The 72089-nt window shown below is 38.5% G+C and overlaps 1 long non-coding RNA gene across 1 annotated transcript; it reads left to right on the forward strand.

Moving 5' to 3' along the window:
* Positions 1-30482: 30482 nt before the first annotated feature.
* On the forward strand, positions 30483-36204 carry LOC148757599 (uncharacterized). The gene is made up of 3 exons (XR_016022231.1): positions 30483-30765; positions 30883-30939; positions 35646-36204. It is a non-coding gene; the product is annotated as an uncharacterized LOC148757599 (long non-coding RNA).
* Positions 36205-72089: the final 35885 nt, after the last annotated feature.

The following is a 72089-nucleotide window of genomic DNA, read 5'->3' on the forward strand; positions in this document are numbered from 1 at the left end:
GGGAACAGTGTGACTGTTTCATGTCCAGCATTCTGCTGCCTCCTTACCCACTGTGAGGCAGAGTGCCCCACATACGCCCAGGGCCCAGTGTGTCAGGGGCCAGTTTTGTCTACTGATTTTGGTAATCTCTGCTCTCTTTTCTCCCTGATTTCCCTTTACCACCAGAACATTTTCTCTTCAGTATCGAGGAACAGACTTTGGATTCAAGCAACTTGTTTCTGTCTTACAAAATCTCTAAGGAAATAAAAAGGGAAGAGAAGCTACATGGAGGATATAGTGAAATTTAATCTCAATAAATTATAATGATAATTAATTTTCTTTTAGTTTGTTTGTTTTCCCCTAAGACGCACTCTTATGAAATACGGTAAAGGCATTAGACACAAACAGGCTGAGAGTCAATGCTGAAAAATGTAACAGAATAGTGTGTGAATTTGGGCAACACACCGCTACTGCAAAATAAGGTTAACAATACTCCATCAAGTTGGCGTAAGTATCCTGTCAAAAGTTCTAACATTGTATTGTCTCATCGTGCCCAATAAATTGTATCTCTGTTGCCTAGGACGTATTTAATCAAACGAGAGTGAGACAACATAGCGACTTGGGATCAGGGCAAAGGAATGCTGGACGGCCAGGAAGAATGCCAGATTAGGTGACCATAAGAATGTCACCACCCCATCACTCCCTACACATAAATGCAGAAGTAGCTGATTATCATCTCGTTTCTAACCATTTGCTTCCATACAGATGTTCTGCATGTGAAGTTCATCCCAGTCTGACCACTATATGGCCTTCTCGGGGTGGTGATAACGAGCAGTCTGCCATCTTGTCCCCACAGCACAGGCGCCAACACAGTTACCAGGCAACATAGCCAGTAAAGAAAGCCTGCCTTTTTCAAAGAGCCCGCCACTTTCAAAAAGCCCACCTTTTCCTGTAAGCCCGCTTTGTCCCCAGCTTACAAGAGCAGCCAACCAGAGCCAGGCCCAAGTCAGTTGAGACCTTCCTCTCCTCTGTGCTGTCTGGCTTGTGCTTGAGCACGAACTCCATAAAATCTGTCTGGAATTTTTTTCTGGGGTTTCCTTTTGATTTCTATCTTGGGAAAACCAAGAACCCTAATGCCGCTGGTCACAAGAGAAATGCTATATTCAGGAGAAATAACACGATTTATATCTACCACATTCAGAAAGGTTTGAAAGGAAACTGGGTATCAATTTGAAATAATCCTCAACTATTACACTCAAAAGTGAGATTAACGCTGAGACTGATACTTACCAATTCTAGTGGTTTAAAGAAAGAAAGAAAGAAGAAGAAATTCTATTATAAAGCTCATGATTAAATTAATGTTTGAGTTATCTCTTTTAAGCATAAAAGTTCAACTCCATCATATAAACTATAAACAGTATTTCTCAGTCCTTTTCATATTATGATTATAAATAGAGAATATGATCATGTTTGCACAATATTCTGGATTGAATGGATGAGGTTGCTTGTAGTGGGAAGTAGTGGGACAGCCCCCTGTCCCATCTGGCAGCACTATAGCTGACAGACTCAATCTTTTGGCCTTCTGGCAACCAGGTAAGTAATACCAGCGGCCGGAAGTTAGGAAACCCTGAGCAAGGGCACAGAAAATGGTTTTCACACATATATGGAATCTGAAGCATCAGAGCTATATTTGGGAATGGGGTATAAGTTGAAATAAATAACAAGTTAATTAATCCATTGATTCATTTAATAACCATAAGTGCCTTCTTATCTACTCACTGGTTATATTGGAAGGAATAAGACCCAATTCCTGCTTTTGAAGGGCTTCAGGTCTAAAATAGCTGTATTCAATAGAAATAAAATGCAAGCTTTAAATGAAAGCCACTATGTAATTTAAAATTTTCCATGAAGTTTAAAACGAAACAGATGATATTAATTCTAATATATTTTAATTAACCCAATATATCCAAAAATATCATTTCAATATGTAATAATATGAGTCATTAAGATACTTTGGATTCTGTTTTTCTGTAGTAAGTCTTTGAAATCCAATAACACATCTGAATTTGGGCTAGCCATAGTTTTAATGCACATGTGCAGCTAATATCTACCTTATTAAACAGTTTAGGTCTAGAAAAATAAGACAAGCCTATAAACAGATAAGAACAATAGAATAGTGGATAGAGATGAGTAAGTAAATTAAGAAAAAAAGAGTCAAACTTACCTGTTTAAGAGCACTCAGAAGCAAAATATGCAGATTTTTATCTCTGGTGATTCTGAAGAATAGGCCCATTTTCCTTATTCATCTATGTAAGACGATATCGAGCCCAAACTTTCTTTTAATTCCCCTAGAAATAATGAAAAAAAAAAAAATCATTTTGAGTGTGCTATAACACCCTTTATTTATTTGCTCCTTTATTTTTCTTTGTCATTTACATGTTGCCAAGTGCATTTTAATAATCCTATGTGTATTAAAGGTACAGTGTTTTTCATCAAGGAAACTTCTGTGCCCATCACTTTCTCTCCCCCTACTCAGTCAATGGGGCTATGGCAGCTGCCATGTGTGTAGCCTTAATGCAACTGTGTAAAATCAGGCAACAAAAATATGGGTGTTAGGAGAAGCGGGAAGGGGAGAGACACAGAAAGAGAAAAGAAGGAAAATCTATTTTGACAAGATATTTTAATAAATATAGTTGAGATGGCTTTAAAACCATTAAGCTCCAAATTCCACAGTTATTTAACTTTCAAATGATTTGGGACTGTTGCCCAAATCTGGGAAAAAGTAACTTGTGGTCTTTAAAAAGGACAACCTTTAGAACCAGACCAGGCAGTAAAATAAAGTGTAACTGACTAAGTGGCTAAAGGAAGGAGAGAAATGTAATTCAATAAGTACTAAAGAGATATGCAAAATTCATGGGTTTCTTATGTCTGGCATTTTAGGAGAAGACTGTTCCTTATTTTAAAATTAGATTCTTTAGCAGGATTATTCAATATCATCAGCATTGAAGTTGGCTTTGGAACCCTAATTTAAGGTGTGAATTAAGGTGACCTCAACTGATGAAATACCTCTAAAGAAGCTGAGATATAAAATATGAGCCATTTACAGGAAATGGAAGACAACTGGGAGCTATTGAAAATGGACCAACAAAAGCAAAAAGGGGAAATAAAGAAACAGATTATAGGACAAAAGCCTGAGCACCTAATTTAAAACAAAAATGGTTTCCTATGGTTTATGATGAGTGATAAACAGAGTCCACTATGTGGCCATAAAAATATACCTTTAACTCAGAAATATGAGTCTCACTGTCAGCTTAACGTAGTGATTTAAGTTCACAGCCCTTCTCCTTGAAAGAGTTACAAGGCTGCAGTTACCAATCATTCTAAATGATGTGCATTTGAAAATTATGAACTATGACCAAGAGCATTAGTTTTTAGTACAACTTAATCACAGATTTTCCTATTTTAAGTTATTGTTTAGTTACATATTTCTTAGAGCAGCTAGAGTGGTGGAGTATTAATAGCTATAAAACTTCATTAAATTGGAGTTAGACTTCTGAGTAAAACCCATAAAACTCAAAAGAAAGCCCAGCACTGGAGTTCTGCCTTTTCTGGCTCCAAGTCAACTTTGTCATAATAAAGTCGTTCAAAAGACTCAACGAGGAGCCAAGAGGGTCTATTGAGAAGCCTTGTGGTGTTATAGCAGGAAATCTCTGATTCACCTAGAAGACTAGTGAGTATAAAAAACATAGGAAATTCTGAAATAAAGTTTTCTAAGAAACAATAAATTGGCAAATGGGGATGCTGATTCTATTAGCGAATGGAGAGAGAAGAGTGGGAGAGAGGGAGAGATGGGGGGAGGAGAGAGGGAGAGACGAAAGAAAGAAAGAGAGAAGGAGGGAAGGAGGGAAGGAGGGAAGGAGGGAAGGGGAGAGAGAGAGAGAGAGAGAGAGAGAGAGAGAGAGAGAGAGAGAGAGAGAGAGAGAGAAAGAGAGAAAGAGAGAAAGAGAGAAAGAGAGAAAGAGAGAAAGAGAGAAAGAGAGAAAGAGAGAAAGAGAGAAAGAGAGAAAGAGAGAAAGAGAGAAAGAGAGAAAGAGAGAAAAGAAAGAAAACCTAAGGATAAAATGGCCATTCACAGTTCTTCCATAGATTCTGCTCCCTGTATCTGGGCAGCAGAGTTTCCAATCCAAAGGTCGTCATCTTATAAACATGCTCAGGAAAGAGGAGAATCACAAATCACTGATTGTCAAGCAGAGTTAAACAAGGTGCAAGAGCCAGAATATTTTAAATGAGGAGCACAGCTGAGAAGCCATCCCACTGGAGTCGGTGAATAAATACAAAAATCCATTCCTGTCTCCTGGAAATTTCTCACGAGCAGATGGAGGCAGGAGAGACCAGGAACCAACATTTCTGAGGGTCTATTAATATGAGATGCTCTGCTGCCTTGTTATTCAAGCTGTGGTCTGTGGGCCTGTGGGATCTGCCTCAACAAGGAGCTTGTTAAAAATTTGAAATCACAGGCCCTCCTCCTTCAAACCACAGCCCCTTTCTACAAAAATTCAAGTGGTTGTGAAGCAAGTGAAAGGCTGGTTGAGAAGCAAACCTTCCCATCACTTTTGTCATTTAAGTTCTACCAGTTGTTACTCTCACTTCAGACAGGAAAGTGGAAACTCTAATAACTGTCCAAAGTTGCCCTGTTAGCCAACTATAGAAATGCAATTCCAACTTAAATCATTCAAATTCCTCTAAAAACAAAAATATTTCTTTTTTTGCTTTGCAGTTTATTTATATTATATATTATATTATTATATCATATATCATATCATATATCATATATCATATCATATTATATTTAACAGTAAGTGCAAAATGAACAAAAGATTCTTGAGATTATATTTCATTTGTTTTCATTTACTTTTTTCATTTACATTGAGTTTCTTAATAAAGTGTTGATGGATTGAAAGTTTATTTGTGGAATGCCTGTTCTATGTCCAGTGTTCTATAAAATATACCCTAGTCTCCTAGGAAGATGGACAGACAGATGGCTTGAAATCTAAAATCAAAGTTAGACTAACACTTTGGGAAAAAAAAACAGATTGCCTTCAAAATCAGTAAAAATCACCAAAACCATTTCCTGTTTAAAGAGGTACAGAAAAAAGTCATTTTCCAAAGCAATCTCTCAGTCCAAAAATGGAGGAAGGGGTGTCAATGCAGGGGGCAAACTAAGATAAATGTTTCCCATCCCCAAAAGTTTCTCTTTTTTAGGCCAGAAATTTACTTGTTGATTTTCCGAAAGCAGCATGAGTGCTGAAAGCTAAGCAAATGCACATTCCCCTTGTAGGCTATCAGAAGAATCGCTATCAAATCAATCCCCTTACCTCTCCCCCTACCAACCATCTTGTTGAAAATTCTAGCACATGTCAGAGAAGCTGGAGTTGATGGTGGTAAAATAATTTGTTAATGGAACTTGTAAAGAATCAAAATGTGCTGGTGTGTAGATTAAAGATGGGTGTAGATCCCTTGTTTCTCCTGCCTTTATGAGATCAGGTCTAGGTTTCCTTACTTTGAGTCTGAGATGACCTTAGTTGTTTGCTTGACAAGTAGTGAGTAATGTCCTGGGGCTTCGATGCTAGGTTCTAAGAACTGCTGCAGCTTCCAACAGGGCCTTTTGGGACTCTCAGAGAGCCCTGAGCTGCCAAGCAAGAAGTGGGACTGCCTAATCCTGCCTGCTGGAGAGGTCACAGGTAGACGCTCTGGTTGACAGTTCCAGCTGAGCCCACCCTTCTGGTCACACACACCCCCACCCCACCCAAAGCACAAGACACATGAGTGAAGTATATCCGGACCTACAGTCCATCTGCTAGCTGAATACCAGTAAGTGAACTTTGTTACTGCCACCCAGTTTCAATTCTTGATCCACAAAATTATGATAAAATGTAATCGTATAGCTGACGTTTTAAGCCAATTAGTTTGGGAGTAGTTTTTTCCTTATGCAGCAGTAAATAACTGGAACAGCTGGTATAACCAAATCTATTCATGAGGAAGCTTTTACTCTAGATTGAGTTTCATCATTATGTTCATAGCAAAAATCAAATAAATTCACTAAGGAATAGATTTACTTTGCAAACATGTCAGGAAATTTCAGAAATGTGTGAATTGCTTCTGCAGTAAACAACTAGTCAAGAATCCCAACCTTTCTTCCTTGCCAAGAATGCATTTAAGATGAGAGATTATTCCCACCCTACCCCAAAATGGAGCAAAGCATGATTTGACGCAAGAAGCTACTCGTCTATGCAGATGATTTAAGGGCTTCCCACACTTCTTATTTGCAAAGAGCACCTTGAGTGTTCCAAAGCAATTACTGCTAAGATAACTGCAGAGGAAATGAAGCAGGATGTTGGATTTATCTTCACATACAGTTTTCCACATAGTAAAATGTCTCCCATTTGTTTCTGCTCCTTTGACATTAGATTGATCAGTTAACTGGCGTTAGCCGCGAAAGATCAACCAGCTGACAAATTGTTCCCCTTGACTTCAAAGCACACTGAGGCCTTAATTTTAGGCCTAATGATTTTAAATCACCCTTCTCATTACAACAAAATGCATGATGCGACTTAATCAAATCTCTAAGCAGTTTGTAAAACATGGATTGTTTGTGTTTGTCGGAGGCATTAGGGTAATGAATGGATGTGGAGTGGATGGGGGTCATAGCATCGTCTGTATGTATACCATGTGTAGGATTCTATTGAATTAAATAGAGGACCCTGTTAATGAAGAGACCACATAAATGGACTCAGCTATAAATTCAGCAGACCTCATTAGCCTGCCTTTCTGGGGGAAATGAGTTTCTCTTTGTGGGTAAGAGTGAAATTAGATCTCAAGGGCTCATATAGTAAGACAAATTGGAACATTCTACCTGGTAAAAGCAAAGCACCCAAAGATTTCAATGTGACTCATCCACCAATTTTGGTTCCTGTTAGCAGAATTGGGTATTAATAATCATAATAATATTGTTTGTAATGAACTATTAGTAATGTTATTGTGGTTATAATTATTATTAACATCAGCAATTACAACTTCTATTTAATTCAGGTTTCTTAAAATAATAGAGAACACAGACAATTTTGAGAGGCCAATAAAGATTAGGGACTTTTCCCAAAGAAAAGAATGCTTACATGCAGAAAAAACACTCACACTAGCAAAGGGTTTAGCATGCCTGATGTTCACCCAAGGAGCCCTGAGGCCTCTCTGGGGGTCCTTGGTTCCCAGGTTAAGAAGCTCAAGGAGAGTGCATAAACTGAGCCTTTAATATACATCTATTTAATTAATTAACTCAACGACTCACATGTTGGATGTTACTATCCCCATTTTAGTGTTGGGAGCACTGAATTTCCAGGAGTACATACGTAAGAGGTGGGTTCAAATGTCATGTTTGTCTGCTGTCAAAGCCTTTGGTCTGTGGAATAATGTCAAACAATTTGAGGCAGGTATCTTTCTTTGAATAACTGCTTTATAGGAATTCTAACCCTTTTTGAAGTTGAGATTGAGGGAGGGACAGAGATGGGTAATGCACCCTCTCCTAATTCCCAGATGCTGGAAAATTGCCACGTGTTTCAGTCAATGAAATATATATCTGTATACCTACACTATATATATTATATAATATATATAATATAATGCATGTAATATATATTATATAGTATATATAATATGTAATACATATGTATATATTATATATATGTATATGTGTGTGTGTATATATATATATATATATATATATATATATATATATATATACACACACACACACACACATACATATACACCAGCGGTGCCAAAAAAATGCGTACAAGTGGACACTTTGGTCACCGTTACTCAAGCAGTAGTTCGCCATAATCAGAAGTGTCTGGACGCTGATGGTAACCACTTTGAGCACCTCTTGTAATTGCAGAAGTCAAACGTGACTTGTACTAATCTTTTGTTATCAGTATATATTGAGTGTTACAATATTAATAGTTTTCCTTTCTTAAAATGTGCATACATTTTTTTTGGCACCGTGTGTGTGTGTGTGTGTGTGTGTGTGTGTATCATATACACATATTCCTGTATATATGTATATATATATATATATATATATATATATATCACAAATAGGCACTTGGTCCACTTATAAAGTATCAATTATTTGTTTGAACTGGCTAACTTGTTTCCTTTTTCTATTGATCTTATTTTTTTCATCTATAAAAAAGTGTTAAATATATCAAGCCCTGTGCAGTTCTAAAATTGCGAGGGTTTTGAAATGTAAATTTGGGCATTGATGGGGGAAGGAGAAATTTGGGCGTGGGAGAAGAAGAAGGAAAGGAGGAGCAGGAGAACGTGGAGGAGGGAGGGAGGGAGAGGGGGAGAGAGAGAGAGGGAGAGGGAGAGACTGAACAGGAAAGACAGTGAGATATAAGCCAGGCTCCTGCTGTGGTCCTTCCTTCAGACAAAACGCCTAGTCTTAGGCATTTGTAGCATGATTGTAAGCATCACTGACATGACAGCATTCACGCTGAACAACAGAAAATATAGTTGATCTTTTTAAAAAATGTTTTCTCCCTTATGCTATTGGGCCTGCTATCTGAACCAGGGTAAACATACGTTGTCCTATATTTTTATTAGCACATATAAATCTATATGTTGGTGACTATCATGATGAATCAACTCTCTACTCTAGACGTCGTTAAGAGAGATGTGACATGGATCCTTTTGGTGTTTTAAAGTACATTTGCTTTTATAAGCTCTTTTCTAAAACTCGTTTTTGTTATTATTTTTACAACAACTATACATATTCCTGGGAAATACTAAAACGCTTCAGGATGGAAATCAGTTAAATAATAAACATCACTCTGTGAATGAATTATACTAGTTCCAATTTCCAGAGCACCTCTATTAAGAGTATCTTGCATATAAAAGCCCATCAGTCTGTCTCTCCATCATCATTTATACATCTAATTACAAATGGTGGGTTATTATAAGCAATTATAAATAAAGTAAACATATTCTACAACATTTAAAATTATATACTTGAAACAATTTCCCATATTTATATACAAAGACCTAACCCATTCTTTTTATTGGCTGAATATAATTCTATTACATATCTTGCCATCATTCATTTGACCCATTATTGATGAATACTTGAAAATATTTTCTCTAGAACTTTACTATTACAGCAAATACTTCAATAAACATTTTTTATGATTACCTTTGTACACTTAAGTAAATGAATGTAGTGTACAGATTTCTACAAATGGCTGGGTCAAAAATATATGCATTTTGAAATGTTGACAGAAATTGCTAAATTGCCTTGCAAAATGGTTGTACCGATTTTCGTTTTTCAAACCGCAGAGAGCAGTGTCCATTTCGCCACTTGGTCAAAACGCAGCACTGCCAACATTTTTTGTACATAGCCGGTAATATTAGTAAATTATTAGTAAATGACTTCTAGTATTTCTTCACATAAATGATTAAGGCAGCCCCCTTTTAATAATTGTCAAATACTTCTGTTTCTGTTTTCAAATCATTGTTTTAGGACAATGCATTACTTCTGGTGCACCAGTTATATTTGCTGATTGTAATTTACACAGGAAGAATTACCCTTTTGGATTTTACAATTTCCATATGACTCTTTCTTGTCTCCCATTTATTTATGCTGTTGCTTGCTAATATATTCATTTATATTCCATCCATTTCCAAGGCTGATTTGAAGTAGCATATGATAAAATAGCAGGCATAAAGAAAAACAGCATTGAAATAGAAGGAAACATATCCTTAAAAAATTAATATTGTGACTTCAGCAGTAAATCTCATCCAGGGCTTCCTAGATTTCAAGGCCAAAAGAGCAGTGCATGTTTTGTGTAGCTTATAGAAAGAGAAAACATATTAGTTCATGTGGATATAAACCTTTTTTCTGATGCTGTATTATTTAACGAATCTTTCAGGTAGACATTAACAGTAGAATATACTTTGCCCTCAAAAATTATTGACCACATAAAGCAGAGATTTTCTTTATAGGACTGCTTTAAATAAAGGAGAGAAATACAACCTGAAAATGCCATTCACAAAAGGCATTTCTTGTAACACAGAAGAAGCTTAGCTATTAGTATGAGATATTAACTTGAATATCAATCATTTTTATTATATTTAATGTATTCCCTAAATGCGTAGGCTCATTGCTGTGGTTGTAGTGAATTTTAGGTCTAAAGAGAGAGAGAGAGAGAAAAGGGTAATATGTTTAATTGTCTGAGCCAAAGAATGTGATGATAATTATGATAAAGATAATTGTGATTTAGCCTCATACAAATTGTAGCTACCCTTTATGCGACTTGAATCCAGTATCAATTTTTTTCCTCACAATAAGGCAAAAACTTCAGGTAAACCAAGTAAAAGAAATCTGGGCACATAAATAACATTTCCCAGCATTAATTCAGTCCAATGCCATCTACCAACCGCACAACATTACCACACTAATTCATGAGTCCCTTTGTTTGTATTATATTTATGAGACAGATCTCATTTCCCTAGTTGCGGGGGTCTTAGTGTTCTCTGCTGAATGCCCTGATCATTTTTTCCCAATATATTTATCTTCTGATACTTTCCCATGCACTAGTTGAAGAAAATGTTGACTTCTGACTCAATGGCAACTGTAGGAAAAACTGGGGGAGAAAGCCCAAATAAACTGAATTTGACCATTTGACAAAATGTCATTTTTTAAAGCCACATCAATCTGCATCCACTGTATCCACTAGACAGGGTACAAACCTGTCCTTTTGGTTTATTACCACCCCCCTAGAGCACTTCTAATCATTCTGAAATACCTGTCTTCTGAAAACACATGGCGTTCCCTGCCTTCTGGATTTTCCCCCTGCTAGAGTTTCCATCGAATGAATTCTATTGCCTAAAGCCCTTCTATGCGCAATCAACTCTATATTTGTTATAGTCTGTATCACGTCTTATAAAAGTTTATTGATTTGAGCATCTCCTGCAATAGGCTAATGCGCGTGTGTAGGTATGCTTTTCGTATCAGATCCTGTGAGCCTAGGAAGCACTAAATAAACATTTCTTAAACAGACAAACACATGAATATTTCTTAAACAAATAAGTCATGTAACCTTTTCAGTCACTCATCAGGCACTTGTTCTCAACTGCCTTGTGCCATGCATGGCGAGAGGTGCTACAGATGCAACGAGGGTTACACACAATCCCTGACTCAAGGAGCCCGCAGCCCAGTGAAGTCTGTCCAAATGTTCAGAGCATACTCCTGGGAGGAAGCAATGCGAGAAGAGAGATATGTTCGGGCCTCTCTGAAATTACCCAGGAGGGAACACCTCTGTGCTTATGTGTGTTCCGGGAGGACTTCATGGAGGAAGTGGCATTGACGGATGAATAGGAATCTGACAGTTGAACACAGAGGTTTACACTGGACAGAAGTCGTAATGTAGCCCTCACAAGGAGGCCTCAAGTCCATATCAGGGGAACACACACTGATTTTCACAAATAACAAAGAGATAAGTAAATCCACATAAGCTACTGGTGGTAGATTCATATGTTATCACTGCAAGGGGTACTTTCATCCACACAGGAAATACAAGAGGACAATCTGAAATAGAAATATACTAGACACAAGGATAAACTCGTATACTATTTACCAAGTAGAGGCTAATGCAGTAACTTAATTTAAATTTGAACTATTGACCCAAAAATAACTGAGCAGAGAGCCAATTGGGAAGGTGGCCAATGGTTAAATAAATTTGAGAGCCTCTGGATTGTAAGAAATTAAACAAATTTGTCACTGGAGAAAGAAGTGCTTTCAAAAACCTACCTACTCTTCCTCACTTCCACTATCGCACATTTAGCCCAAACCCGTCATGTTGATCCTTCTAAAATGTTAGCCAGATTATGTCCCTCTTCTTCTCAGAGCCCTCCCACTGTTCCCTGCCTTACAGAGAATACATTATGTAATTCTAACACCGGCCTCTATAACGGTAGATAGGTAATTTGGCCTCTTCCTACGTCACTGGTGTCCTCTCCCACCTCTCTTCCCACCCAACTCTAGCTACACAGACTTTGTTCCTTTTTAAACCCACAAACCTACTCCCATTTCAAGGCTGCTGCATTGCTCCTTTTGTAGATACTGTCCCCGCTCTTCATTTAGGACTTTGTGTAAATATCACTTTTTCAGAGACATTTTCCCTGACTGCCCTTTATGCAGTAGCACACTTCCCGATGTTTTAACTCCTTACTTGTTTTGTGTTTATAGCACTTATTTATCTACTGTTTCCCCCAATTAAATTGCAAGTTTCATGAGAGCAGGGGATACATAGCTATCTTTCCTGTGCTTAGAACAGTGTCTTCCTATCTGTCTGTCTGTCAATCTGTAACCAGTGAGAAATTGAATATTTCCGTAAGAACTCTGGAGCCATTGCTTCTCCAGCCTGATGGAAGGGCTGTGGTTTCAGTAATACTATGCTCTGGATTCATGGGCAGAGGAGAAACACTTATGAGAGAGAGATGGGAGGACCCAGGGAGTGGGAAGGATGAAGAAGAGGGGGAGAAGACTAAAGAGGGAGAAAGAAAGGGGAGAGGGAGGGAAGTGTTAGCAAAAACCAAGGGATTGTCTCACCTTTCTCCTGACCACTTAGGAGCGTACTTTACAATAAGAACTGGCTATTCTCAATTCTGCATTTTTACCCCTGGGGAGACTCAAATAAAGCTCCAGGCTTGGGGAGAGGGGTTTGCCACTCAGTTCCCAAGGAAACACCTATAATTCCACTATGGCACCTCTATCATATCTTAATCAGCACGTTGTTAATAAGATAATTTGATGCTAAATTGTAAGTATGAGCAATGAGGAGAAAGCAAGGGTTGGTGGTGGGAGAGATGTGGGGACATCGCTCAGCCTCAGAAAAGAGCCGGGGCCAGATGGGCCTGAATGGATTCTCATCACTGTCCTGCCGATCTGGGCAGCGTGATGCCCAGTGCTGAGGCATCAAATTGCAACAATCAGGGTTCGGATCTGGGCTCTACCAAATAGCCTGTGACCCTGGGTCATTCTGAACACTCTCTGGGCCTTATATTTTATTTAAGGTTTGAGATGAGGATAATCATGCCTGCCATTTACAATGCGCCATGACTACTAAGTGGTGTAAGAACAGGAAGTGAAGAACACGTGGACGGAGCGTACTTGATATTCAATAAAGATTCATTCCTCCTTCCTTTCCTGAGAGAAAGTTTCTTTCACTGGTTCAATTATTAATCTATTCAACAAATATTTTTTCCACCTGGGCACTACTGGCACAGTTTGAATCAGATAATTCATTGCTGTGAGGTGCAGTTCTATGCATTATCCCTGACACTACCCACTAGATGAAACAATTGGAAATGTTCCCAGGCATTGCCAAAAGTCGCTTGATGGGGAAAACTATCTTGGTTGAGAATCACTTGTCTAAACCTTTTTGACATAGCTCCAAATGGCTGAGAAACCATTTCCTTCACAAAGGCTTCAAAACAAGCAGACACCCCTCACCACCACCACCACCACCAAACAAAACAAAACAAAACAAAACAAAACAAAACAAAACAAAACAAAACAAAACAAAACAAAACAAAACAAAAAACTCTGAATATCTATTCCAAAAATACAAAATCCTTTCTTATATGTCTATCTTGCCACATAATTACTTTATTAGAGCGTGAGACCCCAGGACACAAATTTTGATATATTTAGTAAAGTGCTGCGATTAAAAAGAAAACAAAAGCAAAACAAACCACTGTTCTGTTTCAGGAGCTGGGGAAGGCTTATTATCCATGCACATATTTGCCTAGCATTGAAATTGTGCTCCTTGTGGATCATATCATGACTCTTTCCATAGTCATTCTTTCTTCTCTACATCCCTGTGACATCATAGCTGACTTCTGGTTCATTCCACCCACATCTGGAAATGGGATGCTTCGGTGCAGAGAGGCATAACAACCTACTTCCTTGCTTCCTTGTACTTTTAATTTTCCAGGGAACAAAATTCAAGGAGGTTCCAAGTGATGAAGCACAACAGACATTTTAACAGCCACAATTATTACAATTATTATCATTAGATAGCCACTACCTTTTTTTCTTACAAGAGTGCTTCTTGCTACATTTATTTTACTTTTTTTAAAGAAAGAAATCGTGTGCCAGAGAGAATAGGAATAATCAGAATTCTGAATGCCAAATGGGATTCAAAATACCTATGAATAATCTCGGCTTAATATGCTCTTTGCTTTGGCTTAGATAAGAGATCCCAGCCATGAAATAGTACAAGAAAATTGATGTAAAGTAATTGTTCAAAACGTAAAGCCTGTATCTTTTGCATTGGCAAGCCTTCAATTACCCTTAGCCTGGTAGTTTCCAAAGATACAATCTATTTTTGAAAGATGGAGAAAAAGTCTAAAGAAAAGTCATTGAAATGAAAACAACTCTGAAGTTTCAAACACCAAATATACCAGGAACACCAATTGTGTTGTCCATTCATTACTCAATCCAATTCAACCCAAATGGTGGAGCACTCATTATGTGCCATTTGGCAGCCTCAAGAGGGAGAAGCATTAAGATATTCTGTCAGCACTTCACCTTTTAACGCTGAACACAAGCCATGCACCTAAATTATCATTGTTACTATCATCACCTTAGTAATAATAAGTATTAACTTGTGTTGTGCCAGAAGAAATGAACAGATACGGGTCTTCTTGTCTCATCTTGTTTGCACTTTTTTTTTTAATTTCAGCATTGTGTGTTGGACAAAATTCAGTGAAAACCTTTTGAAGTAAGTGCTACTTTAGTATGATGTTCGTGTATTATACAAGTGCAAAAATGAGAGGAGGAAAGACACGGAACTGTAATAAAACCAATAATTTATTTGTGGAGGTGGCATGGCACGTGGGGAGATGGCAAGAAGATTTGCTATGGCCAGAATACAGCAGTGTACAGGGGGCTGAGGGTAGGTTGGTGGGGCAAAAGGTGCTGACGTGGCTTTGGGGACAGTTACTTAGGTCCTTGCGTTGTCAGCGTACAAGGAAACCTTTACATAACACGCCCCATGAATGGTATACCATTTGAAGCACACAGACGCTCTGGAACACGTGTAGAAAGTGGCTAACTCGAAGCCCAATCTGTCAGTCACAGAGGTTCTCTGAATTTCATGCTCTCACCAGAGAGCACCCTAATAAGCTCTTGTCAGAAAGTGTCTCTCGCCACTTCCCTGAAAGGCGGTGAATTAGAGTCTCACATCTGACAGGAAGGGATTTGGGGGTAGAGAAGGACATCAAACAGGAGAGAGCAGAAACTTGGCAGGAGCCGAGTTACCCACCAGCATGTGCGAACTCTTAGAGGGTGCCTAGATCATATAATCAGGTGACGAGCCTAATTGAAAGGACCACATTTCCCTTAGAGAACGTCTTTGGTACTGCCAGATGGAAGGGAGAATTGTCATCATTTCGGTTCTCTCTCTCTCTCAATTTTGTTTTTCCTTTTCAAACAAGCAATTGCAGCCAGAGGCTATTTTTAGTCCCTTGGCTAAGGGTGAGTGATAGATTACATTAGTGCATTGGTGGGGCTGGAGGTAAACTTAAGTGGGAGCCCTGATGGGATAGCCTGGGAGCGCTGGCAAGGGGCAGGAGATTGGCAGCAACATTATAGCAACAAACAAGCTAGACCCAAATCCTCAGGGAATGGAATTGCAAGTGCTGCAGCGAGTGGAGTCTATATAAATAGCAGGAGGGAGCAGAGGGAGAAAGGCTGATTCCTTTCTGATTTGGATGCACAGGTTCAAGGGACAGCATGTACTTGAAGTCAATTCCATAGACACAAAAGATCCTGGGTGATGGGCCCAGGCAGTCTTGGATTTGGTGGGCATTTTATGGGTTGAACTTGTATATATCAGTCTCAAGAATTTTTAAAATTAGTTTCCTCTATCTATCTATCTATCTATCTATCTATCTATCTATCTATCTATCTATGTCTTATATTTATAACATAAGCTGCCAAATCTGCCTTCAACCTAAATCACATTACCTTCTGGACCAAGGTAACTTCACATTTTCCTTTTCCACAGTGAAAAATAATGTCAATAGCTATTTTGTTCCTTAGGTATTTACTGGGGATCAAATTTCACACACATACAATACACAATTGAATGACATGTATATGTGAGATCTAATTTAATATTCAGTTGAAACCTTGGGATGTAGACAATCTCATTAATTTTTGGATGAGTGATGTGCCACTCCTAGAAGTTTTGAGACTTGCCTCAATTCCTACAACTTATAAGGAACTAAACTGGAACTTGAATCCAGATCCATTTGCCTACATACCCCACGCATTTTGCCCGGCCCTGGCTGCTCTATGTGAGTGGGGTAGTCACACCAGGGCTTGCTGATACGTCAAGGTGCAGCGAGGTGATGGAGGGAATCATACTGGGCAGCTGTGTGTTGGTAAAGAAAACTGAGAACAATTCTCTTGCACGACAACTGTTAAATGATAATCACTTCACATTCTTAAGAATGTGCCAGCCTTGAATAAAAGTGGGTTATGGAAAATGAAAATTGGTGGAATTTGATCAATTAACGCAACAGACACCAACTAAACTAGTTATCAGCCTTCTGAGCATGAGTTCCAGAGGAGGCCTGGGCATCCAGTAGGGCAGTAATTATGGAATAATATAATTCCTTTCATTAGAGACCTAGATTGTTCTAGGGAAATTTATACAGGGAGGAGGGACAGAGAGGAAGCGGGAAGCATGCTTCTAGCTGTCCAGGGGAGGATTTTCAAACACACAGATCTAGAGATGTCTAACTGCAAAGTGGTCCCTGACTTACAATTAATTATGTGAAGAAAAAACAGCCAGCAAAGATAAGTGGGGCCGGGGTGAGCACTTTTGCTTCTTGGAGAAGAATTTGAAGCCAAACTCAGGAATGGGTTGTCAGTCAAAATCTCAGAAAGAAGACCAGATGCCAATCAGTGTGTCCAAGGAATGGGCAGTGCCCATCATTGAGTGACATTGCTAAACCTGGATAAATCTGGACCAAGCTAGAGATAAAAAAGCAAGGGTAGTGAACTGACAGGGTTTTGGCATTATTGGTAAGAGAGATGTTTGTGGAAGGTGGTTGTTTACAAAGGACTCTTGCTGAAAGCCTGAGGTTCTGCCCTGAACGCAAACATTCACAAGCCTTCACACCACTCACTTTGTTTTGTAGCAGTTCCACGAGCTGAAAAATAAACAATCTTATGGCATCCACACCCCCCTCCCTCCATGCCACCCACATACACACACCATGCATCTAACATACATTAAAACTGTCTTCCTGTACATTCTATAGACTGCAAGGCAAACCTGAGATACAGCCCAGAGTCATCGTATACAAATAAGCATTTGAGAAATGAATGCATAAATGAGTGGGGGAAAAAGAGCCATGGGTCTGCAGCTGTGTGCATGTGAGAGGGAGTGTGTGGGGTGTGTGTGTGTGTGTGTGTGTGTGTGTGTGTGTTTGTGTGAATCTGCATCTTACTACATTTAAATCAGTGCCCTAAAATCTATAGAAACCGGAAGGACCTGGAATCACCTCCTTTAGTTATGTGAATATCTGCAAGGTGAAATAAACAAGCCCGCATTTCTGAAAGAAAAAGAGGGAAAATATAAATATTCAAGGAAATTCCCCAGTTTAAATTAAGTCAGAGTTACAATGAGTCAGTCCCTATTCTGGAATCAGAAGGAAAAAAAAAAAAATCACCACCAACAACACCTAAAGCAATGATATAATAACAGCAGTTATTCAGTTCTTATTTTGTACCAAGTACTGTGTGATGCGTTTAATAGATAATATCTCAGTTGACACAAAAGCACTGCGGAGCAGGTACTATTATAAGCCCCTTTTACTGATGATGAAATTAAGATACAGTTGGGTTAAGTGATTCACACAATGTCACTTAAACTAAATACATGATGAATCTGGATTTTCGTCCCTTTCAGTGTGATGCCAGAGCCTGGATGAACTAGGGACATAATAAGACAAAGATTAAAAGCGTCCTTCTGATTTTTCTACTCTGTATAAAAAGATAGGCAAGATTTGTTTTTTAAAAATTGCTCTTTGGTGGTCTATTCTCTCTTCACCTTCTTATCTGTGGGGTATATCTGTCCATGCTCATTAAACAACAGTGAGTGAGTGTACAGCACATCTGGATATTAGTAGACTGTTGAATTAAATAAATGCTTATCACTTTAGGGTACTACCATGTAATTTTGGATCACTATCCTTACTCCCTCCTTGTTTCTCTGAGTGAGATTTATTTGCATTACCCAAGGTGGAATTTCCACAGGTTTCCCACAGGTAATAGAATTTGCCTCCGGATGGCTAAGTCTTTTGCAGGGTGTTATAAATTGGGAATGAGACATTAGGGTTAGACCCTCCATTCATAGCCATGATGTGCTTTTCCAACAAAAGGAAACCCCATGTGTGTGCAGTTGGATAAGAATGTAAATTTATTAAGACGATATGAAGCCTGGAAAGAAGACGAGAAGGTTTTTCTCCTTGCCAACTTCATTGTGGCATTATTGACACTTTCAGCTGCCAGTAAAGATGGATGAGAAATAAATGCTACATTTAGGCTGACGTGGTCATTTTTGAGCTCTCTTTACAACTGAGGAATTCATGTCCAGGAAATTTCTGAATATGTGCTCAAATGAAAGTATGTCCACTGGATGAATTTTAGTTCTAGAAATTTGGACAAATGACTTCTTTTGTTGAATGGGGAAGGTGACAAATGCTCCTCAGAAGCAGCCACAAAAGACTGCTCCATTTGGACCCTGAAAATTACAATGAATTGTTTTACATTTTATCTTAATAAGAAAGAAAAATACCCTAAAGTTTATATTTCTTCCATATACACCCACCTCAGGGACTCATAAATGCCTGCTAATGAAATTAAGGAGAACTATGTGCTCAGGCACTATTAGCCCCAAGCACAGAAAAATAATTAAACACATAATGAGTAACATTCTTTTTTTTTAACTTGGCTCTGAAATGTTTAGGTTATAGGAACATTGTGACCTTATTGGATCTGCCTAACTTAGGCTGAAACTTTTTGCGTTTTATTTGCTCAATAAATGTTGGATTATGATGAAAGCCAAATAGGTTTGAATATTTTAACGTGAATAACAACCACAAAACAGTTGAAGCACACATTCTGTTTTTTATTGTCAATACCCTTAAACTATTATCTCACAAGCCACCAACTGAAAACACAATCTTTTTCTTTGTCATATAGACAGGAAACTATGACTGCTTGGAAACTTTTGAAACAAGGGTAAATTTTGGAACAATTAAAATCAATTTTTATATGTTTTCAGGTTGCCTCCATGTTTTGTTAACCTCTCTGTAAACTTTGGAGGAAAATATTTAAGGTTCTTCATATGACGTCCTCCACAACCAGATCTCAACCTTCAATTCCAGTGTCATCGCTATTCTCCACAAGCAATCGCTATTCCCTAAATTCAGCTTATAACAAGGGTAACATGGTTACACATCCATAGCCCACAGTCTAAATCTGATGATGAACAGAAGTGTGTTGTTTGACTTACTTGGTATTTGAAAATTGGGATATTTTACTTAAAAAGCTAGCACTTTGGCAACACTCTAAAAATATGGAATAGGGAAACACCCTATTCTAATCAATACCTTCCCTGCCCATCTTTTTGCCCAGAGGCCAAAAGATTCGAAAATAGTTGGTTCATATTCCCGCATGACAACAATTAGCCAGAACTAACCATGCCTGAACTGTGTAGATGAGAAAAGAGATTTCCTGTTTGCCATAGTCCTCACCACTCCTTATCATCTTATCTGTGGGCTCTTTTGCTCATTTATAATATATGCTTGGTCATTATTGACATTTGAATTTGCTCATCATGTACTTTTCTACTTCCTCGTCTTTATTTATAGTACCCCTGTGGCCCTCCTTCTTGCTTTTCTCTTTTATTCCCTCTTGGACAGATGCTTTCTCAGCCTTTTTCAAAGGTTACCTCCTTTTCTTTCTTTCTTTTTTCTTCTTTTTTTTTTTTTTTTTTTTTTTTTTTGTATCTTTTCCTGATACTTATACCCTTTGCACAGATTTACTATACCCTCAGCTGCCTTCATTCATTCAACAAACATTCAGGGAGCATAGGCCATGTGTCAGGTACTCTGTCAAGAACTGGAACTTTAATGGAAAGTGGTTACAATTGACCTGCAAGTATCTGGGACGTAGTCCCAGGGTCATTTGATTATACCACTGTTGAAGTACTCTGATTGGGCTTATAGATGTGAGAACGAACGGATGTGATGTGAAAACAAACTGAAATGCGTATGTGGTTCCCTCAATAATTGCTGTTCCTACCAGGCATGGGGTAATAACATAGGGCCTTCCCTCACTGGGGTTAGGTATGGCCATTTGACTTGTTTGGGGACTGGAATATGAGAGGTACTAACGGGTATCACGTTTTAAGGGGAAAACATTAAAGAGTGGTGAATGGTTTATCACACTTTGGCTCCCTTTCCCTCTGCCAAAGTGACCAGAGGCACTGGTGGCTCCTGCAATGACCTAGGCCCCTGAATACAATGACGCAGAGCAGAGGCATCTGATGGCTCATGAGGGACATGAGCGCCAAAGGACAACTAAACCGTGCTTGTTTAACTTCTTGAGCTTTTCAGTTTTCCACAGTATGTCTTACTCTATCCCAAGTCCAGCCTATCCTATGACTGTGCATTGAGTGCTTCTTAAGCAGAGGCCAAACGATTCATAGATTGAGACAAAAAAATAAAAAATACGTTTATAACTAAACACTACATTTACAACTTAGGATGATAACATTTCTTATTTGTAGTGATTATAGCAATTGAAAACAGGTTTACTATACTTAGATTTTATTTTCTTAAATATTATTCGTAGGAGTATCTCTCAACAAAATGAGTCCTTGGAACTTTATTAAAAGGAAAAAAAAAAGTGTATATTTTTGTGAAATGATCCATAATACCTCAACCCAAGAAATACTCTTCTGGGTGAGAAGGTTCTCCCTAGTAATCATTAATTCTATTTTTGAGGTAAATTTCAACAAAATATAAAATGTATGCAGAAAATCGCACAAATCATAAAGGTCAGTGAGTTTTTATAAAATTAGCAGGACTGAGTCATTATCATTAAGATCAGTATCCCCTCTCCCCAAAGCTTCTCTTTTACCAATTCCAATCAATACCTTCCCTGCCCATATTCAAGATTTGCCTGTTGGTACCTCTAACACCACAGATTCGTTTTGCTGTTTCGAATGGCGTCAGACTGTACCTACTCTTTGCTGTTGGAAGCGCATTTGCTTAACCTTTGTAAGATTCCTTCATCATGTGCTGTGTAGCTGGAGTCTCTTCATTCTCATTTTTATATTGTAATCTATTGTGTGACTATACCATAATTAATTTATCTACTGTATTGCAGATAGTCACCTAGGTTGTTTTTCAGATTTTTACTATTAAAAATAGTGTTGTTATGAACGCTTTTGAAAATACACATTTTGTGCATGTCTTTTGGTAAACATAGAAATATTCTTAAGAGTGGATGCTTTTGAGCTGAGGGTAGCACTGCTTGGTAACAGGTATAAGAGGTTCAGCTTGAGAAGATATTACCAAGCAATCTTTTTCGAAGTGGTTGTACCACATTACATTTTTACCAGAAGTGTGTGAGATTTCTGGTTACTCCAAATCTTTGTCAATACTTGGAATTGACTATCCCTCTCACCTGCTTTCCTCTTTCTCTTCTTTCCCACCTTCCTTCTGTTCTTCAGTCCTTCCCTTTCCTTCCTTTCTTCTTTTCTTTTCTAGTGTTTTGGACACGTCATAGTATTGCATTATTTGTTTTAATTTGTGTTTCTCTTATTACTAGTGAATTTGAGTATGTGTTCATATGGTTTGCCAGTTTAAAAATATTCTTTGCTTCTTTCTTATTGATTTGCTGACATTCTCTATATATTGTAAATCAGAGTCCTTTGTTATAGATACAGGCATTTCAAAGCACTGAAAAAAAAATCTTATTGGTGACCCTTTACTTAGATTTCTCAGACATTAATGTTTTACTACACATGCTCATGCCCTACTCACTCCCACTCTCTCATCTAGATAGTGTTGAAATGCATTTCTAGGCCCCAAATGGAGCTGCTGTCGCCTGGGGTGCTACATCAGCACACTGAAACTTAGATAATGTCCATTCCCTGTAAATGCTCTGCTTCGACCAGAAACACATTACATTCAGTCACTGAATTGCCAAACACCAAGCCATTTCTGGGCTTTCTCACCCCAAAGTTGACAATGTGGCCCCAATCAATCAGATATTTTCTATTTGTCTCATTCTTTATTCTTCATCCTATAAAGTTTCTTGCCTTCTGCCCCATTTTGCAGTTCTCTGATACTGTCCACTGCCTGAAGGATTAAATAAAGTTCGTTGGTATCACGTAAATGAATCATTTTTTAACAACAGAGTTCTTTTTCATGAACTGCATTTTAAATTTTATTGTAGTCCAGTTTATCTTTTTTTTCTTTTTTTTTCTTTTTTGGTCTATGTGGTTAGAGCTTTTGGTGTTCTGTTTAAAAAAAAAAAAAAAAAAAGACTTTGTCTTCAAAGCCAGGGATATATTCTGCTTATCTTTCTTCTGCTTCAGTTTACAGGAAGAAGTTCTGACCTTCCTGTTTACATTCCAGGATATTTATTAGGTGGTGCTGAGGACATTCAGGAAATATGGGTAGAATTATGAACATAGTCCTTATTCCCTTAAGGGTTAAACATCTCTCTTTGATGCTATTCATTGGATCTATGCTTTTGTTTTCTTTGATATAATTTTTGTTTCTTGTAGTTCAATATTGTTATTTTAGACTTACTAAAGTGTTTGGTTTAAGATGCAAGTTTCAGTTTCAAGAAGGTGCCATTTAAAATTTCAAACCACAGCAAAAGAATTCTCTAGAACCCAGCTCAGCTTACCAAGTTTAAGGCCAAAGCCAGCCATGTGTAAAGTAAGGCTGTGTCTGCTTTTGCCATTTTTGTGCCCAAATCTTCCTTTACACAATGGGAAGGAATCATGCCCAGATGACTACAGTGTTTAGGTACTTCTAGGTCCTGGGGACCAAGGACCCCTGACTCACCTCCCACCCTCAAGTTCCTAGGAATATACATCTTGTTGATCTAGTGAATTTTCTGATAAGTTAAGAAAAATCATTAAGAAAAAGGAAAGTCATGATTGGTTTGATTTACTCAGGAATGACCTTTATGGGGGAACAAGATAGAGTTGAATGAAAAAAAGGGGGAGCAAGAACATTACCTTTTTGGCATAATTGTTTATTAATAAAACATATGGATAAATGAGGTAGACTAAACATTCTTCTCTTTATAATATATCCCACAAAGAACTGTATTATCTCACACTGGGATAAAGCCTTCCTACAGTATGCCCAAACATTTACTTTCACATTATAAACATTTGAACTCTTTTGACATTTTCTACAAACCTCAGAGCATCCATTTAAACCCAACTGCTCACTTCTGCCTTTTAATTTCTTCATGTTGTAATTTAACACTAGACTTACTTTTCTGATGTATTTGATGTGAATAAATTACATTCTACAAATGTTTCAAACGTTCAATAGGCTCTAACCAGTCATCATTTATCTGTGAGAACCCTTTAGAAAAGAACAAAATGATCTTCATTTTTTCGATTTATACAATTTAAATCTAAAGAATGTGCAGTTATGCAAGTGTAAGATTAAGGACTTCTCTCACTGCAAATTTCTAACCCTCCAGCTGAGGGATTATAAATTCCCATGCTGTTATAAAGTTTCTCTGTACACCAGGGTCTTATAAGCAATTGGAAGACTGAAGTCTTTTTTTTTTTTTTTTTTTTTTTTCTTTTGGATGTAAATATCTTTAAATCATGGGAGTCTGTTAGAAAAATACAGCATCACTGAAATTAGGAGAAAATATAACCTTTGTTCAACACTGAATATTGCATTTCCAATTCACATATAATTGTTTATATGGTTTTCAGTCTCCCATAACCCAAATAAAAAAAAAAGTTTTATATTCTATAGCTGTAAATTTCAAAAGACAACGTCAAAACATTCCGTAGAACAGAACTTTCTTATCTTTCCCAGCAGACTCTCAGCTTCAGCATGAAACTGCAAGAAAAGGGCTTAATTGTAACAGTTTCCTATTACAGTAACCTACTTGGTTACCACATGTTGCAAAGTTAACAGACATGAAAAATGTGGATCTCGTTTCTTTCTGTTTATTTTTCCAAGATGCTTGGGGAAGGAGTTGCACCAGGGAGCACAGTACTTGCCTTTAGGCCACCCCTTAGCAATCACTAAATTTACATTAAAATGAACTATAATAAGATGTAAACAGTCTCCATCCTGTGTGTGCCAGTATTTAGTGGGTTATTCTGTGGATCTCAAGTCTTAGTCTAAATCAGCCTCTGTGTGTGTGTGCGTGTGTGTGTGTGTGTGTGTGTGTGTGTGTGTGTTGGGATGGGGGTGGGATGGGTATTCTGAGCCTGAGTTTAAATGTGGTGGTAAAAACAGGAAGAGTGGAGGAGCAGCCTCTTCCTTTTCTTGCTGACATAATGGAAAAGGGAGAGGTAGCAAGAGAGTCAGTAGGATGTGTAAGGAGGGCCTGGCTCTTTGGTCATAAAAATATCCCTGCTAATTGGGCTTGTCCTAGTACCTATAATGGATTAGAAAGAAAGAAAGAAAGAAAGAGAGAGAGAGAGGGAGGGAGGGAGGGAGGGAGGGAGGGAGGGAGGGAGGGAGGGAGGGAAGGAAGGAAGGAAGGAAGGAAGGAAGGAAGGAAGGAAGGAAGGAAAGAAAGGAGAAGAAGAAAGGGAAAGGAGAGAAGAAGGAAAGGGGAGGGGAGGGGAAGGAAAGAAAAGGGAAGGAAATGAAAGGAAAGGGAACGGAAGAAGAGAGAAGGGGAGGAGGGGAGGAGAGGAGAGGAGAGGAAAAGAAGAGAGAGAGAGAGAGAGAGAGAGAGAGAGAGAGAGAGAGAGAGAGAGAGAGAGAGAGAGAGATAAAGAAAGAAAGGAAGGAAGAAAAAGAAAGAAAAGGGAAGAGAAGAGAAGAGAAGAGAAGAGAAGAAGAGAAGAAAAAAGAAAGAAAGAAAAAGAAAAGAGCTGTACTATTTCCAGAGTGGTACTTAGAACTCAGGTCAAAGACACCTGGGTCTAGACCTACCTCTGTCATAATGTCTCATAATGTGAAACCTTAGTCAAGTCACTTGCCCTGGGCCTTAGTTTGTCATTATTTACAAATGGAGAGGGAGAATGATGATTTTCTCTCTGAGGTTCCTTCCAGCAGGGTCCCAGGTAATAAGTATCTAGAAGATTCTGGGCCTGATCACCAGGGATCATGGCTGAACCAGCATGGTAGACTGACCCATGTCAACAAAATGGCCCTGAGAAAACACTGGGTGTAAAAGGACGTCACTTGAGTAGGGCTCCCTGCTGGAGGTAATTTTATTTTCAAAAGTCTATAAAGATGTGCTTTGTCCATAAACCAAAACATAGAAGCCTGACCCCTGAACCTAATCCAGAGTCAAGATGACCCATGACTGAAGTGGATTCAGGGGCCGCTGGTTAGAGGGACCCATTGTCACTCTGGAAGCAGAGGTGTAGATCTGCTGACCTCACCAAAGGGGCTGCCAGGGACTGTTGGAAAGCAAATCACCTTCCCCCCCAGCTGTGCCTTTTCTGGGCTTTGTTAAAAGTCATCTGGTGACTGCAGTACCCAAGACCTGCTTCTCCACTGCCCTGCTTCACCGTGTTATGAAAGCATCACGCCAACCAGCGAGAATAGCTTCCCCCAGACCTTCTGAGATGTGAATCCGGCTTCCAGCCACAGGATTTGCTGAATCACATTTTTAAATAAAAATGGAAGAGATGGAAGAAAAGGGGAGGGGAGGAAGGAGGGTAGCACACTGAAGGGAAGAGCTCTGAATTTGACTTCCGGAGATGTGAATCACATGCCAGCATCACTTCTTCCTCCCACAGTTCTGGCTCCTCCCTCCTTCCTTTCATGCTCCTCCCTGGCACGCGCGTGTTTGTGCTCTAATTATTTTACCTGTTATTTGTGTTAGGTGCCCTCACAGGCAAAGTGAGGGTAAGAGGTAAACAAGGGTGATGTATTTCTGCCCCCAGAGGACTTACCTTGTAATGGTGGAGAGAGGAAGCAAAAAAGCCATTAGAAATGAACATCGAATCACTAAGGTCATAGATGATCTGAGAGAGACGTATAGAGTCTAAGAAGACCAACTAGATGAAGGAGAACTATGGGGTCTTAGAAATCCGTATCACAAGAGGACTAATCTATTCAAGGAGATCAGCCAGGCTTCTCTGAAGAAGCGGCACTGAAAGGGAGACCTACTGTATCAGAAGGAGTTAGTATCAGGTTTCCAAGCTAATTGGAATCAAAGACAAAATTTAAACCAATTGCCTTTTACTTTTCTTTTTCTCATTCAACTTTTTGTGTTTATTTGTGCAGCCCGCACATATGCAACTGGGTATTATTCCTGAGACATTTTAAATCCCTTGTTTTCTTCCCTTACAGGTGATGGTTGAGGATTTTGGTTTTACCGAACACGTAGGTGCTCTGGCCTTTCTTAAATTCATGGCAAAAAGGAAGCTACGCATGTTCTTACTCTATATAACTGGAAACGTTCATTTGCTCGAAGCATCAAATGATCCACAATTTTTAATTTTTGACTGATGCTAGGTACTGTTTTGAACATTCTAAATACATGATTACATTTAATTAGTTTGTACAGCCATAGAAGATACTTACTACTATTTTCCCATTTTACAGATGACAAAAATAAGTTACAGAGAAATGAAATAGCTTATCCACAAACTAGTGATATATTGAACCAGGAATTTGCAACCAGAATACTCTGAAGCTGACATCTGCATATTTAATTTTATTCATTACTTGCCTCGTTAGTTTAATCAGCTTTTGCTTTTCCTGAAGCCCAAGGAAGGGAAATTGAGTCACCTAATATAGCAGAACTTTGTGAGAAGTATTCTTATATCACTAGTATTCAGTATGGGGAGAAAAAAATATAATTTAAGATACAAATTCCATCTCTTCTCTCTCTCTCTCTCTCTCTCTCTCTCTCTCTCTCTCTCTTTCTCTCTCTCTCAACACACACACCTAGGTAAATAGATATAAAGATTATAGATATTTAGTTTAGATATATTTTTATCATTTGGATAGATATATACATTTAATGATGTCTTATAGGAATACAATTTTCTTTTATCATAGTCAAGTTGATTTTTATTTCCTTTATAGTTAGAGCTCTGGTTCCAGGATTGGAATCCAAGCTACAATGCTTTCTGGCTGTGTGGCATTTGACATCTCTACGCCACATCTTCCCTTCTGAATCTGTCTATTATGTAGGCTGGTGGTTGATGGTATGTATATCAGTGGTGTCCTTAGTGGTCAGCAGACAGTAGACAGGAGTAAATGAAAAATTAAGTCATGGCGAACACATAAGGTAGACTTGAAAAAAAAAAAGAGGTAACATTCAAGGGCAGTCTGAGGGAGAAGTGTGGATGGAGGGAGCTGAAGGAGAGAAGGCACAACACCTTTCTTTCTTTTTCATTTTAACCAGCGGCTCTGTACCTTTTCATAAGGCTTCCTAGGCTGGAGACATGGTAGGAGCTCTAACAGTGTGAGACCCTCCAAATTATGAGCAAATTTCCTTCAAGTTAAGTAGGCTGACGATGATTGATCGCCTGTGGAATCTGTTCGTTCTCTACTCTCTATACCATTTATCTACATTGCTCTTCCAAAATGTATCTGTTCTAATGGGATGAGGAAGGTCTACTCTCCCATAATAGGTTGTGAGTCCCTTAAAGGCATAGTCAATGTCATCGTTTTCTCCCTTCACTGCCCTGAGCTCCGGGGTTATGCTTTTACACGGAGGAAGTAACTGATAAATGCTGCTAAGTAAATATAGAGCCATTTCTTCTTTTCCTACTTTTCTTTCTTGTCTCTGCCTTTGGTTTTGAGTCACCATCACAAACACCTTTTCCCAGCTCCCTTTGCCTCCAGGAGATCGTGATTTTGTTTACAGGTTATCTGTCCAGGTTGCCAGACATTCGGCTGATCATGACCTGAGATTTCAAATCACCTTCCTTTAGGTTTAGCCTTTGTTACAAATCTACCTGCATGGCCTTGGACAGGGTACTGCCCTCTCTGGACCCCAGCGTTTCCATCTGCAAAATGAGGTAGCAGGCTCACTGGTTTGCAAGACCCTTCATAATGGAAATCCCATGACTTTGGGCAGCCACCGACATTCTAGAAGTAAGCAAGCTCGGGAAACAAATTGTCAAATGGAAAGTTTTCTTGGGAATAGGTGGTGCTCATAGATTGTTGGGAATTGCATTGCCAGGCCTCAGGGTGCAGGACGTCTTCCTGAATCTGCCCCTGTGTCTGGACTTTGCCTGGCCCTTGTATCCACAGTTCTCTTTCTACAGATAATAGCGTCCGCTGAGTGCTGTTTCATGGGCCACATTCCCCCTTCTCTTTTCTTCTAAAAATGAAACCATCATCTCAGATACATTTTAAGGTGTGAAATGCACATACTCTGTAGACACTTCACTTCCTATGGAAAACAAAAGTTTGGAAAGAAGGAAAAAATGGCATGAACTTCAACACAGAAAACAAATATTTAGCTAGGAGAAAAACAGTCTGATTTGGGGCACTTTTGTTAGAGTTGATTCCGGCTTTGGTCACAGACTTAACGTGATTTTGATTTAAGTCAAAATTAACCAATTTTAAATACAATGTTTAACATCCCTTTGTCACATCTGTCTTTATGTACGATAGAGATAATAATAGTTTGCTCCTGAGAACGCTGTTACATAGGAACACTAGATGGGAAGGCCCTGCCTTGGAATCCTGTTTTATCACTGACTGGTTGTGAAAAATCACTAAACTGACTAGGACAAATCACTTAATTTTTCTGACCCTCATGGGATTTATGCAACAAGTAAAGAAATGTAGCTTAGTTCCTGGCACTTAGCAGGTATTCAACAAGTGGTATAACAGGAGTTAATGCCTTGGGATCGCACCCATCCTGAAGGTGTATGTTTTTATTTTGTTAGGTCCTAGATGCAGAGCAAGTCAACTGTTGCTGCAGGAAACACATGGCATGGCCTAGCTGTTCCTTGTTCTGAGGTCTGGAAGAAGACATCCAACAAACACAGAAACACATTGGGCTGGGCCCTCACTGCATTGGGACCTTTTGAAAATCATTTCTGGTTCTCTCAACCTCCCTTTTTCTTGCCTATGACTTAAGGGGTTTCAATTAGATAATTGTCAATGTTTCTTTGGGCTTTACAATGTTAGGGGTGAGAGACTGAGCTTTTCTTTTGTTTCCAGGAACAGTCAGTAGGGATTTGATGGTTTCAGAATTCAAATAAATTGTAGCTGTGCCCTGGAGGTGAAATTCAGGTGTAATAAATCTATTGTACAGTGGGGAACCTTAGTTTCAAGGATGCCAACAGCAGTGCCTTATTTGTAATTTTAGTAGCTCATGTATTTCTTGGAGAGTATGTTCACCAAGCCTCAGAAATATTCATGCCATTATTTTTTCTGTTAAAAATCCGAATGACTTAGCCTCTCCAAATTACATGTGCAATTTGTTTTTGCACTGAGTCTTGATAAACAACAGGGTAGGCTAATAATAATTATTATGAGGATTTTTTATGATAAAAGTATATCTATGCCAAATTCTCTAGGTACCTAACAACGCCAAACTGAATATATTGCCTAATAAAAGGGCAGCCCAGCTCTATAAATCTGAAGCATAGTGAAGAAAAATTCTCCATAACCACTACCAACTGCATAATAAATAAAGTAACTATTCACCCATGTAAAACAATGGAAAGAAGGAGCTTTAAAAAAGCACCAACACTTTGTATCCGAGAACTTTAAAGCAGAAGCTAAAACCCTGGAAAGGTGTTATATGCTAAAACTGGTCCATAAGGCACTCAAAGGTTAAACCAAACCTCTTCTTAGGTATGAGGTAAGCCACCTAGCCACTGGCTATGTTACTGCAGCTAAATTACTTGGAATTGATATGTGTGCTGGAGTAACACACACTCCCCAAATTTCAGTGGCTTAACCTATCAGATTGAAGTTCATGCTCATGTTAAGTCCTACATAGGTTTGAGGGTTGCAACTCTTATCCACATCCACTTGGAGATCCAGAATGGCTCTTGGCTACTTTTCTCTTAGCAAAGCTGACATCTTGGTACTTTTCATTTCCAAGCAAATAAAGGAAAGAGATAAGAGAGCATAAGAGTCTCACATCCTTTCCTAATTACCTTGGATTAAAAATAACAGGTGCCAATTCTGCTCACAGCCTATTGCTCAGAACGAGCCATGCAGCCCTAACTACATGAGACAGACTGAACTAAGGGGAGCTGCCTCGTGAGCACTACTGTTCTGCTATAGCAGAACCTCCTTAAGCTCCATCTTGACTAGATCTCTCACCTTGCTGCATGACCTTGTAAAGCTGGCATGCCCTCTGGAACTGCAGTATACTCAAGAGTGAACCATAAAACTGTATCTCCAAGGGGTAGGATTGTGTCAAAGATCAAGTGGAATAATGCCCATGGACGTGCTGAGCCCACCTTAAAGTAGTATCCCAAGGTGAGTTTGCAGAGACCATGAAAAACGTGGGTCCCTGTACCATAGTATCTTTGTTAGAATTCTGACACCAACTCTTATTTAAACTACTTTTTAATCAAACGACTTAATTGTTTTAAGTTTCAGATTTCTCATTACTTAAGTGGAATAATGATGTTTGCCTGAAGACCATCAGAGGTGAGTTAGGAGGGGTTGTTTTTTTTTTTTTTTTTTTAGATGATGGGTATGGAAGTGTGGTCAAAATCATTATTATGGACTTTGCAAGTGTAACGTATTGATAGATAGGTTGAATCGAAGGTGTTAGGCCCCTATGAATCTTCTTGAAGTCAGGCAGAATGCTTTCACATCAGCAAGTAACAGATGACCTGGCCTAAACAGGCTCAAACAATGAGGACACTTGTTATCTCCCGAATGGCGAATCCAGAGGAAGGCTAATATGACAGCTCTCAAATGGCTGAAGTTTTTGTCCTGTCTCCACGGTGATGTCCTTCATGCTAACTTCATCCTCAGTCCATTAGCAAGGGAATTGTGGCAGTTTCAGGGGTGGTACCCAGACAAAAGAGTTAAGAGCAAGAAGGGTCATTATTCACTGGTTCTCTTTCTTCAGCCTGAAGAAACATTTACATAAATTCCATCCTTCCCTCCACTTCCTAGTAGAAATTCCCTCTAAGCTTATTTGCCAGAATTGGACCACATGACTATTCCTGAATTGATCACTGACACAGGAAATAGGATTGCCACATTTGGGCTTGAGCGAAACATGTTGCATGGAATTTAGGATGTTAGGGAATCAACCAGAATAACATCTAGGTTTATCTTGTTTTTAATTCCTGGAGCAGCATTTCCTTCCTAAATGAAGGTTTTCTTATTCTGATAGCACTGTGTTCTCTTGGAATCTAAGAAAGAATCTTAGCTCTGCTGTTGCTGTCAAGGGACTCGACCTGACATTAGCGTGAGAATCTCAGGTAAACCAAGACTGGCCTGGGCACCTGGACATTTGATGCAGTCAGATTTAGATTAAAATGTTGACTCAGCCACTAGTGACATGAACTTTATAAGATGCTTATGTCTCTTACGCTTCATTTCCTCTCTATAAAATAGGATATTAAAATTTAACTCATGAGTCTTTTGAGATTACTGAATTATATAACGCAGGACTTCTGGCACGTAGTAGGCACTCAGTAAGAGTTACTATTGGTAATAGTATTAGCATCAGTATCAGTATAATGAAAAATTGCAAGAAGAAAAGCCATTGTTGGTATCATCCTATATCCCTTTTCTCCTGCTCATGTCGGCATATGTAACCCGATTTTCTTTCCAACAAACCCTCTGTCAATAGGGATAGTTATCATGTTTTTATGCAAATACGGCTTGAAAAATATGTTTGTCCTCAATGTTCAAAACCAGGGGCTTGGTTAAGTAACTTGGGGTAAGACTGCATGATGGAAAGTTCATCAACCATTAAAAAAGATATTTGTGTAGCATTTTTAATAACTTGGAGAATGACTTATGTTACAATATTTAAAATGTATTTCCAAAGTATATGTGTAATATGATCTCAACTATGCAAAAGAAAAATATTCAGAGGAAAAAAAGCTTAGAGGGAAAAGCACCAAATTTAACGCAGTTTGGCTCTCATCAGAGAGATCCTGCATGTTTTGTTGCTGTTGTTGTTGTTGTCCTTTAATTCCGTATTATCCGAGTTTTATGTTTTGAGCATATATTACTTATGTATTTGAATAAAACTAGATTGAATATAGAGTTAATATGTACACATGGATAGACGTAGATATGTAGATATTATCATTTATTTAACGCTTACCACACATACCTGGCCTTGTGTTAAACTCATTTTGTAGGCATTACCTCATACATTTCCTGCTAGAACCCCAGGGAGTAGGTATAATTATTTCCATCATTATTTCCATATGACGAAATTGGATCTTAGAGGAGGAAGTAAATTACCAATATGACCCATTTCTATGAGGGAGCTTGGATTGGAAACCCTCGGTGTTAGCCACCAACGCTCAGGATTTGGTCCACTCCAAATACCTCTCCTTTATAAAGCAGAGACTTCGAGATGAATTACTTGTGAATATTACAGAGGTAATTTAAGTACAGAATCGGGTGATCTTAAAGGTCCCATTCAATGCAGAAATTTTTGGATTCCATAGAAGAGTAAGATGGAAGGCAGCTGCTGGATTTGTGAGTGCCCAGTAGAAACTGATGTGCAAGTAGGTAAGACAGAATTAGTTTTAGTAGAGATGGAATGTGGGAGAGCAGTATGAAAGTCATGAGAAACAGAAAATGTCATTCTGACATTTCTGATTATATTTTTGCATTGCCACAGTAAACGTTGGCTAATTCTGATGGAGACTGTTGTACACTCAATTTTTCAGCCCATAGCTTCCTGTTCACACAACCACGAGGCATAAATATGCTTTCATTTTTGCTTATAGAACAATGCCAGATAAGTAAAGATGGTAGCTGCCTTTTCCTGGATTGGGAGACACATGTGATTTGTTTCAAAGTCAAATCATTAAAAATATAAGTTGAAACAGCAAACATGATCTATACAACTCGGCAGTGCTGGGTATGTCAACATAAATTTGTGCTGGCATTTTTAGTATTATACCTTGGTGACTCGAGTAAAGGATCTATAGTGAGCTAGGTAGAGGGAAGTCGCCTGAATTAAATTTTATATGGTCAGAATTAAGTATGATCTTCCACATTTCTGTGATTGGCTTTTTTTTTTTTTTTTTCCTTGATGTCCGCCTATAAGATGATTTGGCTATGCAAAGTCTTCCTTTGAATGCAGTTAACTTTAACTGTATGTGTTGGAAAGAACTCTCCCACAAAAATACCCCATGCCATTTCTGCTACACCTGTGGAGTCTTGTCTGTGTCCTGTTGAAGTACAAATGTAAGGACTATGTTTGCTTAGAGTGGATATACTTCAATGAGAGTAAATGGACAGAACTCAGTGACTTTAGTGTATACTGTGCAACATGCTATTTTTAATTGTCAATCTCAAACCACGGATGTTGGTTGAACTGCAATGTTAATCAGAAGGGAAGATGGATACAACACTGACACACCGAAATCTACCTGATCATGAGATAAGGACGGCGGGACCTTGAATACATTTGGGACTTGGTCAGTAGGGAAGTCCTTGGGAAGCACGTGGTTAATGTTATATACAATATTTATCGTTTTTACCTGCACCACACTCAACTCTCTTTCTCCTAGTGAGAATACTCAGATTCTGGAGACATCACCTTTCGTCTTTCTGGGTACCGTAAAACTGACTCCGATTTTAGTGCCAGCAGTTGAGTATGTAACCGGGTTTGGCCAGCTGGAGTCTCACATCTTTCAGGCCTCAAAGCTTGATTCAGGGACAGTGAGATGGCCCAGATCAGGACAATCTGAGTTGACATTGCCTAATAACTTTATTATTATTATTATTATGTTTTAATTTTAAGAGAAGATGCAATTTTCTTTTTAACTTAAAGATCAGAGGATATATTTCTAGCTGCCGGTGGGCAGGGAGCTGGTTTGGAGGGTGGTAGTCAAGATGTAAAAATAACTTCTCTCAGGACAAAGCAACACAGAAACGAACAGAGTAAAATGATGAAGAAAAGTCTTACTCCAAATACCTGGAGTGAGCCCCTGGATCCAGCCAAGTCTGCAATCAGACTCATTTCTGGACTTCCTAATTACATGAACCAATAGTCACCTTTTTGTTTATTCCAGTTTAAGGTGGGTTCCTTTCATGCAATCATAAGAATGTGCATTAGTACCAATATAATCAGTATCAAATATAAAATACAATATGTGTAAATACTATATAATATATGTTATATAACAATATACATACATATATGATTGCGATACATCTATATCCATACCTATAAAATCACCCCGACTCCGATAGGTGCAGGGGTGGTATTATGAAGAAGGGTCTTCTATAGTTGAAAAATTAAACTGGTAAATGGCAAAAAGTGTTATGACTTACACATCAAAAAGAAACAAACAGAAAACCTTCCCTTTGTTTCACTGTCAAATACCATGTTTTGTTTTAGAATTAATAAAGGAGCCAGGATCCTTTGTAACAGGTTATAGAAACTATCCGGATCTGTCCTTTGAAAGTGGGTATTCAACCTGACGAATCAATGACAGCCGATACCTGCGTTCAGCTGTCAGTGTTTGTGTAGTCCATCACACAGGAAGGAATCACAGCCAGTGGCTTGTGTTCTGAACCGTTGCATTTAAAAAGAAAAGACAACAATGATGCGTTCAAGCTTATCAGAGACTTCTGTTAGAAGCATAAACATACCCTGCCGCACGTGGACTGAGCAACACCAGTGCGGCGCCTGCTAAGCCTGGGTAAATTCTAGGATTGTTCCCTGAGAAAGGAGGACCTCGCAGCTTCATTACAGACTGTATGTTGCACGAGCACGACAAGGCAGCGAAACCCATTCATCAGAATCAAAGAACGTTTTGTGTAAAGCAGTGAACATGGTCACCTTCAAGGGCAGATGTGCTCTCAGTTATTATTGATTCCGTTTCTTTGGTTAATCAATGGAGAGAGAGCACTGCTCTTCTTTTCCTTGACAAAGTGAGGTGACTTCCTTATAGCTAATTACTCGTATTTTTTTTTTTTAATGAAAATCTGTGAAATAGTCTAGGTAACTTAGAAATAAGTGTGTCTAGCAGATGAACTCAAATACTTAAGTGTACTAAGTACACAGTAAAAACCAGGATAAACCCAACAATGGCTAGAGTGAAGTTATACCTGTAGACTTTTATTAGGAAACTCTGTGTGGCTCAAAGGACTTGGATAATGCAATGATTTCACTACTTTTTTTTTTTTTTTTTTAACAGGAAAGGTTATTAAACAAAAAAAAAGTAATGACCTCCACATGTGAAGTGACCATGCATTTGCAACATTTAAAGTCTCCCCTCTATCCATGTTTTCACACTGGAGGTATTGGTGTGGGGGGAAAAGGTAAGTGCTGGACCCTTTGCCAATACGGACGTGACAGAAGCAGCACGTTAAGTGTAAGCTCTTACACTGCTGTGCACTAGGCATTAACATCTGCAAAAGTGCTTGACACGTAATAGGAGCTCAAAAATATTTTGTGAAAGAAACGACGCGGGAAGAGCCCATTGTTGCAAATGAACAGCGTGGCACTGTAATTTGAGACGTTTAATACGCTCAAGCATCATCTACTCCCACAACCTGCAAAGACAGTGCTGCCAACCTGGGCGCCAGACAGAATTGTCAACACTTTGCACAGAGGAACGAAGACCTGGAACCACTTAAGCCTGAATAATGATAGGCACGTGTCTAGTACAACAAGGTTCCGCATTTTTTCCAAAGTCACAGACAAGCATTCTAACAGAGAAGTGCTTGACCTCGCAAAATATGAGATGAAGAATAAACAAGAAATAGGAAATTGGACAATGTTTCATGTACTCAGGATTCTTCGGATATAAGAATAAAATATAATGATACATCTTTCATTGTTTACTCATGATATAGCTAAACTTTTAATTACCTAACCCCTCAAGCGATTTTTAGTAAGAGGTGTGAGAACACCAGGCAGGGGTGTGGGGAAGGCTGAGGTAGGTTAAGTAGCGCTGATGCTGAACGAGTGTGCACAATGGTCTAAGATGCACAGAAGCTGTCCGTAGAGACAGACCACCTGCAGGTTACGCCCTGCAATCCCTCTGCACAACCTCTGACCCTGCACCTCTGACATCGCGGAGCCAATCTGAGGGATTTGGGGGACCCTATATTTAACCTCTGCTCTCTTCATTGGCCTCTACTTCTTGTTGTGCCAAGAACCTCAGTTAACCCTGGACCCTCATTCTCAGGACTCCTTTGGGGCAAGTCATAGGATTCCAAATCCATTAGTACCTACCGTGGGCTGGGCATCTACATTTGAGAGTGAAGCTTTTAAAGAAAGCTGGAGAGCCCTACGTCAGGATGGGGGGAAAATGCACTTGAAGGACAAAAATAAGATTCCACATGTTTGTTAACTCCAACCTTACTGTCCAGTCTCAGTCTTAGAGATGAATGAACATAACCTCACTGCTAAAGCTCACGAAAATGAAATATCCCTCTGTGAGGGATCTTGATTTCATCTCCAGGTGTAGCTGGAGGAGAAATCCTATCTAAGCTATTTCTCCGTCCTTGTCATGGACAATACAAAGGCAATCAACCCTAATGCACAAGACGTGGCTATGGTTTGCCCAGGAAAACGTCCTGCTGGTGTACAGACAAGGGCGCATCGGCCCCTCGGAGTCTCCGCTCCTTCCCCTGTGAGACCTCAGGAAACACTCCTTGGGCCTCGATGCAGGAGGATTTCACTGAAGCATCTTTCCCGAGAGTGCAGTACCGAAAACACATTTCTCTCTGTCATGCTATTCATTCCACATGGCATTTCTCTTCTTGCCTGCCAGATCTCTCATTTTTAATTATTCCCCATTAAGTGTAATTGATGGTTAGCTCACGGTTGGTCAAACAATGGCTTCACGGATGTTGCTGAGAGAAAAATAACGTCTGAGGTGAGGACGATGAAGTGTGTACTCTGGGACAGTGTTGCCCCCGCACACACACCTGGGGCGTTGATTTTATGCTGGGTACCGCACTAAATGGACTTGGACAAACAAATGGTATTCTGAGGGAATGGGCAAGAATGGGAAGGAACCAAACACATACTTTTATGGAAAAATTGAGGAACTGGAGCTCAGAGAAAAAAATGAACAAGAGAACATGAGGGTAGAATTGAGGTATTTGAAGAAGCACTCTGTGAAAGTAAGACCTTTTTTCCCCCAGTATTTTTAAAAAGTTTGAATTCATATATTATTGCAGTAAATCAAGACTATTTTGTAAAGATCAGATTCATCCTCAAATGTAAAACAAACATGTTTTATAGAATGTAGCGAGAGCCCAATTGCTAGAGGGTCCAAAGAGATCTTGCAAAAGCATCTCAATAGGATGCTATAGAAGAGGAGTCAGTAAACCAAGGCCCCTGGGCCAAGTTCAGCCTGTTGCCAGTGTGACCTGGGCTTACCGCGTCCACTAATTCACACATTGTCTATGCCTGTTCGAACTCTACAAGGTGGAACTGAGTAGTTACAACAGAGACCATCAGGCCCAAACGACCTAAAACATTTACTATCTGTCTCTTTAAAGAAAAAAGTTTGCTAATCTCTTGCTGTGGTAAGAAACTCAAGTGTGCAAAGTGAGACCCTGAGAGGTTCAATTTTCTGACTGTCTTGCTGACTTTTTAAAAGAGAGTAATCTCCATTTGGAATCAATGGAGAAGAAAATGATTTAATTTCCAAAAATATTTTGTAGAAACACACCCTTTATAAATAAGTACTATAAAGGGAATTATAGCTTGATGGAGAATTTATGGATTACCTCATTAAAAAAATCATGAGTGGGAGGCATTAATAGTCTAAGTTTAACCGTTCATAATAGCTACTGCAAAACCATTTTCATGATCATCAACAAAATATTATTACCTAGCTCTTTCTGAAATACATGGAAGAATTTCAGATTTCATCTCCGTAATGTATGCGTACAAACCACACTGACAGAGGAAGTAAGTCACTGAAAGAATACAATTTTTAAGAGGTAAATGATAGGTTTCTGTATAATACAGCTCACTCCAATTTTTATAGTACCTTATTCATAGTCCTGGAATACATTTGAAAGGTTCAGACATGTTTTTACTGTACCTGAAGTCAAGTAAGTCTTTTAATTGCAAACATTATGTTCATTTCCATATGCTCATAACTTCCAAGATGGTGAATGGCAGACATTTTGCAAGATTTATTGGAGTGTTATTTCCTGTAGGCATTCATTTGTTGAGTTTTTATGTGATGAATGCATTTCTAATTGGGGTTATTTACATAGGCATCTGGGCCCTCCTTAGGGGTGGAAGAGGGGGACAGGGAGACTCAGGTTTAGTTGAGTTTACACTTGATTTAACATTTTCCACAGTAAAGCAGGGTTTACATTCTATCATTTCTGCCACAGTTTGGGTGTGACTTAGGTAGCTCTTGCGGTTTCTTCCAGCTCTGAGTGTCTATAATTCCATATCCCAACAAAATTTATCTTTACAACCCCCGGGGTATATGTTAAAGGACAAAAGAGAAGGTAAAGAGGCCACAAACCACTAGTCTAAATGGGAGATTTGTTGATTTTTGTCAGTTGGGTTAGAACGGGCAGGAAAGAATAAATCTAAATAAATGATTTTGTTTTCAAAGGCTAACTGTGTGCCCATCCTAGTAGGGCCTTCATAAAATGAAGATTAAAAATAAAATTCATAGAGAGATTCTTTTTTCCAGGAGACTATTTTTGTACATTTATAATTTGGCCATTCCTCATCTAAGACAGCTATTAAAACAAATTATTTTTCCAACACCACTGTCAGTCTGGATATCTGTCTCACCTAAAATAGTTCAGCAAGTCAGGCTTTACAAGCAAAATCAAGAATAACAAAAAAAATTACATTTGACATGTCTAAGTCTGCAATGGGCTGAATAGTTCTCACTCTGGACTCTTTATTGACAAATAGCTCCTAGCAAGGTAACAGAAAAGTCTGATGGAAGGGATGGGGGACTGGCTGGGTAGAGACTGTGAACGAGGGAACAAGAACACGGCCTGCAGAAACTGGCACTATCCATTCTGGTGAGTGTGCACTTAGCAGGAGTTACTGTTGAGACAGGAGGTTGTTTAATGATGGCAGAGAAGTAAGCCTATGCCAAACGTGTGTGTCAGCTGAAGAGAGAGAGGAATTTCCTCTCATGATTGTGCAATTTTTAACCCTGAGGCCATCTAGTTTTTCGGTGTCTTTGTGCAGTCTAAACTCAAAGGTACTAGAAAGTTATAAATGCATGGCCTGCCCTGGAGTCTTCCCTGTTGTGTGACTGTGTGTTTTGTTTGATTGCTGCATAACAAATGACCCCAAACTGTAGTGGCTTAAAGCATCAACAATTCACTAATTCTTATGATGCTGAAGTCTGGCTGAATGGTTGCTCTCCACTCAGTTGGCTGAGGCTGCTCATATGGTTCATTCAGCTGGGAACTTGTAGGACTGGAACATTCTAGATGGTCTCCCACCTAGGTCTGGGTTCTTGTTTCTGGATGTTGGCTGGAGAGCCTCAGTTATTCTCCATGTGGCCTCTTGTAGTCTTCCTGGTCCCTTCTTATTCAGTAGCCTGGATCCACGTTGTTTTATATGAAAGCAAAAGTTGATGCTCTATGCACCTCTGAAAGGGCTAGTCCCAGATCTGGAAGTGTTATTTCTGCCACATCTATTAGCTACCTAAGGCCAGGGTAAATAGGCTCAATCACGTGATGGGAGGAGCTGCAAGCACTTATAGCTTTCTGTATTATCTGCAGCTTTGTTTGGAGATAATCTACCACACCCTGATTAATGGAAGAATTCAGAAAATACCAAATTGCAATGATATAAAACTCCTTGCAATGTCTATGTCTTATTCAGGGAGTGAGTGAAAGATGATTAGATGCATAGGCAGGATACAAAAGTAGAATCTTGGTGCTGTGAATTTTGAAGAATGGTGATGGGGAAATTACAAAACGCTCTCTTCAGTCATAGAAGTTTGGAAAATGGTAGGGTGAACTTATGCAAACAGCTTTTCTTACTTCACAGATCTGCAGAATTTCTGTGGGACCTCTCAGAGCTGTTAATATGCTAATCAAAATAATAAATATATTATGAAACATTCCTAAATAGATTTGATCACAGGTCTCTTTCCATAGAACACTTTAAGGGATGCCCAGATTATGCAGTGCTCTATGGAAGACATTTTGGGAAATACTGAAGCAAGATGGGAGAGGGCCAGATAAATGGTGCACATGACATGCACGTGAGACCTTAGAGAAATACGGAAAATAAAGGGAAAGGCCACAGAGCATATTGGGACATGGGATGCCCAGGATTTGGAGTCAGGACATCTGACTTACATTTCTAGCCTTGTTGAGTTTTACTGAGCAAGTGACTGCATTTCTCTAATCCTCAGGTCTATAGAACAGAAATAATAGTGCTACTTCCACACAGATGATTCAAGGGTTCAATTGGGATCTGAATTATGATTTTGTATAAGGTAGTTTCCAAGTTTTTCATTATGAAAGTGCTGCTTTTTTTACTATTTTTCTGTCAACCCCGTGATCTAACTTTGCTTACCAAACAATGGTCAAGGAAAGTTAGGGTAAAGTTGGCCCACTGTAAGTATTTATGCACATATTAGTTTAATTTTTATTAACAGCTTTTAAGGAAAATTCCATCTTTGGTCTCTCTGATGGCAATATTATGACAGGATTTCACTATGTGCATTTGGAGGAGGGTAATTAGATCTCCCATTGGCCATTTCATTTATCTTTTAGTTTTGAAATCTGCTGTTTTCTTCGTCTTTATTCCTGTCACTGCTTTCTACAAAAGAGCATGAAGAGGGATAGAGGACAATAGTCACATCGAGCTACAATAATCTTGAGGCATACTTAAAAATGGTGTAATGAAAAATTTTAAGAACTGTGAGTTACTGGCACCCAGACGACTGTGCCCATCACAGTGATTTCATCTTCCATATTCCTACCAGGGAACATAAGTATTCTGTCCTTTCTCTCCTTCCTTCCTTTCTCTCCTTCCCTTCCCTTCCCTTCCCTTCCCTTCCCTTCCCTTCCCTTCCCTTCCCTTCCCTTCCCTTCCCTTCCCTTCCCTTCCCTTCCCTTCCCTTCCCTTCCCTTCCCTTCCCTTCCCTTCCCTTCCCTTCCCTTCCCTTCCCTTCCCTTCCCTTCCCTTCCCTTCCCTTCCCTTCCCTTCCTTCCTTTCGAGTCTTACAATATATATTCATCCCATTCCTCTCCTTAAAATTGAGTACGTTAGTATCCTGAAGTAAGCTTCGAGAATTTGAAGTTATATTAGCATCATCTGCTGTAACAGAACCTGTCTATTTGCAATTAATTTATTCTGTTGTGAAATTTAGAAGTTAAAGTTGCATTAAAGCTGGATTCAGGTCTTGAGATACATAATATAATAGGTGCTCAGTATATTTTGTGGGATTTGTTGATATCGCCTCTGCTTACAGGAGAATGTGGGCATCTATGGTTACTTGTCTTACAATATGGTAGGAAAAACATCCCATGGTATATTTGGAAAACATTGTATTTTTCTTACAGAGTTAGAGGGTATGTTATCATCTTAAAGTCTCTGAGGAGTCCTAGAGCCAAGAAACATTTATCTTACTTTTAAGTCAGAATTTTAAAATGTATTTGAAGATATAATTACTTTAAAGACGTTAATACCTACCGATATCCAGGAGTGGGGGTGAAGGGCAGTGCAGAAGGGTATTGGGAAACCTGCTTTAAAGTTTCTCAGAATTCTTCAGTTTATCAACTGTTATTATTACAAATTCACAAGGTCTATTTATGAATTTGTTTAATATTTTCTGCAAATCCTTAACCCCTGCCCTTCCCCCTCCTCCCCCCCCCAAAAAAAAACCACCCTGGTCTGCTTGGATCTAGTAATTGGTATATAAATTACGATTTTGTGCGGTGTGGTTTCCAAGTTTTTCATTATAAATTATTGTTTTTATTATTTTTCTCTCAACCCCATGATCTACGTTTGCTTACCCAACAAACTACATTTATGAATAGCTCATTTGTTTATTATGACTATTAATCAAAGACATATCTTTCAATCCGGGTACTTTACCAGCATGAGCTAACCACAGTGACTTCATATAATTTCAACAACAACAACAAGCACAACAAAAAGGAATGTATTTTGTTATTTAAACTGTGCAGTCTAATTAGGAGTAGTTTTTTTTTTTTTTTTTTTAACCATGAAAAATAGCTCATGAACCCTAATTATTGCTGTTGAAATAGCCAAGGAACTGGAGCCGTGGTTCTCAACTTTGCACATTACAATCACCTAGAGAGCCTGAAAAAGCAAGTGCTGAGGCCTAAACCCCATCTCCAGGCATTTAAGTCTGAGTCTCCGAGACAGGCCTAGACTCCAGTATTTTTAAAAAGCCCTCCAGATTATTCTCAGTTGCAATAAAGATTGAGATGCTCAACCCCTGGTAACACGAACTATTTAAATCATACAGATGAGACAGATTTTCATAGAGATGGAGTTACCTGTTTTGAGACAGAAAGTAAAGGCACTGCCTAATAATGGATCAGGTCATTCAGGGTCACTGTTCCCTGTGAAAAGAAGTGTTCTTTGGTTTCATCTCACCTACTATGTTGTTTTATAATCTTTGTCATAAATATTCCCGAAGCAATCGTGTGAGATATAAGTGGATGGTAGAATTCAGAATTTGGAGAAGAACCCAGAAGCTAATTCCTCTTAGCTAAATTACTTAGGGCAATTTACGTAACTTTATCTCTCTAACCTTTAGTTTCTTTATATTCATTCCAATGAAAATACTTGTGTTATAGGCTTCTATAAGGATTAAATGATAAAATACAAGTCAAAACAGTTTTAGGTACAAAGTTGGTGCTCAATAAATGGTTGGTTGCTGATTCTGGATCATTAATTCCAACATATCTCTTTATTTTTAGGATAAGTGCCAATAGTAAGCTTCAAAATTAACAAGGGGAGAGAACAGAAAACTTGCTTTTAATTAGAACCCTGAAATTGTGGCAATATGTTCTGATAAATATGTAACATCTCATTCTACCTTACCAAATATTATCAGAGAAATTCATTGATTATTTATTTCTGTGCTTTTTCTGATGGAAACATTTGCATCGTTCAGTCTAAAAAGCTAACATTGGCTCTGATGGCTCCTCACAATCTTGGATTAGCAGAAGTGACATTAATGATCTTCCTTTTTATATTTAATACAAATTTGAAGAAGGACACGATGCTGGCTGAATATTTGCATAATCTAGAAATGTTAAAAAACAGTTAATTGGTGATGTATCAATACATGCAGATTTGTAATTTCTTGACTCAGTTTGTCTTTGAGTTTATTTTTTCAGTATTTGGAAAAATTTCAATTTTCTAGAGTAAAATCTCTCAATTCTTTTTCATGTCTTTTTATTGCTTAGTAAGTAGAAAAGTCCTGTCTCACCATGATTTATTAGTTACCTATATTTGTTTTTTATTTAAAAAATATATATATCTTTTTGAATTTTACACTTAATAAATTAATCTAGTTGGAATTAATTTTAATACATGTTTTGACACACATAATCATTGTGATTTTAACATTGGTATTCAGAAAATATTTGGCATATAAAAGTAATTTTGAATTATTTTCATATTTACGTCATTTTGTTACTGTATTTAAGGAAGATTAATGAACATAATATAGAAAAGTCAGCATGGCGCCCAAAGTCCATCAAAATTCAGATCTAACCCCCTTCTCTGGTCTGCGCCTCGCGCCCCTTCATTGGCTACTGATTCACAGAAAACATACTCTCAGTACAGGGAACATCCAGCTGAGCCTTCATCCTGCTGCATCCTGCCATTCACACCTTGATGTATTTACACCGTATGCCTCCTCGTCAACAATAAATTTATAAAGAAGAGAAAAGGAGAACAAATCATGTCTGTTAGACAGTTTCTGTATGCCTGACAATATTCATAATTATTCTCGTTATCTTTTTATTCTCACAAAATTAGGAGTGGAATTTTCTCCCTATTTGCATACCAGACATGTATGAAGTTGTGTGACATTAAGAATCTGCCCAAAGTCACACAACTGGCAAGTGGCCAAAAGGGGTTTTATAATATAGATCTCTCTTAAGCCAAAGCCCACTTCCTTATATCCAATGATATTTTTCTTCTCATTTTAGCAACTTCACACAGTCTGCTTGCCAGTTTGAGCTTCACTAGTCATCCACACTTTAATTAATATACAGATATTATCAGGCATCACTTATTTATCATGTATTGTACTATGGTGTCGACATTTATACCCCCTCACTTAGGATTTTATGAGCTCCTTGAAGAATCATGTGGAATTAATGTTTGTGTCTTCAGCTGTCAGCCCAGGGCTGGACACTAAGGAGATGTGATAACAATATATGTTGGATGGATGGGTGGATGGATGGATGGGTGGGTGGGTGGGTGGGTGGGTGGGTGGATGGATGGGTGGATGGATGCGATTTGATCACACAGTACTGCCTATTCTATTATTTTGCTTTCTATTTTAGTTATATTATGCCTTTCAGAATAAAATTGTTTATAATGTATATATCATCCAAAATGGTTTAGAATGGCTTTTTATTTTAATTAAGGTATCGTACTACAGAGGGTGAATGATTTCACACCTCAACAAGAGACATATTCTATTCTTTTTAAGTGTATACTAAAGACTGGATAGGAATTGTTTCCAAGCAATAAAATTATTTACTGCTGCAGTGAAGAGAAAACAAAATCAATTTCCATCCAAAAATTTATGAGTGGTCTAGATAGAGCTTTAGCTAATACATCTCAAGGAGATCTTTTGATAGATCCTTGCTGCTGCTGTATTTCTTTTGAATTATACTCTACATTTCCTAATCAGCTATATCCAGACATTAAAGTAGAATTTATGATAAAAACAGAAAAGCCCAAGTCCTTGAATTCCATTGGTTTGAATAAAACACTTGATGACAAAAAATGTCCAACAGTTGATTTTTCCCATTAATCGTGTCATTTCAATATTTTTGTAAGTCAGAAAAATAAAAGTGGATTTTCGCCATTTTATTCTGTCAAGTTTAAGGAAAGGAAAGTTTCACACATAACTAGCATCAGAAACACATTTCTAAAAATCTCATTATCAGTATCCTTCATTTTTAGCACACTCATTTTAGTGTATTTGAAACTAGGAAAAATGAACAAGAATTTATTTTATCATCACCAATGCTCTAATACTATGAATTTGGTCTGGATTACATCTTTGACACTGACACGTTAGATATGCTAGAGAAAACTATTCCCATGTTTTTTTTTGTAAACATGAAATATCCGCTGAAAGGAAACAAACTATAAGAGTCGACTCAGAACCACTATATTTTACAATAAAAAATATTCAATGGCGTGGCCATTTTGTCTTGGATAAAATTAGCATTTGAATTGATGGACTCAGTAAAGCAATTCTCACTCTCTAATGTGGGGGGACATCATCCAATCCTTTGGTCTGAACAGAACACACACCTGCAGGAGGGAAGAATTCACTCTTGCTTGAGATGGAACATTGGGCTCAGCTTTCTTACCCTTAGTGCTCCTGATTCTCAGGCCTTCAGAATCGGACTGTATTATATCACTGGCTTTCCTGGGTCTCCAGTTTGTAGATAGCAAATTGTGAGATCTATAATTATGCGATCCAATGCATTAGAATAAATCTGTTCATATACCTATATCTATAGAGAGAGCTATAGATATAGACATGCATATAGATATAGATATGTTAATTTCCTATTGTTTCTATTTCTCTGGGGAACTCTGACAAATTCTTGTGCAGAAAACTACCTTGTAAAACAGATGAATGCTAAATTGCCTTGGTTGAAGCAAGGATGGAGATTGGAGACTTGTCCAATTACCTCTCCCTCAAATCCAACCCTAGAAGCTCCTCAGCTCCGCAGATGACAGGCTAAAAACACATATTAAGTCCCATCACTTCCTTCTAAACTTGTGGAAATGGAGACTGGGAGAAATTAATGGACCAGCTTGAAATGGGAGACTTAACTTACATAACAGCCAAGTCAAACTTGAGTGGTTTATGTTCTATAATATTTTGAGAACTTTGAAAATAAAATTAAAGTATCATTTTCAATAGAAAGGACTGGAAACATGAGAATTACATAACTGCAGTAACTTAAGAATTTTAGGAAGGGAAGAGAGGTCACATTGCTCTGACCTTCTGATTCTCAGTACAGAGAATTTCCTTACATGTGGAGAATTATTATAAGATAGCCTTGTTTTCCCTTCCCTGCCACAAAACATAGAATAATTTAATATACTCTAAATCATTTGTAAAAAATGGTCAAGGGGATAAAAAGTATCATATTTTAAAACTTCATGAGTGAGGCAAAGTCTATTCTTGTCCATTGCTGATCTCGGTGTAAATGTACACATAATAGATATAGTTTATTTGCTTCAGTAAGTTATTTTATGAAGGGAAGGCCTGCTCTATTTTCTGTATTCTTTCATATGTGCAGATGCCCTAGAGTGGTTTTGTTTGTTCGTTTTGCTTTTTTTTTTTTTTTTTTGGTACTTGACGATAAACAGAGTCTGTGGATTTATTTTGGCTTTGCAGTTCACTTGAGTGCTGGTCAGCCTCTCTTTCAAAGTCCATGAGTTTGTCTCTGCTTCAGGGTTGAACTCTGCTGTACAAGAAGTGATTGCCTCCTGTCTCCAACCCCTGATGCTCTGATTGGCTGAGGAGGATGAAACTTCATAGCTGGATGAACCACTGCAAGAGCTCTTTATCAATTAAGACCCCCGATACAACTTTTCTTATGACTTGCTTCTAACTCCAGGCAGGAGAGCAATTGTCTGCCATTTTCTTTTACTTCCTGCCCAATAGTCTTCTTAGAGTTTCACCTTTGTTGTTAAAGAGGAAAAGTTCTATGGGGGAGGGATATGAAAAGTAGCAGCATTTGGAAAGTCCCCCCGACCCCACCCCATGCACACCAATCAAATGATGGCAAGTTGGCATTCAGTGTTGGGGGTGAGGCAGGTAATATCTTGTCTGATATTTAGCTTATTGCAGAATATAAACCTGTGAAAGAAGGGCTAAAGAATAGGGGAAACATGAGGGACTATGCTACTTACTTCTTTCCTTTCTTCCTCCCTTCCCTTCTTCTCTCCCTCTCTCCCTTCCTTTTGTATAATACTCTAGTTGTAGTGTTTTTCCATCTCTTGCCCTCAGAGTTGGGGTGAATAGAAATTCCTCTCAAATGCTGGTAGCAAAATTGACATGCATGTCTATTTTTCAGAGATGCGATTTCTCACCTCTGTTGGTGTCTTCATAGGTATTTTGGCAGAGAGGTGGGGAAGATGCCATCCATAACTGCTTTTCAAATGTCACGTTAAACCATCATCACAGCTCTCTTTTGGTAAAGGATGGACAGAAGATAAATGTTCTGTCTTCAGAGGATTTTATTTCCTTCTTATGTAAACGACTTCACATTTATATAAAATTAATGTGTTATATATACCAAGCCTAAATCACTTAATTTTGGATATACAGACATTTTCAATGATTAAATATTGGTATGTAGAAATTGAAGGGCCTCTCAGGAATGGCAGAGCTCCTAACCCTCCTTTATGTTTTGTCTAAAGCAGTATTTAAAGGTTTTTAATAGATTTTAGAGGGCCTAGAAATCTCCGCATATACAGCTTCGCCTGCCCTAATTTATTGGTGGATTTCCTGTGGAATTTTTATGCGACACTTGATTTCCCCTGTGGGGCTTGTTAACTCCTGATTGGGTAATGTAAATTTCCAGCCAAGATTAAGCACAAAGCCAAAATTCATTTATTTTAATAAGGGACACTGAGTTTCTGAATGTCTGGTGTTGCCTTTTTTAAATAAACTAGTCTGTCAGGAGATTCTTTTAAAAATATTTTGTGGAAATTTAGAAAAAATAAATTTAATGCTCTAATTTCTGGGTTATTCATTAATGTTTTGAAATGGTTCTATGTGTGAGTATTCTGTTTGAATTTCCCCCCTTACTCCCCCGCCCCATCCTTTTTTTGGCTCATAGGATAAACTGCTAGGAGAAGTATTTCAGCTTTTCCTTAGACTTGTGTGCTTACCATCTCACATGGCTTACTATATTCATTCTCCACACAGAGATGGCATTTTCACTGGCCTTTAGCAGATGAATATGAATTTTCTAGCCAGAGAAAACCTAATGATATGCTTGTATTGGAAACGGTACCAGCTCCTTACATATGTTTTTCATCATTTGTTTCTTACACACACACAAAACGACTGTTCTAATGGAATAAGAGACTTTCCTAAGGGTAGTGACAACATATGGTAGAGAGGACAGCATTGTCCAGAGGGAAATTTAGGAGACAGACTTGATGGTGGGAGAAGGTTGATTGGGGGTGGAATGGAGAAGAAGGAAGAAATGAACATTCCAGATGTCCTGGCTTGCGTGAACTGATGACAGATTTACATGTGAGAAAGACACGAAGAGGAGTAGATTGTTGGTTAAAAGGTGAGAAAGTTAATAAACCAGCATTTGGATATGTTGAGTTCAAGATACCTTTGGGACAGCCAAGAGGTCGTGGTAACACTTTGAAATAGTGTCATATCTGGAGTATGGTAGATGGCTGAGGATATAGTTATACATTTTGGAAGAGTTTGCAGAAAAGAACATTAGCAACTCTGGCTATCAAGGTTATAATCTACATTTTATCTTATTTTCTGCTGTAATCCTGGCACATAAATGCCCATATCACTCAATATGTATTTTTGAATACATGAATGAATAAATAAGTGAATCAGTGAGTGAGTTAAAATAATATTGCTAGAGCGAGAAGGAGTTACGAGTATGTTGGGGTGAATGAAGACACAGTAAATATTTTAAATGAAGAAATATTTCAATGCTCTGTATTACTCATCTGCTTCAAATTTTCTATACTCATGCATTCAGTACGTTCAATTCTTTTAACAGTTTCAGCTCTAACTTTTCTGACAATTCTGTATTAGTCAGAAATTGCCACTATGATGCTTAACAAACCACTCCAAACCTCAGTGTCTTGAAATGATAATTACTTATTTTTGTTCACATGACTTCACATTGGTTGGGATTTGGTTGGCCTAGAATAGATTCATCTGGTCTTAGCTTCAGGCTACAGGCTGTATCCAGTTTTTCTCATGCATCTCTCATCTTCCTTCAGAACAGCAGCTAAGCTTCTCATAACAGAAGCATAGGAAGCAAAGCACATTCCCAAACTACCTGCATCCTGTCTCATATTATCTAAAAAAGAAATCATACAACTGGGTTCAAAATTAAGGGGCAGAGAAATCTATTCCCTACATAGAATCATGGAAGAGGGCCGCGTATTTTTCAACACTAGTCCTATCTACCACATTTGCCAAAATCAGTACCTTAAGTTTTATGGTCTTCCCAACACGTTAGGTCAGAAAATTGCCTACTGGATATCTTTCTTTGAATGTAGCAAGTCATTTCTGAGGGGCATCACTTTTTATTCTCCTGCCTAAAGACTTTCTTCACCTTATAGTTTCCATATTTAACATGAGCTCTGAGGCTAGGAAGCCGAAAGCTTTATATAATTTCATGGCAATTAGTCATTGAACATTTCCAAGTTTCCCTATGATATTTCTCTTCAGTTTCTTCTTTTATGTTCCATTCCATCTGTCCCCAGTGTACTGACTCCCCCATTTCCTCTTTCTGGTATCGCCACCCAAATTATATCCATATTCAAGTCAACCCTATTTAAAGAAGCCTGCATACCATTGTAGTTGTCCACTAAAGTGTGCTTTCTTCATGTCAAACACCTTCAAACATTGGTTGACTTTCAGTAATAAAGCAAGTGTCTATTGGGCCATCCTAAGTGCCAGATACACTGCCATGTGCAAGGATAAAAGATGAACAAGGAGGGAAGGTCTCTTGGCTCTCATGCCACTTGAAGGGAAGCTCATACTAGTTGGGTGAGAGAGCAAACAAACATAAAACTAATGAGAAATATCTAAGGTAAGTCTTAGGTAATGATGAGTACAATGCAGCACACTGAAGAGAATGATGTGACAGACCACAACTGGGTGTCCCCTTTAGAATAAATGCTTGTAAGGCTTCTTTGAAGAGGTGACATTCGAGTTAATACTTGAATGGCAAAAAAGTGTCAAACATGCAAAGATCAGTGAGAAGAACATTCTAGGCAGGGTGAACAGTTGATACAGAGACCGTGAGGTGGCAAGAATGACCTTAGCGAGGCTGAGAAACAAAGAAGGCCAGTGTGGCCAGAGCATAAACAGGGGAAATAAATGGTTTGGTTAATTTGATATTGGAGAAAGGCAGACAGATAACCATTTAAGGACTTGAGGCCAAGGACACAAGATTAAGATTCCGTTCTAAGAGTGATGGAGAGACACTGAAGAGTTTTAAAGATAGTGAGTTACATTTCTTAAAAGTACACTTATACATTTCTTAAAAGGCTATGTTTTGGACAATTGGTTGGCCAGAAGTAATCAAGACTGGAAGAAGAAATCAAAATTATGTGGCCAAAGTAGCACTGGGAGAAAAAAGATCAAGTTTTTGGGGTTTTTTTTTGTTTGTTTGTTTATTTTTGTTTTTAATATTTTGTGTTGCTTTGTTTTGTGAGGGGGTGAAATCAAGAGTTCTATTTAGGCATATTAAGTTTGAATTTTTTGATTAGATATCCAAGTGAAGTTGTCAAATAAATAGCTGAATTCAAAGGTCTGGAAATCTGACAAGAGATCAAGGCTATAAATTATAATTTTAGCAACCATACACTTATTGCGTTATGGTTTCATTTCAAGGTATGAGGACATTTTGGATTAAGTGAGGCTCAGTAGCTTTTACAATCATAGGTAGGCTATGATGCTAGAATGAGTCCCTTGACAATTAACTTCCAGCTAGTGCTGAGTACTGGAGTGGCCTCCTCTTGTACTCACAGTAGGTAGTTAATATACACATAAAAAAAAAAAAAAAAAGCAAAACAAAACAAAAAACTAGATAAAGCAAGGGACAGATATCTGTCAAGGTTTAATAGTTCTTGAGTCTGGCCATCCACTACTTAACTAAATGGATTTCCCACTACTGCTCTAACCAAATTGGCCACTCTGGGCAAGCAAATCTCTTTGTGACCAAAGTGGCCTTTCTCACATCCAACTCAATTCTTCTACTTTTCCCTTTACTTAAATCTTACTTCTGCTCTTCTCAGTGTCTTCTGATTTCACTCATTCTTTAGGGTCTTAATCACGTTAGCTCACAAAACCTTCTTTTATTTCCCCTAGCCTGCATTGATACCTCACCTTATTTTATTTCTCTACCAAAAATTTGGCACTTCTATATTGTCTTATGTCTATTTAATTTTCCTTGAGTTCTCAAGTGTTTTTTCTTCCCAGTCAGACCTCTGTGTGGGTTCTCATACCATACTTACGAAAACATATTAATGAGAAAAATATAAGCTTTCAAATTAGAGGGATATAAGCTCACCTTCCAGCTCCATGCGCCATCAGCTTTGGAATTTGGGCTAATTATTTAGTGTCTCTAAACTCCTGTTTCCTAAACCTTTCTTACTGGTGCTATTTCATAAAGATGTTGTAGGCACGATATGAAATGTGATATGCAAATCTTCTCTTACAATGATCTGTAAATGGCAAATTCTCAATAAATATTAGATTCCCTTATTTTCTTCTCCCCAGTACCCAAGCATCTACCCAGGAGTCGCCACCTGCTACGTGGACAAAAGAAGGAAAAATATAATTGGTTATGGATTTCTATACTAAAAATTTTTGTTTGTTTGTTTTTCCATTTTCAATATCCCACTGTGACTCACTTGATTTTCTGAAATGTCCTTCTTAATCAAAGAGCTGTGTGGCCTGCAATTTTGCAAATTGAAGTGGATTAAAATTAGTTTTGTCAGAGAATTTCATGACACCCTCAACCCCCTCCTGGAAATAATTGGAGACACCCTGGGGTATCACAGACGGGGCTCAGGAATCACCACTCTATATGTTGCTTCACTTGTGTTTTTATGAGAACTAAATTGACAGCGGCAGTTCATTAGGGGAGCGTGATTGAATGTGCATGGTTTGCTGATGAACTTGTAAGCACCTGGGGGACCATGAAAAATGCTTTCCTTTTTTTTCCAAAGAAGTTGAGCAGAAAAGGTCAAAGTATAGGTATGTGTGTGTTTAATAAAAATTAATTAGAAATAAGATGCTTTAGACATCCAATTCTAGAAAGAAATTAGTCAATATCAGGGCAGCCATTTAGAGATCTACTCAGTACTTTTTGTTTTTTCCTATCTTGCACTTCCGAAAAGTAAGAAAATCACACCTGCACTACATGTTTGGTACCTATAGGTTGTACATAATTCAAAAGAAGGAAGGAATGAAAAAAAAAAGGAAGGCAGGGGGAGTAGCATGAGGTGTTCACTGAACTCCCAGGAATTAAGGAGGAAACTTCTCAGTGTTAGGCTGCTGGGGGAGGGGCAAAGAAGGAGGCAATTTAGACCTGAGTCGGACACCTGCCCATCATGGATTTCTGAGGAAGCGCTGTCTCTCTGAATCCCCCTGGCACATACAAAGGGTGGAGACCCGTAGTGCTTATTAATGATACATGTGTTAGAGTCATTAGAATTTGTGTTTAGTACCATTGGCTTTTTCAAGACTTGCATTTTGAAATGGGTCATCTTGTTTCTCAGCACATAGAGTCAAGAAAGGGACTCAGTAGAATGACTCTCCATTCTTTGAGCACTTAAAGGTTATTATTACATAGCTGTGGCCACGATCATTAGCAAATGATCTGCACACTAATTCCTCAGCCCCGAGGGCTCACAACAAAGAGACCTCATTAGGAAGTCCTTTGACATTCCCTTCCTCTCTCCTTTTCATGTGTTCACATCACCCTGAGAAAAGCACATGTCCCACCAGATCTGCTTCCTTTGGCCAGAGGCCTAAACTAGTGGAAGGCAGCCACAGAGGAAACGTGGATTGGGGGAAGAAGCCTCCTTTCAAGCCCCCAGGGGCCCTTTCAGTACTAATTAGTACAGCAAACGTCTCAGACAGGCATCAAATCCTGAAGCCAGTGCCGTAATTCAAGGGGCAAAGCTGCAGGGGACACCCCTTGTGCTTTCTGAAATAGTTTTGATCTTAATATTTTCTCTCTGAGCATCTTCTCCATGAGGACTCTCATGCAAGTCAAAACATGAGACTAAAATAAGGTTTGCAAAATACAGTCATTGTAACAAATGCATCAATATATAACAGCTTATGCTATATCACTAATCGCTAATATTTATGAATTGTCAAATTATGGGAAAGCGCTTTATCTGTATTCTCTACTTCAATGCTTGTGGCAATCCATAGACATTACTGGTCCCATTTTAGCTTAAGGAAACAGTGGCTTATGATCATAAGTGACTTGCTCAAAGCCAGGAAGTGATGGAGTCAGATCTTAAATCTCAATCTGTATTATGTCATAGTCTGTGCCCTTTCTATCATTCTAGGCTGCCAATAGACATTAATAGATAGATGATAGATAGAAAGATGTTTGTATGCTTATATGTACAGAGACATTGATCAAGGTCAGCTTTAAAAGATCCCTGTAATACAGGGAAGATTGTATGTACTGAGAACCTTCCCAGAAGACAGAATGTGTGACTTTTGGAAGGAACTGCTTTCACCCTAGTCATTCCTTCTGTGGATCAGCTCTCCTCCTGACCCTTAAGATAAATCTTATTGATAATGGTGACACAAGCAATGAGCTCTGAATTGATTCCCATCTGATATGCATCCTTTGATAGCAATTTGTTCTTTCCTTAGTGTTCACTGGCTTTGGTCTACTTTCCTTTTAGCAAGCAAAATGTAATTAAACTTGGAAGCACTGCTTTAATTCCATTCCCCAGTGCCCCAATCTTTCTCTTCCAAGTCAATCTAATCACTGAAAATGTCAAAGTTAAATAGATCTGGGAGGTTAAGAAAAGCACATAGAAAGAGGGTTGGGTTCCAAGGTTCTGGACAGTCTTTTGCAAGGTCAAAGGGTTGACAAGTGTGTGAGAGGTAGAGGTGTGGATAGAATAGAGTGGACTGAGTAAAAAATGAGTGTTTCCCTCTGTCCAAAAAGGGAACCTGGGAAGTCAGGGTCAAAAATTCACAGGGCGTAGACTGCTCCCACCCCTTTAAACTTTCCTAGATGGGAGCCCTTCCATTAGGAAAGTCAAAGTGTTCCCCATTCCAGGCTCTGCTCGCCAGTGAATATGGATTGGCCATTTTGGGTCAATTTTGCCCTCTCAGTTTCTCCATTCTCCTCCCAAACCAGACGTCATGCAGGTCTTGTGACCATTGGTACCTTTGCTCACTCACTTGGATTTTAGTGTTTGTGGTGATACTTTGTCACCTAGTTTATTGTAAATGTTATCTATTAACTTTGGTTTGTAATCTAGTTGTTCTGTCTGCTTTTATGTGGTATTTATAGAGTTTGAAACTTTTTTTTTTTTTTCCTCGCCCACGATTGCCCTAGGGCCTTTAAGTGGCATGGGACTTTTTGTTTTTCACTGCTGACCAGATTACTTACTTTTCCTCCTCCCCTATAACCCGAGTTCCTTTGAAATACATTAAATCAGAACATTTAACTCACTACCCCTTCATTAGTTTTCTGGTCACTTCCCTTAATTCATTAAAGATTTTAACCATTAGATCCCTATATACTATTCACCACTGTTCCATCTTATTCTAGAAAATGCAACATCCACAGCAACCATTTATTCAACACCCTGGGCTCATGAGTCCCTGAACTCATTCTTAGTCTACCATTTCCCACCTCAGAGACACATTCTCATGGTCACACCTGAGACATTCATAACTGTATCGTTTGCAAAAATGTTGATTTAAAGTATAGCACTCCCCTCTAACTACTTTGCATCGTTCTGTCTTTCTAGCTCATTATTCTGTTACCTCTAATCCAAAAGTTCTTTGATCTTAGTGAAAGTTCCAATCCATTTACACCAATATTTTTGCACAGAATATATCCTTCATGTTTTCATTATGATCCTTAATTACTTTAGATGACATAGTGCATCATTAGTTCACTCCCTTGAACGTGCTACTGCTGGAATATAGTATGAACTGCACAAAGGTTGGACCATACATCGTCCACCATTTTTAGAGGGAATTCCATATTCAAAGCCCTGAGGTGGAAGAAGGAGGCACTTTGAGGACAATAAGGATTAACTGTAAAGGTTAATTGATGTGGAAGACGTGGCAGGCGGAACAAGCACACAGATGCCAGGTGCCAAAAACTGTTTCAAACCCACGCCAAAAAAAATCATTTTTTCTTTTTCCGTGTGTGGGGGCAACAATAAGATATCATCGAAAGTTGATGAATTGTGTGTGTCTGGGTTGTGTTAGTTTGCTAGGGCTGCTGTAACAAAGCAGCAGGAACTGAGTAGCTTAAAGAACAGAAATTCATTATCTTACTTTTCTAGAGGCTAGAAGTCTGAGATCAAGGTGTCAGCAGGACCATCATCCTGCTGCAGGTGCGAAGGAAGCATCTGTTCAAGGACTGTCTCCTACTTCCTGGTACTTCCTTAATTTATGACAGCATAACTCCAGTTTTACATGGCATTTTCCAGTGTGCACAGGGCTCTGTGTTCAAATTTCCCCTTCTTATAAGGACACCAACTGTATTGGACTAGGGGCCTACCCTACTTCAGTATGTACTCATCTTCACCTAAATAATTATATCTGCAATGATGCTATTCCTGCATAAGGTTATGTTCGGAAGCACTGGGGGTAAGGACTTCCACCTATGAATTTTGGGGTACACAATTTAACTGATTATATGGATTCTCATCAAAAATATTTTTGACATCATATGCAAATGTGAATGCCCCCTCACCAAAGAGGACGCCACTTTTTTCTATCACTAAGAAATGCATCTACTGTGGAATAGATGAAAAATCCCCAGCGAGGGGCCCTTTGTAGATTTTCTCTTTCTGCAAATGTCCTGATTGAGAGATGGAGGGAGGATTACCACATAACATGCGGCCAGCACTTACTGAGCCTGCGGAAGAGCCACACAGCAGGAGAGTAAGATCCAAAGCAGAACCCAGAGACGGCGGCTGTACCTCTTTATTTCCGTGGGTGATAGATACTCAAAAAGGCCTGCATTTTCACGTCTGGTACATTCACCATAGTTAGGCCAAGAGAAGTCAAAGTAATTTAGATTCAATCTTCTCTCAGAAATGAAATGAACAGAAGTTTTATTAAAAGGAAATGAAGAGGAAATTGAACTTTCATATTTCATTGTGCAATTGTGATGACAAAAAACAATATTCGTGAACAGAACTTTGAAAGATTGTTATTTATATGTCGTTTCTCCCCCTTTTCATTCACCTGTACTCTATTTGCTCTTGTCAAAATAGGGGGCAAGGCGTGTTTTTTGTTTTTTTTCCCCTGAAGAGCTGAGTCATGGTGATAGCATAGCTGGCCTAAGCTAACGTGCTCTGTGCTATTTACATTTTTTTTTTTTACGTTTTCTATATAGAACAAATTTACTTATAGTATTCAATAGTGAAAGAGGGAATAAAAGTTATAATTTGTTTTTTATATCAATATTAGCTATAACTTTGATAAAATATATTTTTGTCCTTTTTAATCTTTTTTGGAGGACGAGTGTATTAGAACATGGCTATAATAAGTAAAGTCATAAATTAATTAGACATTACTTTAGCAAATTTTCCTATTAAGAAATCAGAACATGTATTTTTAGGATTCCATTTCTATTTAGTTGTGTCATTTTGTATAAAGATAGTATGACTGCAATAAGTCTTGCTATGACTAAATAATTTAATAGAAAGCTGTGTTGCTTCTCTCATTTGAGCCCCTCTGGTCACTAAAATGTTGACTTTGATGGTCAGGTGGGGCCTCCAGTTGACGAATCTCTAATACAGTCTTAATGAGTCCTTAATACTGGACTTCAATAGTGTGTAATGGATCTGTTGTAGACAGCTGAAGGCGTCTTTAGAAATAGGCACTGCAAACTGCTTTATACCTAAAAGTCAGCCCCTTTCTCCAGGGCATTTAGTGTGTCCAGAGATCTCTCTGCTGCCCCTGCTCATTATGGAGCTGGTGCTAATTCTTAACAAGTGGGTACTGAGGGTTGCAGCATCAGGGTGGGCTGTGATAACAAACACCTCCAGAGCTTAACTCAACAAACATTTTCCACTCATCCTACCTGCCCCACATAGGTGAATAGGGGGTTGTGCTCCCCGCAGTTTTTCAGGGACCAAGACTGATGGAGGCAAAACCATTTTGTAGCTGTACCTTGTCACCATAGCAAAGGAAAAGAGATACTGGAGATTTGAGCATGACATTTTACTATCATAGCTTCCAAATGAGACACATCAGTTTGGGCCACATTGAAGGACCAGAATTAGTCCCATGCAAAATTAATTAACTTCAAGAAGCTTAGAAATCTTGGGCATGTTTCGTGGGCAGTAACATGGGTCCAGGTTTTCTTGTACACCAGGGCCCACCTCACATTGCCCTCCATCTCTATAACCTGTGCTTTATGAGCTATCGTGTTGCTGGTGGCTTAATTTTCTCTTAGTGGTTTTTCAGTATTAGGAAGGGGTGACCAGAAGTTCAATAAAGCTGGACTGCTGTGTGGGGTGAGGTCAGAGGTTACAGAAGGAAAAATTAGGAAGAGCCTGCAGTCTGAAACAGGATTTGGGAAGCTTATTTAGAAGTCAGATCATTTCCTTGACTTTTTTCAACCGTAAGGTGATTACATCTTCTACTCTCTGACCTTTTTATTGTAATATTCAAATCCATAGGCTGTATAAGAAAATGAGGACACCGAGGTGGAAGAATAGATTATTTGAGGGAAGAATCAAAGACATTATGTTGAGAGAACTCTGACAAGTGACATTTGTGGCCTTCTAACTAATGATAGGGTTGTTTCTGATAGGGGTGCTGCCTCAGGAGAGGCTCTCAAAGTTCAAGGAGGAGTTAGAACAGAGGAATTGATTTGCATTAAAAACAGAAGAGATTGAGGTCTTAAGTAGAGGTGTTCCTGCCCTTGAATGTGATACAGACTGAAACTGGTTAGCAGCGGAAAGAAATGGAGGGATACATATTCCTAGAGAGCAGAGGTCCTGAAATTTAGAGCTTGGTGTGTCCTTACATGCCATCTAGTCCATCTCTTTAATTTTATTGCTGCAATATAAACACCAGAAGAATCCATTTCATAGACTGTGAATGGGTATTCCTAGAACACAGTGTTCTGTGGGTAATTAGTTGAGGAAATGCTGTTCAAATAAAGGTAAGGAGGTATGTGTGCTGAGGGACTTCTTTCAAATCTTCAATAAGATAATGCCTGGTTACCCTTCAAGAGAAGGGATATATTAAGGAATGGTTCCTCAAGATTTGACCATGGTACATGATTTCTGTCAAAATAATTTCTCTGACAAAATGTGTGTGTAGACATATTGAAATAAATGCTCAATTCTTCTCAAGAATTTAAACACTAATGTTTTTGTTAGAAAGGAGTTGTGTTTATGGTCTTTTCTCCCCCTTGACTTCATCATTGTCAGAAATTCAAATATCAAGCCCAGAAATAGTTTTATTAGAGGTTGTCTTTCTGTTATCACTTATCGGCTCTTTGCTTTCTTGGTCTTTGGGTTCCCACTGAGAATGTAAACCTCACTGAAAAGGCAACGCTCAACCCTGCAGCCGTTTCCTAGTCTTCGCCTGGAGAGCCCTCCGGTCTGCGCATGTGCAGGAGAGGGGCTGTGAAAGTTCTCGAGGGCACCTGCATAATTGAGTTTCTCATTGATTCCATTCGTACAAGGATGGTTTGGTATTTAGGCAAAACTAAAGAGAGGAAAAGCGTGCAAACGCCCCTCGGAAAGCCCTATGTTGTGTTACCCACTCTGGAAGCCTTTTCTCCTTCGGCAGCAGTTGGAGTGGAATCTAGGAACCAAATTTGGGGCATTTGCTCTGAATGGAACCTCTGGCTCTTATACATTTATCTGATGTTTAAAAACGACCAACATTACAAAATGTACATAAATGATAAATACATAGGGCTTTGCAAATGTAGGATAATATCTTTCTTGGTAAGAAAGCCTCACTTTCAACATCCCAATTCCTCACTCACACTGGCTGAGCACTCACCGCCCTGACAGCAGACACTCGATGTGGATACAAAGGGGCCTGGCATTTTCAAGTTAAGAGCATGAAGACTCAGAACGAGCATCCTACTCCTCCTAGACAGTGGTTTATTTTCTTGGATTGCTTTGAAAAGTAAAAAAAAAAAAAACTGCCATTCTGACTTGCTCAATTAGTGAAATCATCTTTGAGCCATGGAAAGCATCAGAAGTGCTAGCTAAGATTAAAATTCAATAAAGGTCAGTTCTCTAGGCTATGAAATAGAAACCAGAGCATAAGAATAGCTGAGTGGATCCCACCACGCTGACCTACAGCAGTTAATAATAATGATTTCCAAGGCAGAGCGAGAGGAAACGAATGATTTTTGTGAATAAAACAGCAAAAGTGTTCGAAAAAAGGGGGGACAAGAGAAAAATGAATATCCTTTGTTAACATAATTAAATATCTTTCTTGCTGGAGTCATTGCTAGAGAAATTGTCTATAGTACTTCCATTTTTATTAAAGGAGCCTAGCTTATATTTACGATAAATTAGATTATATCAATGGCATTAGGGACGTTCAACTATATTTCAACAAGACTTTTTTACAGGAATGAATTTTGAATCTATTGGGAGAATTGAAATACACCATAGAATTTTTTGCATTTATTGGAAAGTTGAAAATCTGAATGGAATTCAATCAACATATCTTTCTGGGGTCCATTTGGATGTCTTAACAAAAATCCCTAAATAATTTTACACTGAAATAATGGGCTGCAAAAGATGGATTTTTGTTCTTTGGTTTTGGTTTTGAATGCACGGATATGAAACAAAAGGTATATAAGTATGAACACATGGATGACACACTTGTAGTGTGGTACGACACGAGTTTAAGTCTTCTGGATATTTCCTTGTAAATGTTAATTTGACCTAAATTATATACCCTATATTGAGCTATAGTGAGGAATTAACAAGCTAGTTATAGCTTTAAAGGCATATACATTTTTAAGAAATTGGAATATCCTTAAGAATATTGAAAATAGTGACATTAATAACAAACCTACATTTTCTCATTCTAATCCTTATGTTTCAATGAAGTGAACATTATTGTATCCTTTTGCAGATTAAAAAAAATGAAGCATTAGTTAAACTTTCTTTGAAAATTCGTCAGTACCTACTAAGCTTTTAAATCTGCTTTGTGAATACGATTTTTCATTGGACGGGTAAGTAAAGAAATCAATACCAGCTGCAGCAAAACCGACTACAACTTCCTGTTGAGGTAGAAAATGGAGGCTCTGATATGGGTGGCATCTTGTGACGGATGCAGGTTAGTTCCTGCACCCAGCAGAGTAGTGCTTGTTTAATGTTTTATTGTAGGTAATATGCACACAGTCAGGTTAATGGGCTAAGTGTCAGCGTACTTTACTAAGGTGTTGAAAGCAAGCTGCCACACAAACAGGAGCCCACACAGCAGAGAGAGGTATGTCTTCCCCTGGTCCTCAGAGCGCCCAGGCCATCATTCAGCTGCTGACAGCCTTGCCTACCTAAGATGAGTGTAAAGACTCAGAGAAGCACAAATTGTTGCCTTTTCCACTTCGGTTTTACTCACCATTCCTAGCGTTTATGGGGAGACAGACCCTTGCATATTCCAAAGCGAAACTTAGTGTCCGCCTTACCAGGAGGACACTTGTCCTGGAGTATCACCTCTACCTTTCCCTTTCGGAGCCCTGGGCTCCCACTGCCCTGTGTGTGGCGTCCTCCATTCGCTCCCATGGGCATTTCTCTCATCCCACTGGAAGGTAATTTCCAGGAGACAGGGCTTCCTTTGCCTTTTTATTTTTACTGCTAAATCACTAGTATTTAGACAATTGCCTGCCAGAATGGGGACTCAATGAATTCCAACCAAATGAAGGAATCATCTCCTCAATAGATAAAACTCTGGCCACATCCAAGCTCCCTCCACATGGAACACATCAGAATTTACTGGGGCCTTCTGGTCCATTCCACCATTCCCCTCACATCGTATTTTAGCTGCTTCCTACATAACAGACTGAAATGGAGTCCTATTACCTTTACCGAGTCTGAATTTTAAAATTATAGTAAATGGGATTAAATATATGGTGATGGAAGGAGAACTGACTCTGGGTGGTGAGCGCACAATGTGATATAGAGATGATGTAATACAGAATTGTATACCTGAAGCCTCTGTAACTTTACTAACCATTGTCACCCCAATAAACTTTAATTAAAAAAAAAACCATATAGTACTGCCACCAAAGTATGTAATTTAACTTTTTCTCTGTTCTCATACCATAGTTGTTTCTTTTTCTAATTTGTAACAGTGAGAAAAACCTGAACAAATGAATTTCTTCTTTCTAAAGCATTACTGCAATTTTAACTTGGAATGGTGACTAAAAACAAAAGACAGAAGTATATTCCTATATTTTTCATGTCTTGTTTTTCTCCTCATAAAAGTAATATATTTGTATCATAGAAATTATAGATAGTAGAAATATAAACATCCCATATAATTGGGTATTGCAAGGATTTTGTTTGACTGGGTTTAATATCCTTTCCTAGCTTGCCAACGTGCGCACACACACACACACCACTCTATGTGTCTTTTTGTAAACTGTTTTTTGTTTTGTTTTGTTTTTTTTTACCCCCAGAAAATATTTTATTATACAAATTTTCTCCTGGAGTCCCACATCATGTTATACTGATAGGATGTGCCTATTCTAAACATAGTAAAACACGGGACATGATATTACAAGACATGGTCAATGCCATCCAGGGTGGGGCACCAGTGAGCAGACAGAGAGAAGAGGGAACAATGAGCTTGTGGTGGGAGAACGGTCCACAGTGAAACCATTACCTGCACAGTTCTACCCATTTTGAGTGCCCGGTAGTCACAAATCTCTTAGACAGAGCTATATGTCTAATATAGAAATATATTATGATTTCAGAATTTGTTTTCTTGTTTGGAAAGGTGAACTCACGACTACATGAATCGGTGGGTGCAGATGGAATGTTCTTGATTAGTTTTTAAACTCTTTCAGGGTCATTCTACATGATTTCATGGTAAATAACATCCACTTTCAGTCCATTTCACACTGATAGAGATTTCCTGATAAACAGACACCTTCCCCTTCAATTTACCTGCAAATAAAGTCTTATATTCTGAGTGCTTTGATTTGTTTAGGTAAACTCATATACGAGTACATATGACCATAATGGATGGTAATGATTATGGAATTAAGAGCAAGCGTTACTGGTAGGAACATTGATCGAAAAAGAAAAATTACTGGCAATTTACAGCCTAAGTTAACACATGAAAAACAGCATTCAGGGGCTATCACTGGAGACAAAGAGAATGTGGGACCGGGGCCTTCCTAAAGTATCTGTTTCTTTCAGGGGGTCAGAGGCAATGTTATAAGGTCCTTATTAGCATGGACTCTGGGGCCAGTCAGAACTGGTTAGAACCTGCCTCTGTCACCTAACAGCTGTGTCAGTGCTTAGAACATTGCCCGCGCATATGAGGGCACAGTAGGCATTCTGTAATGATAATAATAAGAATTTCTATCTGCTGCATTAGTACTTCCCCATCTCACAGGGGTCGGCCCTGGTCATGTCTATGATATCCTTCCATAAATTCAGCCCACTAATATTCTGGCAAAAGCTTTGCGATATGTATGTCTGTATTTCTTATCCTGCCATGCATATCATTCCTTTACTCACTCATTCATTTATTCATTAATTAACTCAATTTTTTTTCATTACACATTTACTTAGGATCTACTCTGCTCAAGGTCATCTTTTGATAACCACAAAAGAAATCTCTGCCTTTTGAAAACCTAGAGTAATTACACTGTCATTTCATAGGGTTAAGGTAGTGAACTTTGGGGACACTCTGAGAACACTTAGGAAAGACACCTATTGCAGTAGTGATGGACATAGGATATTTCTGGAAGAAATGACTTTGAAAGAAATACCTGAAGATAAATAGGAGGTGGACACATTGAGATTGTATGGAAGGGTTGATCTGGGTTTTCCAAAGAGAGAAGGAGAGAAATTCAGAGAAATTTATAACGTTGTAGTCTTGAATTCAAAATCTGTAGAAGCAGCTGGCTGGAAACTCAGGCAGAGTTTCTATGTCGCAGTCTTAAGGAGAATTCTTTCCTAATTGGTCAGCATCTGTCTTTACTCTTAAGGTCTTCAACTGATTGGATAACCCACACTATAGTGGGTAATCTGCTTTACATAAGGTCAACTGATTGTAAACATTAATGCATCTAAAAAAATGCCTTCACGGCAACGTCTGGACTAGTGTTTCATCCAACAGCTGGACACCATACTCTAGCCAAGTTGACACATAAAATTACTATCACCGGCAACAAGAGAGCATCATAGTCTGCAGTCCTGAAAAAGGTCCAAGGTAACAAGAAGAAAGAGGAAGGCCAGCTCTGACTACAAAAACTCAGACTAGTTAGGAGTTACTCTCAGTCTCACGTGTTTGGGCTTTAACATCCACAATGGAAAGTGGCTGAATAATTTCAAGGAAGAGTTATATATGAGAGTGTAGAGCAATCGCCCTCTGGCTCCAATTTATTTCTTACATCTGCCAGACTCAATATTGATTTTCTCCCTTAGAGGACGTAATCTAAGTGTTCTCTTACACAATAACATTGTATTTAAATGCAGTTAGACTTCTATACCACTAAACAAACAAACACACAAACAAACAATTCCCTTTGGTCTGAAACTTGCTCTAAACCGATAATCTATAGACATAGGAATCTAATTTATTTGAGAAAAAGCATTTCAGTGGCATCCTTGTCAAACCAAGTTTCTGGAGATCTGCCTGCCTCAACACCGTCCAGTGGGATTTTCCGCAAGGAGGGAGGTATTCTATATCTGCACTGTCCAATATGGTAGCCATTGTCCCGTTGTAGCTATTGAGCACCTGAAATGTGGCCAGTGAGACTGAGGAAATGAACATTTAATTTCATTTGAATCAAGTTAAACAGCCACGTTCTGCTAATGGCTTCTGTATTCGACCGCACAGCCTCAGACCCCACAAAGACCTCATTCTGTCAGTGTCTCTCCTCATGAGGGGAAGAATCTAATGGTTCAGGGGAAATTCCTACCTGGAACCCCTCCCTCTCCCTGACTGGACTACTCTCCCACAACCCCAGAATTCCATGCCCAAATGGGCCCAAATTCTGGGACTTGTGCTGCCTATTTCCTCAAGTCCACCTTCTGGATGAAAATTCTTGCAGCCTGGATATAGGTTGTTGCTGGCACGTCTGTGTGTCCCTGGTTATAGACATAGCTGTGTGGGCGACAAGCAGAGAGACCGGCTGGGACTAGAGATGGGAAGAGAAGGGGGTGGGCCAACGATCTGCTTTCCCTGTGCCACTAAGTTTCAAGAATTTAAAATCTGAACTTGGCTCTTATGTCTCAGGTTCCTCAAAGAGATACGGGCTATGAGCCCTTTAGGGACAGATATTTCCTGGCTTGGATGGGGTCCAGGGAGAAGAAACCCACCGGGAATGGGGGAGAAAGCATTGTTAGGTGGTCAGGCAGGAGGTAACCTTGGGCAAGGGAAAAATGAGCCTCCTCCCACCCCCAAGGAAAAAAAGAGGAAAAAGCAGTGGAATTTTGTCTTGTGGATTTCCCAACTGAGGAGAAGAAAAGATTAAGAGAGCAAAAATGAGCAAGTCAGCAAGTATTTATTCTACTTTTGTTATGACTGTACATTTATCAAGGTTCAATGTTTTATTAAACAGTTGCTAGCTAGATTTATTACTCTTAAATATTTAAAAATAAGGTCATGGGCCTCTAAGTATACTCTTGCTTCAGTCCCCACAAACTTTAGGGGTGAGCCTGGCACCGACACTGGGACCTCCCCATTACAGTACCCATTAGGCCATCTCATTATTGCTTTATGCTTTTCATTTTCTCTTACTAGATTGTTAGATAATCTATTCTCCAATGACAAGTCAATCCATGGCATAGGGTGGAGCCTTAACAGATGAGAGTTGAAGGAAAGAATGAATAAAGTAACCCATAAAAAGCCCTGGTTTCCTTCCTCAGCCTCGGCAGATATACAGTACCCCCATTTCTAGGATGATTATATCACAGATTAAAAAATAAATAAAACTCATGTATTCTCACAGTAATAATCTTATTTTTTCCCTCCATCAGTCTAACTAGTATAGGTAAGCACTTCTCTCTGCATTGTCTACAAACTCCAGGGACAGAGGGACTCTGCCAACTGCTGGGCTGGGAGCACACATTCCCTAAGATTCTCCCTATCTCTTTTCTGTAAAGCAATTTTTAAAATCAAGCTGCATGTTCACAGTTTGGAGTAGACGTTTTTCCTCATTTGATGAGAGACTTCATCAACTGGTGGAGGTATGTTGCTAGCTAGTTGGTAAAGTCTGTTGTATTTTATAAAGTTGTTGGCTTGGGCATGATCTCTAGAAGATGAGTACATTAAAAGAAACACATGCTATTAAAAACTCAGGAATTAGAATAGTTCTTTTATTTGACACTACTGGTTTCCCAATCACACATTCTGCAATTCCATATTGCCCATTAACCGAACCTAGAGTGTGACTGAGAAGTGGGCTCGTGGGGCAAATAAAACGCTGCTGGAATAAATCTGAAATATAGTGTCAATTGATTCAGGTTTCTACACAGAACTCCAAGCACAACTGGTGAAAAATAAATTGCTTTATCTCTTGTAGTGCAAAAGTAAATTCTTTGAAATATTTTGAAGATAAGTCAGGAAAAAAAAATAGTTATTTATCATTTTGAATTCCCATTCTCTTTTAAGAAGGGCCGATGCTGGCAGCTAAGTTTCTTTCCTCTGCTGATTACAAAACCATTACCTTCTGGGTCACGGTAAATGCCACACTTGAAGACCTTTCAAATTGTGGGTGGAAGCAGGCAAATCGGACAATAGAAATAGGGAAGGTAACTTATTCTGAATGTGAGAGGGATAGGAAAATGGGGAGATTTCTCTACAAGGGAACAGCAAGGAAGGCTGTGTCCTAGAAGGGAATACAAGGGGAGACATTGTGACTTAGAGGAAGGGACCGACAGAGAAGAGAGATGTGGCTAAAACGGTTCTTCAACGTGAATTGCTGTACACTGTGAGATGTGAACTCTCCATATTTTTTGTAATGATGCCTTGCTCACTAATACTTTTGGGCAAAGGGCATTTGGGGAGAGTTGGTTGAAGAGCAAGGTGGATGAATTACAAACATACTAAAAGAGGTAAAATTGTATAAACAGAAAATAAGTATTTGTGCGTGTGCTTGTGTATACAAGTATATACATTTCTTCAATAATGATATTTGCTTTGATTTCTGAGATTTTCTTTATGGACTGACAACTCTTCCATAAGATTCTGGAGTCCTCTGCAAATCTCCTTTTCTCTCCACCTTCTGTTACAAATTATCCTGATTGCTTCTTCTAAAGGGTTTCATTAATCTGATTTCTTATTGCTAGTTTTGAGCCGGAACAGGTTATAACTGAACTATTCAAAGAGCATCTTAACTAGTTCTGGTGTCTTTAACTCTATTCAAACTACAGTGTTAGATACAGATTCCAGAATAGTCCCTACAGTACAGCTCTGATTCCATCTCCCCCAAACCATCACTTATTTTCCCTTTTCTCCTAAACATAAGCCCCCCAAACTTGTTTATTCTTATATAATAGCATGTTTTCAGCTGAATCTCTCCCCCTTTTAAACCACCTCTTTTCACCATGGCCTGCCTTTTTTTTACTTATCTTGACTGATGGAATATTTTTCAGCTGAAATACTCTCCTTACTACCCCTAGTTCTTAAAATTGTACATGTGCTCGCCTTTAAAGCTCAGAACACACAGTATAAGTTTTATCATTATAATCCTTCACTTGTTTTAATTCATTCATTCAATGTTTTCCTAATACTAAACGAGCATATACTTTGTGTGGGTATTTATTAAGTAGCACTTTTTGGGGTTCAGGTAAGAGAAACTCAACTCCCTTGAGATATGTATTTATTTAGACCACACAGTTGAATTGCAGTGAGAAAGAGAAGGAAATTGCATTATATACATGTATGCTTTTGGCTTATGCAACATCATGGCAGATTTGAATTTCAAAAAAAATGTGGAATATTTTTAAAACAAATCATTTTCTGTAAAGGCACTGATGTGTCTCAGAGAGCCCAATGGCAAGATCACCACAGTTTAATTTCAGGAAAACCAGGATCCTACAATAAAAACACTATCAGGTCTCGCTTCTCATCTCTATCTCACTGCACTCTCTGTGTGATCTATCACTCAATCTACTGAAGCTTCTCTTTCCCCTTCCACTTGTTAGGGCATGGCAAACAAAGATCCCAGGATTACAGCTCTTCTGTTTAAAATAGGGTGGGCAGATCCACTTGGCATTTTCATCCATTTTAAATATTCAGAAAAGTATCTGATTGGTTCAACTTGAATTATTTACTGATCTTTGAGCCAGGGGTTAGGTCTACTTGCAACCACATGATAAGAAAACATCAGAAAACAGATGAACTCAGTGCCCATGATATCATAGGTACCCACTCCAAGGTTTAAAAAGATGAAGAAAATAAAATCCTGACTTAAGGAAGTCAGGATGGGATGGACAGATGAGGTGCTCCTCTCTGGACATATTTAAATCCATTTTCAAATTCAATAAGATAGTTTCTCTCAATGTTTTCATGCCCCCCCCCCTTTTTTTGCTTTAATTTATGACTTTACATTTTAAAATATTAATCCCAATTATAGCATTTTGGGTAGTTACATGTAATGTGAATTTCTTAACAGCCATATTTGAGGAGAAACAATATCAAATTAGTCTTTAAATGTATTTTCAGGTAATTCAGTTGCATTGCTATGCTCTCATTTCTCCCATCTACACTTACTTCTCATTGTGATTCTTCTGAACCATTCTTAGTTTAATGAAATTGCTCCAATTAAATTTTTCAAAGCACTGTGAATGTCCCTGTCCAGGTAGACAAAAAGGTTTGGAAAAGACTTAAAATTCTTCTGGGGAAACAAAACCAGCAGCAACTCTTACAGCATCTACTTGCCTTCTAAAGTTAGACCTGGGCTGCTTTGTTTATCCGGCAGAGCACTTCCTTGCCAAAATATATATTTAGCATATTTACTCCTCTAATTACCCTAGCACGAAGGATCATCTCAGAGGAACTTGGAAGTGGGTTCTGCATGCTAAGAGCCAAATGAGGAGAGGAGTGAGCTATTACCCAGAAATTTGTTGAGTAGAAATTTGTAAGCTATGGTGGGCAGAAGACCAAGCAAGTACTGAGGCAGCCATGGCAAGAGTGCTGGGCATTGTGTCAAAGGATCAGAGAATCCGGGAAATTGTAATAATAAGTGGATGATGTTCTTAGAATCATTTTAACATTTTCTAAGTTTTGGAGAAAGATGAAGTGGGATGAAAAGCATAATGACTATAGGATTTACCAAGCACTTCCTGATTTTCCTTTCCAAGTCATTAAATAGTTCAGCGATATTTTATTACAACCATCGGTCTTTTATAGGCAAGTTCACTTGGTAGTAACTAATCTTTATTTAAGACCCTTCTCTGTACTATCTTTTCCCTTGGTCTTATTGATCACCACTTCTTTACAATATTGTGAATGGTTATCTCTCCTGATTAATTCCAAGTTTCTTAATCTTTTCATATTTCCAGAGAATACATGAAGAGTTCTTTCACAGGAAATGAAATGCAAAAATTTAAATACTTTAAAAGTGTGCTATTGTTAATAAAAATAAAATACAGTTCCTTGAAAAGTCAAAAGGTTTTAAATTTCCAGCATTTATATGTGGTTATAACACTTGAGACAGAATCATATACATTTTTTAAAAAAATATATAACATCAAAAGTTGAGTTTTCAGAAAAAAATAGAGCAGTATGTTGACGACTACCTTTTGTAGTTACTGGCTGTGAATGGATTAATTCATTAAATTACCATAACTTTTAAGAATCATATTTAAACCTCCTCTAATTCAGCAATTGTAACTTTTTCTGATTCACTTTGGTTTACATTATACACTAATGTGCATGTTGACACACCTTTTTTGATAACTGCATTTTTGTTTCTTATGTTTTCAAAAAGTCTTACATTGACAGCATCATTTTGAGGAATATAGAAAAATCCAGGGTTTTTGTCTGTTTTTCATTTGTGACTAAATCTGAAATTTTATTATTTTCCTTAGTTGAATTGTTTACCATGTAAAATTGAAAAGCTAGAAACTTTTAATGTAGTATGAGTGCAAAATCTTGATGGTACATGGATTGCTCAAGCCAACTTCTCTTAACTTTGAAATCTATGACCTATCTGGAGAGTTCTGGAAGTTTATATTTTCTTCTATCACACTGCTTGATGTGTGACTGGAAATGACCTGTTCACAAACTGATCGTCATTTCAATCTCGCATCATAGTGTGGTAAAATGCATTTTAAGTGACAAAAAATTAAGTTCAAAATAAAATTCATTCCCATGGGGCATCACACATAAATACCCCATCTTTCTTTAGTCATGTGGACGATCATGTAATAAGATACCTTATTCAATACAAGCCTGTTTTTGTGCTGTCCATATCAACTCCTGAGTCCCTGGTGTTGGCTTTTGATATCTATGGAAAGATCTATCCCCATTTTAAAGGTATTAAACACGGAAAAGAAGCATCACAATAAAAAATAAAATTCTACAAATACAGATTTTCAAAGAAGAAAAGAAAAAATCATTAAAATCAAATAGACTTGCCATCTAATTTCTAAGGAATAAACTGAAGCCCAGGTAGACCCAAAGAGGTTACGAGTTACCAAAAATGACACAGCAATTTAGGGGTGGTACCTACAACAGCTTATTTTACTTCTTAGGTGGCTCTTCTATCGTCCATGACTCTCTGCTATACAAGCATGAGATAATGTGTCAATTGAAGGAATGATAAAAACAAAATGATATAAGGAATTCATACTCACTAGGCATCTTTCCATTTACTTGGAGTGGGAGGGGGTTGAGCTCCGAGGTAAAATAATGAGAGTTGAAATGAACTGTGCTAGACCTTCTACCAGAGGAAAAGTTATGTCAGATCAATAATTCTAGGACAAGAAGTTGGGATTTCTCTGAGATTCATCACGTTCCGAAAGTTTAAGAGGAAGATGGATTATGCTCGGTAAAGTACTAATCAATCTATACAATAAAATTTTTAACAGTAATCAAATTCCATTCAACATCTATTCGATTGGCAAACTTTAAACAATTAACATCTAATTAGTGAAGACGCTCTATTAAAAATAACCTACCTTATTGGCAAGTAATTTGGCTTATGGAATCAAAAATATCTTGACCCAGTGAATTAAATTCTAGGATAGGACACTAAAAATAATTGCAAAATAAGTAATAGGTACCTTAAATTTTACTTTGCATGACTCACTATAATCACGAAAAATACATATGGCTAAAATGCCTAAGACTAGAAGACTCCTTAAATAAGTTACTATTTGTCTTCAAAAGAGAAAATAATATATCCATTCACTATGTTAATTGTGAAGTTAGGAAAACAATGAACAGTTCTTTTTGTATAATGGTAAACCAAAAAGACAGAATGCAAAGTTATCATGGTATTAAACATGTCTTTATGTTGAGAAACATTGGCCAAAACATTTGTAAATGCGAACACTGATTTTTAAGATCTGGGGATGACAAAGTAATACTCTTTGTCTCTCTGTCTTTGTCTCTTTAAATTTCTAACAATGCAATGTCAATAAGTGCAGCCCAAGTCCCCCGACTCATTCCCACTTGAGCAGCATAACCCACATCTCATAGGCCTCCGTTGACACTCTAGAAAATGTCCAGAATGTCACACAAGTCCTCTGCAAAGCGTGCCCAGGCATTTTTCCTCTTTACAGATGACCTTGGCTGCCTACAAATGAATCAGAGAATCATCCTTGACACTGCTGCTGCCACCTGTTCCTTTCCAAGAGAGCACGGCCTCTCTGAGGAGCTAACTCCTTGTTGGCTTCAAAGTTACGAGACTCTTATCTTATGTAGCAAACTACGTAAGTCCTCCCATCGAATGGGGCAGGGAGATCCTCTGTGTTTGCCGGCAACACTGACAGACTTTTGGGAAAATGCCAATAGAATTCTCTCCTTTGGAGTCCTCCATTTTTACCCCAGGTCCACGTCTATGGAATGTCCTCCTTCACAGTCTCCTCTTCCTGTGTATTTTCCACGACAAATTGCACAAGGGGCAGGAACTAGCACATTTGTTTTTTCCGCTATCTCGAGAGTCTATGGCAGAATCAAGAATTTGATTCGTGCTCAACAAAAATTTGTTGAACAAATGAATGAATGGATGCAGATAGACTAGCTGCCAACTCCCCTGCATACCGGTCCCAGTCAGGTTTAGCTAATGAG

Source organism: Rhinolophus sinicus, chromosome 8 (genome assembly GCF_057876585.1).
Source record: "Rhinolophus sinicus isolate RSI-liver-muscle chromosome 8, RSI-T2T, whole genome shotgun sequence".
NCBI lineage: Eukaryota > Metazoa > Chordata > Mammalia > Chiroptera > Rhinolophidae > Rhinolophus > Rhinolophus sinicus.